General features: G+C 53.2%; 2 protein-coding genes across 7 annotated transcripts; one reads left to right on the forward strand and one right to left on the reverse strand.

Annotated features, from left to right (window-relative positions):
• Positions 1–322: 322 nt before the first annotated feature.
• Positions 323–24755, forward strand: LOC120542001 (F-box/WD repeat-containing protein 11). 3 transcript variants are annotated; one of them, XM_039774071.1, is made up of 14 exons: positions 323–452; positions 6259–6360; positions 8739–8801; positions 9923–10148; positions 14378–14564; positions 15036–15126; positions 18350–18487; positions 18571–18689; positions 21279–21528; positions 21742–21860; positions 22032–22142; positions 22230–22308; positions 23527–23720; positions 23845–24755. In XM_039774071.1, exons 1-13 carry the CDS (start codon positions 324–326, stop codon positions 23698–23700), a joined length of 1788 nt encoding a protein of 595 aa, XP_039630005.1. In that variant the 5' UTR covers position 323; the 3' UTR covers positions 23701–23720; positions 23845–24755. The 3 variants fall into 3 exon arrangements, with proteins under 3 accessions (XP_039630005.1, XP_039630006.1, XP_039630007.1); XM_039774072.1 differs by lacking the exon at positions 6259–6360 and having other exon boundaries at positions 328–452; XM_039774073.1 differs by lacking the exons at positions 323–452; positions 6259–6360 and adding an exon at positions 577–675.
• A 10908-nt stretch (positions 24756–35663) lies between these two features.
• fgf18a (fibroblast growth factor 18a) lies at positions 35664–39901 on the reverse strand. 4 transcript variants are annotated; one of them, XM_039775624.1, is made up of 5 exons: positions 39595–39901; positions 39097–39136; positions 37877–38054; positions 37414–37520; positions 35669–36365 (listed from the first exon to the last, which is right to left on the reverse strand). In XM_039775624.1, the coding sequence occupies exons 1-5, from the start codon at positions 39624–39626 to the stop codon at positions 36096–36098; spliced, it is 627 nt and encodes a 208-aa protein (XP_039631558.1). In that variant the 5' UTR covers positions 39627–39901; the 3' UTR covers positions 35669–36095. The 4 variants fall into 4 exon arrangements, with proteins under 4 accessions (XP_039631556.1, XP_039631555.1, XP_039631558.1 ...); XM_039775623.1 differs by having other exon boundaries at positions 37877–38057; XM_039775622.1 differs by lacking the exon at positions 39595–39901 and having other exon boundaries at positions 35664–36365; positions 39097–39526.
• Positions 39902–68821: the final 28920 nt, after the last annotated feature.

Raw genomic sequence — 68821 nt, forward strand, 5'->3', positions numbered from 1 at the left:
GTGTGTGTGCGCGCCCCCAGGCCCTCCACAGCTCTCACCTGCATTATGCTTCTAACGTCGCTGGGCCACCCCATAATTGGCACTAAGCAGTACACCGCCGATTGTAAAGTAACGTGGACTGAAGGCGCGACTTGCAGCTAAAGAAGAGGAATCAGCGCCACGTTCACGCGCGTGCGCCGCGGTCAGCCGGACAATCCAACGAGCTTCTTGGAGGCGGCCCTCCGCACTCTGACGTCACTGAGCAGCAGTCAAGCCGCATTTCGGCCCAGCCCGCCTTGAGCCGCTAGAGGGCTCTGTTCCGCTCCGCCGGACTCTGCTGTCCAATGGGCGCGCCAACCCCGCCCGCGCAGGACGTGCGCGTCATGACGCAGCGGGTTTCCATTTTCACTGCGAGTTTCGGGGGAAACAACAACATGGATCCTGACATCGAGGAGAAGAGCCTGGAGCTGATGGTGAGTGCCGTGGCGGCCGCCGTACCGACACCTGGCTCGCGCCTTTTTTTTTTCTTTCTTTTTCTTTTCCCGAGGAAGCAGCCCGGACGCGACAGAGGCAAACCGGGCGGCGTAAGGGGAATCTCCGGGCTTCACTTTGAACTTCGTGTCGGGCGGGGAAAGTGCGCAGCTCCGCCTGGTGAACGTCTCACGCAGCAGGGCTGCTGTTGTCGCCCGGCCGACGGTAGGCTTCTTCGGGCCTGCGGCCGCCTTTCGCCTTATGACCGGCACGCCGTAGTGGCTCTGCCGGTGAGCCGCTTAAAAGGTTCGCATCGGAAGAAAGCCAGTCTCTTGCTCTTCTGCCGATCCCCGCAGAGGTGGGGGGGCTGGCCTCGTCGAGCCTGTGGGCGGCTCGCCGGTGGCCCTTCTTGAGGAGCCGCGGGCCCAGCGAGGGGGCGCCGTGGTTGTTTGTCGTAGCCATGGTGTCACCTGCCGCGGCGCGGCCTGGTGGTGTTCCGGGGGACCGGTTGGGCGCTTGTAGCACCGCATTCTTCTCGGGTATAGTCTGATTTTTCGTGTGTCGAAGGCCGCGCTTCGATGTGTAGTTTTCGAGGCATCAGTAGTGCTTGGGTTAAACGCCGTTACGCACTGGGCCGCAGCGCCGCTCGTTGCAGTGAGGAGCCGATGGGGTATGCGGGGGGTGGGGTGGGTTGGGATTCACGGGCTCGCCCCGCCTCGGCGCCGGCCTTGAGGCTTCTGCCTTGACATGCAGCGGAGGCTGGAAGCCGCCCCGACGTTTAATCTGGGCAAGGTCACTGAAAGCCGCGCCGCCAGGAGCGTCGATGGAAGCGCCAGCCTGAGGACCCCTCCCGTCTCACCTCCCCGGTTTACTTGAGCGCGAGTGCGGCGGCTGGCGGAGAGTCTTTGGAGCTCCTCGAGGGTCGGAGTCGAGTGGTCACACATGGGGACAGCCGAGGACGGTGACATTCTCACACGCTAGTGGCAGCCGGTGCGGTGGGGGCGTTTTGAAGTCGAGGTTAGGCCGATGACATTCGGTCCCGTTTGTGGATCCGTAAGAGCAACGGCCATGGGGGTGGCGTTAGCGGCCTAAAAAGTCTCGCTGGGCAGCAGGTCACCGCCTCGCCGTTCAAGTGTCGCCACTGAGCCCCTTGCGACCTCCTCGGTCAGTGACGTGACCGGCAGACGAGGCGAGTTGGCGCTGAGATTCACACCGACGTCTCCCCAGAGCCCCTCCTGGGCGCTTCACTGGCGTAGCTGGGGGGTCTTTGGTCAGCTGAGTAAAGGAGGCGACACGGTGGTCGTGCCCATGAAGAATGTGCACAGAGCGGTGGTCCGTACAAGTGGCACTTCAGCTGCGGAGTGAGTGGGGTGGTGGTGGCACTGCTGCTGGTTGGTCCTGAAATGTCACTGTGGAGGGGACCAAGGCCTGACGGGTGAAGGTGTGCCAGGCACCCCTCCATTGGTTCATGTAGCAGCGCCAATGGGTGAGTTGTAAGTGGGAGCCAAAACGTGAAGCCCTGAAGACGGGGAATTGCTGAGGTTTGGGCAACCGTCTGTAAAGACCCCCCAGTCCCCAAATCTTGACGGGACTCGTTTCACCCCAGCGGCTCGGGTTACTTGGCATTGGCATAGAGCGCTGGCACTGAATAGACACCAGACACGGTGATCATTCAAGCAGTGAGGGTGGGTGGCACATCTGCCGACGGTGACTTCTGGGCTCTCTTATCTTGGAGTGTGCCCACCTGGCAGTAAGGAAGAGGTGCCACCTGCTGAGACAGCCTGCCTACTGTAAGTTACCTCAATTTTTATTGTTCGCGTGACTCAAAGGGTCCCCACGACCATCGAGCCCCTCGGCCACCCGTCCACATCTCTCGTTTCACTGAAGTCGGCCCTTTTGAACTTGTCACCGTTACGGCCACCGGGGAAGTCCCTCAAGTGACGCTCACCCAAAGCCGTGGCTCCTGACCCCACTCGCCTCTGGGCGAAGGGTCAAGAGAACAAGTGGCGGCCTTCCTGAAAAGCGGCACAGAGCTGCCTGCCCCGGACGGGCACCGGCCCTCTGTTCCAAGGCGACTTGCCCGTGAGCCCCCCCAGCCTTCACCTCTATGGGCTGCTTCAGTGGTCCGAGTTCCCGTGTGAAGGCAGCGGGTGGCACCGTGTCGGCCTGTAGTGACGTGACTCAGGTGCCAATCTCCCGAGTGATCCTGGCCGCTGTTGGGCTCCTCCTGGCATCCCACTGTTTCCCACTCTTTGTCCTTGCAGCCCTCGCTTGGGCACCAAGTCTGCCAGGCCGTCTCAGAGCCTCCTCAATTCTAAAGACGGCTCCCCTGGCACGCTGTGACATCGCCCGGACTGCCAGGCTGACGTCACTGGCTGGAATGCGCGACTTCAGAGGTTGGCAGTGTGGAGTGAAGGCCGACGGGTGGGCAGAGTAGCCCTTGTTTTGTCTTGGGTGTTTGGTGCCACTCGGTAAAGTGTGTGCTGGACCTTCTCGGTGCCAGCAGCAAGCTTCTTGGTCGCCTGTGCTGTTCGGTGCCAGTGTGCTTCATTCTGATGTCCTTTCGATCTGCCTTGGCACTCTTGGCACCTTGGGTTGGTCGGTCTTTTCCATGCAATAGCAAGGCTCCTCTTTCTACCACGGGGTCGTCATTCTTTGGGTGCCATCTTGGTACTTCGGTTTGAAGCTCCAGAACTGCCCTGCTAATGCTGAGTGTCCCCAGTTGGTGTCACCTGGGATTCTTGCTGGCTTGTAACTGCACGTCACTGCTGGGACGGCCCGTTGGTTTGCTTGGTCCAGTGGTGCCCATTGTCATCGCTGAAGCGGGAGCCCTCTGCCCAGTGAGAGACGAGGCCACCCTGGAGCCGGCCAGCTCTCTCAAGGCTGACTGGTGCAAAGACAAACAAGGAGGGTCCGGCCAAGGGAAGGGACCCCCGTGTGTCTACAGGTTTCTGTGCCCACCGCCTTCACAATCTGCTCGTTGCTGGGTACTTGTAAAATGCTCTCCATCTTGGCAGCGAGCCCCTCAGACTCGGGCACAAATCGTGACGGCCAAGTTGTGCGTCTTAATCCGTCGTCGTTTCTCTTGACTCCAAGGAGCAGGCTGGGCAGGCGTTCGGCTGAGACCACCGGTGCAGCCCACCGTGTCCTCGCCATAGTGGGCTTTCTGCGTGTCACAAATGCTTTACCAGCCGAGTCGTGCCATGACTAGTGTGGCACATTCACGGCTGCACTTTAGTGCTCAGTGGAGTGAGAAGAAAATGGCGGAGGAAGCGCACGCATCTCGTGCTTGGGTAAACCAGCGCTGTGGGCACCTGAGGGGCACCCCTTTGTGAGCTTGTTGGGCACCCAGTGTGCTGCCAGCCGGCCTTCCAGTTCATCCCAAAGGGGGCTCAGGTAGGGCTGAGGTTGGGGGGGCTCTGTCCAGACCTGGCATTGTGCGCGGGGGCTCCGTCATGCTGAGCCCAAATCCTGCCATTGCCCCCTCATCGGCTAAGCTTTATAGTTGGCACCGTGCAGTCTGGGAGGTGGCATTCTTCCGAACCCAGGTGTGCCCTTCGTTGTGTGAAGTTCATCCTTCCAGAAACGGCGAGTCACGTGTGTTATGCCACTCTGGCTGAAGCTTGGCATTGACATGGTGGTCTTAGGTGTGACCATGGAAACCCATTTTGTGATTGTCTGAAGTGCTCCGTGATTGGCTCCTCATCTTCATCGTCCTCATTTAGCGGGTACCGTCGTAGTTCAGAGTTCATAAAACTTAAGTGGGGGGGTCAACAGGAAGGTGGGCAAGAAGCTGATTGGTGCCGGTGGTCCCGTGACGTGTAGCGCCGCTTAGCTGGCACCCCCTACGGGCAGCGTGGACTCGATGCCTGACCCGCTGGCCTCTCTTCGGTCACTGAAGCCGTCCTTCGAACGGGGCCGTTGTGTTTCAGGGGTCCTTAACGACCGTAGCTCAAGGTAACCGCTGCCCGTCCTTTGCCCCTCGGTCTGCGCCGTCTGCCATTTTTGATTTGTGACGTGGGGTGGGTGTGTGTGTGTGTGTGTGTGCCGACAGTGGGCCGGGGGTCCGCAGGCTGTCATTTGGTTAGTACCCTCTCCGTGTGCCAGATGGGGGATGTTTTCTATACAGGTGATGGCACCCTTGCCAGTTGTGTATTCTGCAAACCGCTTGATCCAAAGTCCTGCTTGTGTTTCCTTGTGGCAGCTGGTGGTCTGCACCTGCACTCGTGGCGCTCTTTGTGCCCGTCACATTCCCATCATTACTGCTTGCTGGGATCGGTCCCTGCCACCCTGCCCTGGTTAAGAGCACTGATGGATGAATAAAGGCGGGCGTCTGTCAATTGTGACTCCTAAAGTGAAAACAGTGGAGAACGCAGGAGCGGGCAACAGTTGGCACATAAGAAATTGGGCACTCATGACTGCCACTCAAAGCATGGTAGGTTTATTATTGTTATAGTTTTTGGTCCCGAGGCCACTAAATGACCATTGGTGACATTAAAAAGCTCCGTAGAAGGACCTCAAAACCAGTGCCAGGACAATCGGGATGTTCCCTTAACAAGAAGCCCCCAGCGGGTGGGCATAGAGTGTGGCCTGAGACGGAGGGCCACCACGTCACCTGTCGTGTGTTGTGCTGTGAAGGTCCTTGTTGGAGCCCCTTGTGACGGTGGCATGGCGTCTTTGTGACGAGGAGCGTCGCCGTGTTGGTGCTGCCCGACTCCATTAGTGGCACGGACAGCCGAGCTCCATCTTGGTCTCTCGAACTGAAGGCCCGCAGTCTATGGTGGCAGCGGCCGCTTCTGCCGCCTTTCCATGTCTGTCTCTGTTCTTGGGTGGCGTTGTTTGACTTGCCAGCCAGCGGGCCTCTTTACAAGGTGGCGAGTGGGTTTTTATGCGGAGGGTGCAGGCCTGGGGCGGGTGCTGATCTAACCCCCGGTTTGGTTTGTTCTATTTGCACTAATGTGCCAGGCAATGAGGTGTCCTGGTGTGTGCCCTCGGTCTCTTGAGGTGCAGGCTGGCATAGATGATTAAAGGCTGCTGGGAAAGCTCACACCGCTAAGGGGCATGCGCAGTGTGCCCATACTGAACTGTGACAACAGCAGGGCATCGAATCGCAAAGCAAGCGAGGAGGAGACGCCAGCGGCGGTGTTGGCAGTGGGAGGAAGAGGAGATGCCGTGGGCTTATCTCGTATTCAGCTGGGCACCGCGTGGGCTCTTTTTAAAACGCGTTGTGTTGGTGAGGCTCAGAAAGTGGACCACCAGACAGAGGCAGTATGGGGGTCCCAGTGGGACGTTCGAGCTGCTGCTTTCATGGCCGTCGGCTTCCATGATGATGATGATGTGAGGAGCCTGCCGCTGCCACCTAGCAGGGTGGCACTGGGTCCTTGTGTGTTGCTGACGTGAGTGGAGGCGCAGTCTGCTGCTTGCGCATGTCACGGCAGGATGGCACCCGTCATGCTTGCATGTTCTCACCCAGCGAGTGTGCCAGCGCACGTCCTGCATGACCGCTTTCTGCGGGCACCTCGCTAAACTGCATGTGACCAGACACGTTTGGGTAGGCGTCCAGCTGAGCGTGGCGTGCGCAGGCCATCCGTGGGTAGGGAGAAGGTGGATGGGCCGGGCACGGGAATAGGAGCCCACGCCTGTGGCCCCTTCATCTGGAGGGCAGGGTGGGGTTCGGGGGCGGAGTGGTGGGCGCAGGAGGAGCACCTGGAAGGTGCCAGCCTGTGGACGCTCGGCCGCTTTTTGTGCCCGTCATTGCGTGGCTCTAACTGCCTCTTCTCTCCCTTCCTCTCTTTTGTCCTCCTGCAGTGTTCTGTGCCCAGGTCTTTGTGGCTAGGCTGCTCCAACCTGGCAGAGAGCATGTGCGCGCTGAGGTGCCTGCAGAGCATGCCCAGTGTCCGGTGTCTCCAGGTGCCTCTCTATTTTCCTTGTTGTGTTGTAACCTCAAGACTCTGCCAGTGCCTGCCTGCTTGCCCGCTTGCCCGTGTGAGTGAGATCGAGTGCATGTGAGTGACCTTGGCAGCTTTCTTGGCCTGGGCAGACGCTTTGGACTAACTTGCCTTGCATGCCTGTGCTTTTCTGCATGAGGGTGTTGATGCCCATGCCCGCTGTTTAGCTTTGGTCCCTGCACGTTCAGGGTGGCTCTCCTCTGGGTGTCCAGGAGGTACGAGGGAGGCGCTGGTGTTTTGGGCCTGTGCCAGCTACGGCGTTGCTCTTAGATGCCCTCCTCGGTGGTCCTAGAGGGCTGCAGTGCGGGGTCCTCCGGCTCCCTGTTTTTACTGCTGAAGGTACACTTGGCTACTAAGACTCGGTGACCCTGGCGGCACTCGTTGGCGGGCATCCCACGTCGCCCTCGGATGCCTGGATAGGAATCTCCGGAAATGACTGCCCAGACGTCTCGCTCGGCCCGGCGGATTGTCCGGGTTTACCCGGTGGGCGTTCATCCACCATCTTGTGTGGCACATTTGTGGCAAACACACCCACGAGTGGGCATTGGAGCCAAGCTGGGTGCATACGGGGATCTCGGATTGGTGAGCATTTCTCCAAAACTCCGGTGACCAAGCGTTGGGGTCGCCACAGGGCATGTCTGGGTACCTGGGTTGAAGAGTGGGCACTCGGCCCTCGCTGCCTTCACTCCTGCCCTGTGATCGCCGTGGCTTTTGTGATCACATGACAATTGGTACGCCAGCGTGAATGAGCGCCATCCCTTTGGGACATCCTGCCATTTGTGGCGTGACGGAATTTAAACGGAGCGCGATTGGTCATGCCATGTGATGTCCTTGGAGCAGCAGCTCGGGTGCCATGGTGCCCTAATGGCGGGTCCATCTCCACCCATTCGTGAGCATGTCGTTGGCGAGGGCTTAGCCAGCGGTACTGGGGTGGTAACGGCTCTGATGATGGTTACTGTGCCCCCTTTGCCACCCCTTCTGAGGTGTGCGCTTTGAGTCTGCCTGCATATGCGTGTGCTGGCACCGGGGGGGCCCACGCTGGTTTTCGTTGTCCTTCGAGGGTCTCCGCTCGTTTACTAAAACTCTGTACCAGTAATATGTGGGATCACCTGATTTACACACACATTGGTGGCAGTTGTGTCCCCGTGGCTTGTTAGAGCAGGGTGCCCACTTGGAGCTGTTTGGGTTTAGAGCCAATGGTGCCATCTGCTGTGACATTGACAAGTGGTGTGTGTGCCTGGCAGGTGATGGGGGGTAATGGGTGGCACCTTTTGTTGGGTGAATTTTGGTGTTGCGGACCCTGCAGACAGTGACAGCGGTTAATGGCTGATGAACGCCCCACGTGCCCCCCAGTGTCGTCCGTCCTTTGTCTTACGATATGATGGCGGTGCCTGCCTGCTGCCCGTTCTGTCCATTTGTCTCATTAACACCTTTGCTGTCCCCAACAGCTGGTCTGGGGGTCATCTCTGTAGACGTGGCATCAACTGCGGCCATGCCAGCCCCCTCAGGCCGGCCGGCCGGCCTCCCTGGGGAAGCCAGTGCAGCTGTTTGACACGACTGAGGTGGGAGTGGTGCCAGGTGGCTGGGTCATTCCCGGTGTCCTTTATCAATTGTCAAGTGGCGGGTTGCAGAAGACCTCGGTGGGGTGGCGGGCAGGCCGGCCAGCAGGCTTTTGTTTCCTAATATATGGGGGTGGGTGCCTGTCGTCACAGGCGTGAATTGTTGTGTGTGAGCGGTGACCCTGGGTAGTGCACATGTGCCCATCTTGGTGCCAGGCCTCCCACCTTCATCCCAGTTTGTGGCCCGAGACACTTGAGATGCTCGCCTGCATTCCTGCCGGCCATTAGGCCTTGGCACCCTATGCCCGTTTCAGCTGACGGGTAAGGACTGGGAGGTAGAACACATCGCCCACCAGTTACCCCTGCCTGCTTTCCAGCCATCGCTGTCCCGTAATCGCTAAGTGATTGCCAGCTGGGATTTGGATGCCCTTCCCGGGAAGTGGGTGGTCCTGCTGCTGGCGGAGCTTGGTGACCCCCTTGTATTAGGCACTGGAGAGCAGTGCTGGCCCCAGCTATCACCTCTGTGCCATCTTTAGGCTGCCAAGCTGCAGGTCAAGTGAGGGTCCTGCATGCCCACCGGTTCCCCTGCCCGCTCTTTGCCTCAGTGTTGCCCATTTCTGCTGCCCTGTCTGGCTGTGCCCGTCCCCATTTTTGTTTGTCATGTCTGTTTGCTTTGTCTTGCTCTGGCCCTCTGGTGTGCCATGCCTGTGTTGCCCCCTCCGGCCGTCTGCGTGCCACCGCTCGCTCTTGATGTCTCACTTTGCCTCTTTCTCTCTCGCAGAATACGTCAGTAATGGAAGCGCAGAATGAAGATGACTCTCCTAAGAAGACCACCGTGTTTCAGGTGGGTGCCCACGCCTTTCCATCCCCAGCAGAACGCGTGAGAGTGGTGGCTGTCATGTGACGTCTCGGAGGACGCCTGGCTGGATGGTGGGCGGGCGGGCACGTGTGCCCAGAGACTGCCCAGCTGTGTGTGCGTGTGTTTGTGTACGGGCGCGTGAGAGACGATCCTGAAGGTTTCGATGCGCCTTTGCTTTCGATATCCTGGGAAGTCTCGCTGGTGTTGCTGATGCCGACCTGCTGTTGTGATTTTCGTCAGCCTGGCATACCGACTGAGCCCCCCCTCGACAGCCCCGTTGCCGTGGGTCCGGAGGGTCCAAAGCGATGCGTCACATTTCAATAAAAACTCGACTTTCACTCGGGGAGAGCGGCGTGACACGGGCACTTCTATCTGCTGGCCATTGGCATCTCCTTTGAATTGTGCGTGTTGCTGGGCGCTGCTCTTGATCGTGTGTGTGACCCGCGGTGTCTCCATTGCATTGCTCAAGTTAAAGATGGCAGCCCCACCCACGTGCTGCTGACTGAATGGTTGCCCCTCTCTGAAGCTCAAAGTAAGTCGTGTCGTTCGGCCTCCTCGTGGTCACCGTGTCGCGGGCTGGGTGAACTGCCCACTTTCACTCCTGGCTTTCCTGGAATGCTGTTACCGGACGGCTCAGTCACCTTTGTGCGTAAGTGAAGGTGGGACGACATTTGGATTGAAGGCCTTGCCAGCTTGCCCTCTTTCGATGGGGTGGCGTCTTGTGACCGACTTTTGACAGAATTGTTTCCGAGTCGTGCCGTGCCATAGACACCACAGGCATCTTGGCAGACTGGTGTAATAAATACATTGAATTTGCCTAAAGGGCGGATGCCACCATACCTTTAATGCCACCCACGGGCCAGCGCTTATGGGTTACCTGGTGGGGTCTGCCCTCTAATATACCCTCGCTCTACTGAGGTGCCCTTTGGTGACTTTTGGGTTTTCTGGCACACTGCGTTTGATTCAACTTTGAAATGTTCACGTGGTGCCCCGATGCCAGCCTGCTGCGGTCGCATGGCTCGCCGCTCCAGAGGGAGGGTGACTCTAACTTGTCAGGCAGTTTAAATGTCACTTTTTAATGTTGTTGTTTGATTCTCTCGCCTTAGACCACCAATGGGCCTTCCTCAGTGATCGTGTCTCGAAAACGCCCCTCCGAAGGAAATTACGAGAAGGAGAAGGACGTGTGCATCAAGTTTTTTGACCAGTGGTCCGAATCCGACCAAGTGGAGTTTGTAGAGCACCTCATATCTCGCATGTGTCACTATCAGCATGGTCACATCAACTCGTACCTGAAGCCCATGTTGCAGAGGGACTTCATCACTGCCCTTCCAGGTAAGACCCTGTTGGCACACTTCATTAGCTCAGTCCCTGCTTGAGGTTCAAAGAAGCCAGTGGGCTCGGAGAAAGAAATGTGGCGCAGGATGGCAGTGCCACTTGGCTATCTAACCAGAAGAGGCGTGCAGTAGTCGCGTGCGTATGGCGAGCATCTGTCACGTGAGTCGTAAATCGGAACTGACGGCAGGATTCAAATGATGGCCACGCTGCAAGTGGGCCCACCACACGTGCCCGCAGCCAGACTGGCACCCACAGATGCCCTCCTCTCACCTTAGGGGATTATTCTTGAAAAGTGCAGACACTTGAATTTCGTTCACTTTTGGGCTGGCACTGTAATTAAAGCCGTCAGATCAAAGACAAATGTACCCCCGATTTGTTTAAAGATCAAAGTAACTTGGATGCCAACAGTCGGTTGTCTGTCTTTGTGGTGATTTCTTTGTCGTTGGGTTCCGTCTAGTCCTCGGTGAGGCTGCCCTATGAGTTCTGCCAGCTCTTTCAGACGGTCTGTAGGCCGTCTGGTGCGGTTGGCACTCGCAGATTGCTTTATACTTCACTAACTGCCCCGCGTGGCATCGTCCGCATGGTAGTGAAATGGGACAAACTTTAAAAAGACCAATAAACAAACGGGTATCACTAGCTAAGTGGAGGCAAGGTGCGCTCCAACACATGGCAACAGGTAGAGCGACTCGAACGGAGGTTGGCACGTGAGTGGGGAGAGCTGCCCGGCTCCGCACTCCTGACGTCACGCATGCCCCTCTCTCGGATTAGTGTGAATAAAGCGCTCCTGCAAGCGAACTCTGATTCTTAGTGCAATGAAGCAGAATGTTCAAGAATATTCTAGAAAAGTAACTCGATCTCAGTCTGTGAAAAGCAAGCAGACAGACGGACGGACGTTGGATTTTATAAATTTAGAGATGACGAGGTAAACTTGTGTGGTGGTTCTGCGTCTGTAAAGCATGACATGCTTCTGATGTGCCGTTTAGTACGTGCCAGTGAACACTGGCACTCTGAGGGTGGCATGGTCTGGAGTCTGTGCAGGCCCAAAGTGACTTGAAGCCCGTCCTGCTTTACAAACTGTACGTAAGCAGGATTCAGTTAGCGTTGGGAACCCTTGTACCAAATTTCTTGAAGATGGGCCCATAGGTAACAAAGACCGTAGAAAGTTCAATATGGCGGCCGACAGTGGCATGATACCACTGAAATAAGTACGTACATCGGATTTGGTTAGCGCAGGGAAGCCGCCTACCAAATTTCGTGAAGATGGGGCCATGAATAAGAAAGTTTAACATGCCGGACGTTGTCGATGATGATAACGTGTGACTGCTCGATAATTCAATGCATGAACAAGGACATGCGACTGGCAGCGAGTGCCCTCTGTTTAATGTTGGTGGTTCTGCACAGCTGGCGTCTCTTTTCTCTAATGCATTCCCAGTCACTTCCACTCACTCCTTCATGCTCTTCCCGTCTCCTGTATAAGGAGAACATTCCGGTCACGTACTGATTTACTTTCTCCGTTGTGTGCCCAGCCCCTCTTTTTCGACAGATGGGACTATCAGGGCACCCCTAATGAAGATGGACGGACAGCGTGCAGACCACGGTTGGGCGCGGCCCTTAGGATGCTGGCCGTGTTCTACTGATTTGATTTACTACACCTTCGGGACCATCCATATGGCAAAGGTGGTGACGGGTTGGCAGAGTGGGATGGCGGGTGTTACTCATGAAAATACAGCAAGGAAGGAGAGTCGGTGGATCGGTAGGCTGGCAGCACCTTAAGGGGCGTTAAGGTGGACGTTGAGAGGATCGGGGTGTGGGGTTGGCGTAGACCCCTCACCTGGTAGGTTGGGTGTCAAAAAATGAAGTTAATACAGAAGAGAAGAGACCCTCTTCACAGAGCCAGGTGGCCAGTCTGTCATGGCCGCCTCAGAATGCCAAATCCTCAACGTCCACATAGGAGCAGACAGATTTACCCAGAGTCCTGTTAACCTCGGCCAACATTCGCCTCCCGCTATTGGCCCTTCCATAGCTGAGTCCATGCTGGGCCAGCCAATCGGATGAAAGGACCCCTCTACCTGAGGATTCCAGTGCTGCTTGATCAGAGCTGACTTTTCCATAGGCAGCAGAGCGGAGGCACCGAGTGGCACCTGTGGGTACCGCGAACAGAAACAGAACAGGCAGGTGTTAATAACCGATGTCATTACTTCTACCAGGGGTGGCCAAGCTCTGACCCTGGGGAGCCACCAGACTAAGCAGTTGAGGGTTTAAAATCTTAACAAGCGAGACAACCAAAATGAAGAAGAGAAGTGCCACTTGAGCAGCGAGGGCTTCATCACGAAGCCTTTGGGTTGGAACCGAAACCTGAAGCCACTGCGGCCCTCCGGGACCAGCGTTGGTTTAAAGGGTCTGGGTCATTAATAGCAAATCAATGAAATGAGCTGATTGGTAGCAAAAACGAGTCGCTAATCACGGAAATGAGGGTTAGTAGCCAGTGTGGCCCTCTGGGGTGGCAGACTTGTACTTCAGTGCTGCTGACAAACACACACACACACAGCGCCAGTCCGTCAGCGGCTCTACTCGGGGTCCACTAAACTGAAGGCTTCAGCCTGACCTCTTAGAGGAGCGGCTGGACCCCCTGGAAGTAGTCCTTGGCGTCCTAAGTGCTTGTAGAGAAGGAGAAGTTCAGATAAGTAAGCCGGACCCTCGGCCATGTAAGGCTTTGTATGTTAAGATGGGGGGCAGCGCAGCGTGACGCTTTAAGAGCCGGCCTGGCGCCTTTACGTTGTCTCGTTCTTGTAGTAATTCCTGCAGCAGCATTTTGAATGAACTGAAAGCTACTAAAAATAAAGTCATCCTCTCGGCCCGTCAGATGCGTTGTGTTGGGCAGAGTCGGTCTTTGAAATGCCAGGCGTCTGGGAGACAAAGTAGTGAGGGTCAGATTCGGACATTTGGCGAGGCTGCTTGTCTGGAGAGGGACAGCGAGTGTTGGCATTTCGCTTTAAAAACTTGGCCCCCTTTGGCTCACAATGAACGTGACCAAATTGGCCTTTCTGGCACATGGCAGTCCAAGGGAAGGAGACCTACCAAGGCAGCAGTGCCCTTTAGCCCAGGTGAGAGGTTTGTCACTTGGAACCTCTTGGGGGGTGTCGGCCGATCACAGTTTAGGCTTTACTGTGTCAGTACTGGCCAGTCACGCTCCATTTGGCCAGAGGGTGTCTGTGTAAAATGACAAGTAAGTGGCATTTGACCACCTGATGCCACCTGCTCTCGCTCAGAGTTTGTCCAAATGTTGAAATGCATTATCAGGCGTAAGAAAACATGCAGTGAGTGAGCAGTGCCAGTCAATCGGTACAAGGATTTCATGACTCGGGTAGGGAAAGCGACTGTCATGTTGGGCGCATTTAACGTCAGCGTGCGTAACTCTGGCCTCGGTGTCCAGTAAGGCTCGTCACAATTCGTCATCACCGTGACGCTGGTCCGACGTAACAAAACCTTCTGCTTTCCTGCCAGTTGGAGTGACTTCAGTGAAGATGCTGCTTCCTGGATGAATGCGTAGGAATGTCATTGGATTGTTTTACTTCCCAGTGCTGGGGGGTTGATTTTGGACTTCTGACATAAAAGTCCGCAGTGGTCTCGAGCTCCATTACACACATGGCCTTGTGGTCTCGTAAAGCCTCCGTCGAGTGGCTGTTGTGCTGCTGTAAGGCGTTTAGGGAACAGTGGGCTGTGTGTGTGTGTGTGCGCCTATGGTGGCCACTAGGTGGCAGCTGAAACCTCATTAGTGAAAGGAGTGGAACTTCAACTCCTCCTTGAAATTGGGGTGGGGGGCTGAGTGTGTGAGAGAGAGAGAGAGAGTGAAAGTGAGTGTGTGTGTGTGACTGAGAGTGAGTGAGAGTGTGTGTGTGTGTGAGAGAGAGAGAGAGAGAGTGTGAAAGTGTGTGTGAGAGTGTGTGTGCGCGTGCGTGTGTTCATTCATTTGGGTCCCCAGCCCAGAGCCACTAAAGTTTAAGGCAGACACAGATTGTGGAGACCCAGCCGAGGTGGTGGTGGTGGTTGTTGTTGCTGCTGCCCCCCAGGTAAGTCCACCTGTAATTGTTAATCGGCTGATCATTCCTGGATTATTCCGTGTGATGAACAGACGGCTGTCGCAGACATTGCAGTAACTCGAGTCCTCCATGCCTTTGCCTTGCCAGCCTTTTTTATTTTCTGTTTTCTGTCTCCCCCCTCCACAGCCCAGGGCTTGGACCACATAGCTGAGAACATCCTCTCTTTCCTCGACGCGCGGTCTCTCTGTGCCGCCGAGCTGGTGTGTAAGGAGTGGCAGCGTGTCATCTCTGAAGGCATGCTGTGGAAGAAGCTGATCGAGCGGATGGTGCGCACAGACCCCCTTTGGAAGGGCCTTTCCGAGAGGCACCAGTGGTAAGCGTTTCAGGGCGGCGAAAACACTGCTGCTGTGACGTAGGCGATGAGAGTTGTGGGCCAGTGGGAACAGCGCACGTCGCACTGCAGGCTGGCATGAGCTGAGAAAACAGCAAATGGCCGAAGCAGCGAGCCGCTGCGCCTCGCGTCCTCGTCCTTGACCTGCCTGCCTAACCTGCGTGCCTGTTTGTGGCCAGTTTTTCCCTTTTCTGATGTTTAAACTAATGTTAATATGTAATGGCCCCTGTTTCACTGCATCAAAGTGGCTGCCAGTGTGTCGGCGCCAACAGCCGGAGCCCCGGTAAGCACTAAAGGACTGGCAGCGCCCAAGAGAAGGGCGTGGGCGGCCACATGTCCACCTGCTAGTGCGTGTGATGAAGAGCGGTCTGCCGTCGGTGAGGCGCCTCGCGCTGTCACGTACCAAGGATGATTCGAGTGTTCGTTTAAACTCTTAACATTTTCCTCTTGCAGGGAGAAGTATCTCTTCAAAAACAGAACGACGGAGATCCCACCCAACTCCTACTACAGATCCCTGTACCCTAAAATTATTCAGGACATTGAGGTATGCTTTTTATAGTCTTCGTCACAACAGCCGACCCTCCTCTTTCCAGGCTTAAACGGGTGTTTGTGCCCAGAAGTACAAATGGTAACTGGAAAGGGCAACAGGATTAGAGCCAACGTGGGGGTAACGTGGGTAAACAAACGCGAGACGAGTCAAAATTGAACTTCAGGGCCAAATGTTTGATGACCAAGGAAACTGCGAAGCCCACCCTAAGCACCCTGAGAATTCACAGCACGAGAGTAACCTGTGGGTCACCGAGTACAAGACTCGATGTGCCCGAATGAGGAAAGGCCTGCTGGCCTCCTAAGGTGATGATGCGGCAGACGTGTTGAAGTGTGGCGCTTTGCGGGGTCCACTGGGGGCTCGCAGGCTTTTTGTGTTGGTGCTGAAGTCACAGTTTGGCCCACTGATGTGACTTCTGGAAATTGAGAAGAGCTGCACTAGGAACCATTTAAGTTAAATAGGAGTGGGCGCAGAACTCGGAGTGAGGTGGGCTTTCAGTCGCTTTCCACACCCACCGGATTGTTCCTTTAGCTGTGAAGATTGTAAAGATTGAATTTTTAACACTTGGAAGCACTTTGGCTCCCTGTTATGTCTACGTAACACTTGAGACCTGTCACTTGAAACGAAGATTTAAAGATTAAAAGAATCCCAGTACACCCCAGAGCTCTCGGTTTGCACCACCACTGTAGCATGAGCCGTTTCAAACGAGATGCCCAACAAAGTGGCCCGAGGACGTAAGTGACCACCATCTGCAGCCATCGGTAATGTCACAATAAAGCCACCCTCAAGGCAGCAGGGACCTGCTTGTGTCACACGCTTAAAAACTAGAAAAGTGATGACAAGTTGGAGGCAACGTTGGCTCAAATGTCACTTTTCTTGTGCGTTCCACACCCCTGATGCCACGACTGTTTTTATTTGACAGGTCAGCCCCCCACAGCCCCCTGTTGCAGTGCTGTGAAGTCCAGAACTCGCTTCACGTTCAGTTCACAGATTGAAATGAGTAAAGTCGCGTTCACAGGTCATCACTTCATGTTCGCTTAAGGAGTCGGAGTAGATGAACTAGGAGTTTACGTTTTTCAAATTTTCATGTCTTATACGAGTAGGCTCTTGGCGTTCTTGAGTAAGTCCAATATTTATGATGACTTTTTATTTAAATACATTTTATGTTCTACCCAGCAACAAGCACATTATCACCATATGCGGTCAAAAAGGAAATGAAATAGACATCTAAATGACCGCTCTGTTTGCCGCTGTGTGACACAAATGGTGACACTGGAGCCAGCCTGTAGGCGAATGAACCTCAAAATTCACGTCACATATTGCGCGTCCGTCCGTCCATCCATCCATCCGTCCAGTATCCAACCAGCTATATCCTAACTACAGGGTCACGGGGGTCTGCTGGAGCCAATCCCAGCCAACACAGGGCGCAAGGCAGGAAACAAACCCTGGGCAGGGTGCCAGCCCACCACAGTATTGCGTGTCCAACGGAGAAAAAATGTCAAATGGCCTCGGAATTGCAACGTTTTCCTAAAAGCAGAAGCAGAGCTTCACCACGTGCTCATGTCAGCCTGGGTGACACAGACGGGGGCGATTAGAGTTGACGTTATTTTTTCCCAAATACAAATAAATGGCAAAACGTTCATACAAACTAAATCTTTGTAAAAATCCGCCATTTGTGCTTATCTGAATTTCGGATTCGGCTCCACTCCTACTTGACGTCTCAGTTGGACCTAAAGCAGACCCCGAATGTCGCCTACAAGTGAACTCGCTCACGTCCGAGGTCTTCACTTGCAAATACGTTAAGTTCAGCGTCCTTAGAAACTGAGCCCGTTCAGTGAGGGCGCTCTCTTGATCGGCTCTAGTTCATGCACAACACTGCTCTGTTGGGTCCTCAGAAACGTGCCAAGCCACAGTGTAGGGGCAGGGTGTGGGCTCCAGCGACCCCCAAGTACATTCGGAATATTATTTATTTATTGTATTTATTTGCTGAAAGCTTAACATTTGGTCATCGTGTATGAATGTCTGAACCGGAAATCGGATCCAAGTGCCCATTCGATGTACAGGCTGGCATACATAATGGGCATGGTGCAGTAGGGTAGCTGGAGTACTCTTGTCCTCCATGCACACTTGTTCTGTAGGCCTGGAGCAGGCAGTCGCTTTAAAAAGCGAGAAGATGAATTGACAAATGGCCACCGACAGTAAAGCATGAGGACTGCTGCACATTTAGTTTACGGCTTTTACACGATATGAGCCAGCATACCAGCAGCCGCCCGTAGGGAGTGCCCTACAAGAGCGATGAGCCTTTAAACGGGACTCGGGTGCCGCGATTGACAGGGCAGCCATTTTCATGCAGTGCCAGTCAATGTAAATGCGTCAAGGAGCCCCAGATCTCGGGAATAAGCTTTGGGGAACGTCAAGTGTCCATCCGTTGGGTGTGTTTGAGAAAGTAAATTTAGCGTGCCAGGGTAATTGGAGACGATGGGCATGTTCTCGTCAAAGCTGTCAAGATCGGCCACTGGAAAGAACTTTTCACTCTCGCACTGTGTGGCCAGAGTTATGCGGAACCCAAGTTAGGGTTCGGGTTTCTCATTATTAACAGGAACATAAAGTGAAGCGCATGGCCATTGAATGACCAGCATTGGCAGTAGGGTGGGCTGTACTGAAAGCCCAGTGCCTTTGTTATAGGATGCCAACTGTTCTTTATTGTTGGCACGTGAAGTTCCATTAAGTGGACTAATCTCCAGCTTTGAATGTCGGTTAAGTTGGGCCGTTGTCGTAGTTGAGACGTCGCCAGGTACAACTCTCGTGTATGTGTGGCACACACTTGCTTCGCTTCACGTTCTCGCCTCGGAGGTGTCAGTCCACCCGCCGACCTGACTGCTTTGGATCGTTTCCTCCGCACCCTTACGAACTGGCGTTTGGCACACGTTTTAAATCTCTGATGTAAGGGAGCTCTTAGGTGCCACTTTAAGGGTGAATGGCCTGACATTGTACAGTTTAGGTTGCGTCATTGTCACAAGGGCTATTCAGGAATGAAGGTGGCTTTCATTTCTTAGGCAGCTTATTTGTGTGCAACCCCAGAAGGGTTTTGAAAGCCACCCCTGGTGAAGATTCCTCATTGAACTTTGAGGCACACGTTTAAATGTGCCAAACCTAATCTCAAATCACAATGTCACCATTTTATATCTGAGAAGTGACCTGCTGACGTTTTGTGTTTCAGACAATTGAGGCAAACTGGCGCTGTGGGCGGCATAACTTGCAGCGTATTCAGTGCCGCTCCGAAAACAGCAAAGGCGTGTACTGTCTGCAGTACGATGACGACAAGATCATCAGTGGTCTGCGCGACAATTCTATTAAGGTGGGATAAGGGTGAGGGTGAGGGTTCGCGCTGCCCTCTGCTCTTTGGAGACGGTCTCCCTGATGTTGCGTTTGTCATTGTAGATTTGGGACAAGCAAACACTTGAATGTCTGAAGATACTCACCGGGCATACTGGCTCAGTACTTTGCCTACAGTATGACGAGAGGGTCATTGTGACGGGCTCTTCTGACTCCACTGTGCGGTAAGTTCCTTGAACCCGAGGCCACAAGGCGGACTCAATGAGCAGGCTCACTCTCGGGATTGTTCAGATGGTGGCTTTGGGTTTTGGCACCATTTGTGTCAGCAAGTGCAGTTTTTTTTTGATGAAGGTGATGCCTTTCTGGAAAAGTGTCGTCTGATCGCTCATTTATTATGATTGGCAGCATTTCGGTCTTCTGAAGGCCAAGTGAGGGGCACACGGACAAACGCAGGCGACCTGAAGTAGAGGTGGGCTTGGCATTGGGAGACAAACTGCCCTGTGGGAATGGGGTAAGGACCCCAGAGTACCCTGTCAATGTCCTTATTTAGGACCTACGCAAGGATACGGTGACAGCTAAGAGCCAATGGGTGTGGGCGCACACTGCTTTCCTGCATCATTACACCAGGTAGACCTGCTCCTGATGCCCGCCCAGTGCCAGTCCACAGCAGTCCAGAACAAGTTGCTGTCCATGTGTTCTCTCATATCTGGCTATAGGTGCATTGATCTGTGCCCGGCCGTCAGGTGTGATGGCGCCATTGTGTCTGAGAAGGGTCCTGGTGCAGCCTGCAATACGTATGGCATAAGTCAGGTAATGCCCACAATGTCCATCACAAAATGCCCTCCTCCAACCCTAATCTTTACCATAGTGTGACGGGTCCCTAACGTTAATCGTAGTCTAAGGAGTTATTCTGAACAGTCAGCATGGGTTCAGAAGAGGGAGGTCGTGTTTTACTAACATGTTGGAATTCTATGAGGAGGCAACAAAAGGATACGATCAAAGTGGAGCTTATGATATTATTTATCTGGACTTTCAGAAAGCATTTGATAAGGTGCCACATGAGAGGTTGGGCATCAAGTTAAAAGAAGTGGGAGTTCAGGGTGATGTTTTTAGATGGGTGCAGAATTGGCTCAGACACAGGAAGCAGAGGGTGATGGTTGAGGAACCTCATCAGAACTGGCCGATGTTAAGAGTGGTGACCAGCAGGGGGCAGTGCTAGGGCCGCTGCTATTTTTAATATATATAAATGATTTAGATAGGAATATAAGTAACAAGCTGGTTAAGTTTGCAGATGATACCAAGATAGGTGGATTAGCAGATAATTTGGAATCCGTTATATCATTACAGAAGGACTTGGATAGCATACAGGCTTGGGCAGATTTGTGGCAGATGAAATTTAATGTCAGTAAATGTAAAGTATTACACATAGGAAGTAAAAATATTAGGTTTGAATACACAATGGGCGGTCGGAAAATCGAGAGTACACCTTATGAGAAGGATTTAGGAGTCATAGTGGACTCTAAGCTATCAACTTCCAAACAGTGTTCAGAAGCCATTAAGAAGGCTAACAGAATGTTAGGTTATATAGCGCCTTGATCTGTGGAGTACAAGTCCAAGGAGGGTCTGCTCAACCTTTATAATGCACTGGTGAGGCCTCATCTTGAGTACTGTGTGCAGTTTTGGTCTCCAGGCTACAAAAAGGACATAGCAGCACTAGAAAAGGTCCAGAGAAGAGCGACTAGGCTGATTCCAGGTCTACAGGGGTTGAATTATGAGGAAAGATTAAAAGAGCTGAGCCTTTACAGTTTAAGCAAAAGAAGATTAAGAGGTGACATGATTGAAGTGTTTAAAATTATGAAGGGAATTAGTACAGTGGATCGAGACTTGTTATTTTAAAATGAGCTCATCAAGAACACGGGGACACAGTTGGAAACTTGTTAAGGGTAAATTTCGCACAAACATTAGGAAGTTTTTCTTTACACAAAGAACGATAGACACTTGGAATAAGCGACCAAGTAGTGTGGTAGACAGTAAGACGTTAGGGACTTTCAAAACTCGACTTGATGTTTTCTTGGAGGAAACAAGTGGATAGGACTGGCGAGCTGTGTTGGGCTGAATGGCCTGTTCTCGTCTAGATTGTTCTAATTCTAATGTGATGGGTGATACGTGACTGGCGGCGGTTGGGGATGTTGGTCCTTGCGAGTGACCTCGTAGGTACTGCGCTCTTCCCGTTTGCCTGAGTCGGTCCTGCATTACCTGTAACGCTCATATGGCCTTAGTGGTGACTTGACTTGACGTTCCTGTGTCCGCACTGGGCACTTCTTAAAAAGAGTCTGCAAGGGCCAGCAGATGACCTTCAGTGTTTGTTGTGCTAATACAGTCATGATGCCCGTGTCTGTGCCATCACAGAGTGACGCACGTCTCCACTAGAGATGTGACCGTGCCGTTTAAGGTGACAGGAAGGCACGCAGAGCGGGTCGTGGCGCGGCCCTCGGTTTATTCGCTCAGGAATGTGTAACACAAGTAATGACATTCCAGTTAAGCCAGCAGCTGTGATGAGATGACAAGAATTCAGAGGGTCACAGCACTTCATTACTGGGAAGCGTCCCTAGATGACAGGAGCATGTCACCCTCCTCCTCCTCCTCCTTTACACAGACTGGCGTGCTGTAGTTGTGCTTCTGGGCTTGGGCGTGTTAAGCAGCCGTGGCTGTCCCTAGCCTTGTTTTTAGGCACCTTGAACCTGTGCTTTTGGGCGCAACTCTTTGGTCACCGAGCATCTTGATGAATCGGTTGTTGTCTTTGTTCTCTGCAGCGTTTGGGATGTCAACACCGGCGAAGTTCTCAATACACTAATCCACCATAATGAAGCTGTTCTGCATCTACGCTTCTGTAACGGGCTGATGGTAACCTGCTCAAAAGATCGTTCAATCGCGGTTTGGGACATGGCCTCTCCTACTGATATCAGCTTGCGACGTGTCCTAGTAGGCCATCGTGCTGCCGTCAACGTGGTGGACTTTGACGACAAATACATTGTTTCTGCATCGGGGGACCGCACGATCAAGGTAACGTTTGAACGATCTTCTCTTGTCAAAGTGAGTGGACGATGCCAGGCCTCTGCTGGTGAGCCGCTTCACGTGGCCACTAGAAGCTTTGGCTTGAATCTGCTTGGCTCTCTCTAACCTTTCATTAGCCGTCCCTAATCGTTGGAATTTTGTCAACCTGACCATTTTGTGTGACCCCTCGTGTCTGATGCCCCTTCTGTTGTTCCTACGCAGGTGTGGAGCACAAGCACGTGTGAGTTTGTGCGCACGCTCAATGGCCACAAGCGGGGCATCGCCTGCCTGCAGTACAGAGACCGCCTAGTGGTCAGCGGCTCATCGGACAACACAATCAGGTCAGTGCGTCCCTTCTGCCAGATTTTAGCATTGATGCCATCTCGCGTTAAACCAAAGGGGAGAAGATGTTGTCGTGTCAGATTTGGGCAGACAGCGTGCCAGTGTTTTTTTTTTTTTTAAGTCTTTCGTCGACGAGAGGATAGAAAGGTGACTCCTGTGTCTGCTTTCAGGCTGTGGGACATCGAGTGTGGCGCCTGCCTGCGAGTCCTGGAGGGCCACGAGGAGCTAGTGAGGTGTATCCGCTTCGACAACAAGCGCATTGTCAGCGGGGCCTACGATGGGTAAGTCGGGACCCTCTGCCAGCCTGACGAGTCACAGGTGGTCTGTCGCACTTGGTCTGTAATAATTGTTTTTTGTTTCTCTCCCAGTAAAATTAAAGTTTGGGACTTGCAGGCGGCACTGGACCCGAGGGCACCGGCGAGCACACTGTGTCTGCGGACTCTGGTGGCAAGTATTGCATTTGTGACTGTGCCGTGTGTGTGTGTGGCCAGCAGAGGGGGCTGTCGCACTAAACATCCTCCTCAAAAGCGTGAAGTGCGCAGAGCAGCGGACTACGTCACTCGGCTGCCCCCCACGTCGTCATCAGCCTGCTAAAGTGGGCTTCTTCATGCATCCATGTGCTTTGGAATAAGGGGCGAGTTTAGGCTGCCATTGTGGCGTACGGTCCGTTACTTGATGTTTGTGTTTGCTCGGGTGAGGTGAGGTGAGGTTAGGTGATGAGGCCGCGTCCTAATAAAACGCGTGGCGGTACTCGGCGGCTCTCGCCCAGCACTAGCGGCCCCCTTCTTTTGTCACGCTGCCCAGGCGTTTAGCTTGCTTGTTTTCTTGAAGGTGACCAGATGGACTCTGCTTATTTTGAACATCTTCACCAAAGAAGTGAACTCGATTCAAGGACTCCGTGTGCCGCCCCCCTTGCCGTGCCTTGTGGCCCATCTGGCAGTTAGCTGTTTTGCAGATGGCTGCTGAAGCTCCCGAGTGCTGGCAGTTTGAAATCCTGAAGCAGTGAGGGCCCCGCCGCCGTTGGCGTGATGGACGGCGAGCCAGATGAGTCATGGCACCAGCGGACATTTTGTGTCCCTCCAGATGACCGAGTTAGGGTTCACACGCTGAACAGGTTGAATGTCCGACTCGGAGTTGGAAAGGCATTTCTTAGCTAGCGCTGGAGCCAGTTAAGTCATTGCTGCTGACAGGAACAGGCGCTCGTTTCTCGGTCACCGCGCTGGCCCACAGCTTTGACAGCTGAACGAGTGCCAGACCTTTAGTACAGAAGGGAAGGGAAGGGGGGGACGCTGCTCTAAGAAACGAGCCCCCTCTGGGATGTCTGTGTGCTGAGAGAGCTCCTGGATGTGAGGTGGCGTTGACCCTGCCCTGTGTGTGTGCCCGTGTGTGTGTGTGTGTGTGCGTGCGCGCGCCCGCGGTTTCCACATTCATTAATTTGACGGTGTTTGAAGTCTCCGCTGTGGTTTTCAGCCACTCCAAAGACATTACATGCCTGTTGTGGTATGTCTGTCAGCTGCCCCGGCATACCTGATTTATTCTCGCACGCTTCTGGTAAACTCGCTTTACGATCTCGGGGTCCTGCCCGGGTCACGCCGCACGTCGGGTCGCTCTTATCGATGTGGCGAAGGGCACCTTCTAACGTCTCCTCTTCTTCCCGATACGCAGGAGCACTCGGGCCGCGTCTTCAGGCTCCAGTTTGACGAGTTCCAGATCATCAGCAGCTCCCACGATGACACTATCCTGATCTGGGACTTCTTGAACGTCTCGCCCAATATCGCCTCCAACGGACAGAATGAAGGACGCTCGCCCTCCCGCACCTACACGTACATCTCTAGATAACAGACTGCAACCCCCGGCAGGTATGGACCCCCAGCCCCCCATCGGGGAGCGTGCGCTCTGCCTCGGCCGGCAGGCACGCCCGCTTTAAGGCCCACGTAAGACGGGGTCGCACGAGGTCTCTGACGCCCGCTTTTTGTCTTCCAGGGGGTCGGATCTCTGTGGACGACGACACTGAAGCTTGGTGTCCTCTCTGCCAATGGGAAGGTCGATCTCTTGGTTTACTGGGGGCGAGCGGAGATGCACATGCGGGACACGTTCTCCTTTTTCGGCCCCACCTTGTTTGTGTTGTTCTTCAAAGAGAATTGAGCTGCGGACGTTTCAATGTACTCTTCCTTTGCTGCCTCCAGACGACGATCCGAAGTGACTGGCATTTGACCCTTGACCCCGCCGCCATGCCTTTGCTTTGTGTGTTGTGCTACCTTGAGAGCCTCAACACAGGATGGGCAGTTGAATAGACAGAATGCCCTTGGCACCCACCCGGCCCGGAAGGACTGGCTCTGAGCCGTGCCGTGGGGGGGGGTTGCCCCCTTTGCCCCTTGTGGTGCTGTGCACTCCTCTTCAAGCTTTAGAATTCCTCGGGGCAGCAAGGTCTGAACATTTCGGTTTTGGGGGCCGCGCAGGCCTCAAGTGACATCTCCAGAGCTTTAAGTCCTCGAGACTCCTCAGATATGCAAGACCTTGCGGCTGTCGGGCCCGGAGGAGCCTCGCCAGTGGGCACCGCGTGCTGCTGCTGCTGCTGCAAGGCCCCGCCATCCCGGTCCCGGACGGAGACCTCCGCTCCTTGCACTTTTTTTTTTTTTTATATAAACGGTTTCTTCAGGAGTGCATGTCGGATCATCTGTGAAGAAAATTGGATTTGTCAAGGGGTCCTCTTTCTTTTTTTAATTTTGTTTTAAATGTACTAATGAGGGAGGCGGTGGTCTCGTCTCGTAGTTTTACATGAGCTGTAATGTCAGGCCCAGTTTAGCTGTAAACACGTCTTGTCAAAAAATGGTGTTGTATATGGAAATCTTTTTTAAATCTTATTATTTGAAAAGAATAAAAGTACTTGACTGTATTACAGGTGGGCTGTCAAAGCAGGTGGAGGTCCCGTGAGGAAGAGGAGGCGCTGTCACGCCAGGTACTGGGGGCTTAGGGCCGAGCGGGCGTCGCCCTTGACTTTGTGCCCGGCGAGCGAGCGGGTGGGTGGGGTTTTTGCGGCGCGGAGCCCCCGTCTTCTCACATCTTCTTCAGTTTCGCTCTCTCCCGGCGGCCAAAGGCGGCGCAGACGTCTGTTTTGTCTAACTTTGTGTCGGTGCAGCGCCCGATGTGAGCTACACCTCCATGATACCGGCCTAGAGGATGTGAATGTGAGGATCGCCGTTTCACATCGTGGCACACGCGCCGGAGGATTGCTGGAAAAATACACATTGCTTAATCCGAGCCCAAATTCCTGGCTTTGCTCGAGTCCAAGGGAAACTTTTTGCAGCAGCAGCTGTTTTGCACGGCTTGGACTCGACAGAGCAGCTGCTAGCGGGGATACCTGGTGCCCCGACGGCACATCTGTCGCGCCGTTGGCATAGGCTGGCGAGTGCCCGCCGGGCTGCACTTTGTGCTCGAGTTGACGTTTGGCTTTGGTGAAATCCTCCGTTGGAACTTTGGGGGGAATCAAAGTAAAACTATGTGGGTCACTGCGGTGCCACCCGTCTGGTGGCCTTTATTTTAGTTTTCTTTGTTGCAAACCTCCCTCTTTCTGCAGCCTGGCCCTGGCTGGCCTCATGCCCACTGCAGACCTTCAGCAAGTTGTGGAATTACATGGAGCTCTATCAACAAACCAGGCTTTCGTCTCGGCCCACTTGGGTACACTACGCTGCCCTTGAAATGAAAGCCTTTAGATCTCAGAAGCCACTACTGCGTTAGTGCCCGTCATGGTGTTGTCATCATCGCTCACTCTGGCAGCACCCTAACCCTAGCAGAATCAGTTAAGTGAGCCCGGCCTTACTGAATGAGAGCAGCAGGACGGGCCCGCCATTGCATGTGCCTGGACCACCCAGTTGACCAAGCAGTGCCAGGCATTCCAAAACAAACTGGCACTTAGCAGAGATTAGGTCAAGGACCCCCCTCGTGGCTGTATCAATGAGTGTGACCCTCGCTGGTCAGCAAGTTGGCATGATGGCTTCGCTGCAGTGACAAAGTGCCAGTGTTCATCTCTTCTTGCGTCCATGTTGCCCGCACAGCCACTGTTTGCCCGATGTCCTCTGTGGTGAGCACATTCCTTGTCTTCTGTCTCTCCCTCTCTCTGCTCAGTGCTGCTTGCCAGCCCCACAAGCCAAGCGGAATGCCATCTTGGTTGGGCAAACGTGGCGTGCAGCAACTGTAGAGGCAGGTGCCTTTCTTTTACAGGACTTGTTTTATCCACTTTTAGGGTACCTCTGCCACTCGGCTTGTTTAAATCGCGTGCCCTCGTCATTGTTGTCCTCCTCTTGGACAGGACACTGGAAACTTGACCCACGAGACCTCGCCATCCCCAAAAGGACGATGCCAGGGGTTTTCCGGTGGGCCACAATGAGTGGTAGAGATGGACATGGCGCTATATAAACGGGCGGGCGCCACCCTTGGCGGTCTCTTCCCCCCCCGGCACACGGCCCCGCGCCGGAGCAGGTGCCAGGCCCGCCATTCCTGCAGTCTTTCCTTGGGTGTGTGCGCTCGCCCAAATCACCCGCCCGCCTCCCTCCATCTGCACAAACACTGGGGCCTCCAGCCTCGCACCTCAGGAATTCCAGATAAAACGGCCTGTCATTTATTTTTCCACTCAAACGCCGAGAGGTGGGAGGGCGGCACAGGAGAGCGGGATTATTGACTTTCTTCCTGCAGTTTTGCTTCAGGAAATTTCATCATGTCTCCTGGGATGAAAAAACTTTTAATTAATGTCAGATTTGTGCCGTTTCGGTTAAGTTGTGGTGCGTGTTTTTGAGCGAGGAGCTCGGCTCGGCCAGGAAGGTCAGGCCAAGGCCAGCGTTGGCAGCCGAGGACCCCGGCGTGGGGAGTGAGCGGTACTGCCACCTGCCGGTCCGACGTGGGGGACGATACGGGGTGTGGCAGGTCAGGTCTGTGAGGGTGCCCCGTGGCACGGAGCGTTTCGCTGGCTGGTGGTCTTGTGGGCCGAGACCCTCCCTCCACCGTTTCCTCCGTTGGCCGTCTGAGGAGCAGGTGTGCCAGTCGCCGCCCCGCTGTGTCTTGCAGTCGCAGTAGAGGGCAGCAGCGTCGTAAAGAATCGTGCAGATGCCAGTCTGTGTTTGCCTTTTTAACAGCTGCCCGGTCTAGTATAGCGCCTTTCAGCCGGTGCCAATGGTGGGTGGATTCCCTGCTGTGTGTTGTCTAGTGTTGCCTCTCTCTGGCGCCCCCCGGTGGCTCCCTCCGACCTTTTTCTTCACGGCTCATTGCTATGACCGAGCCAGGCCTGGCACTTGTGTGAAGGCCTTCGCCTCGCATTTGACCCGGCACTTGTGTGAAGGCCTTCGCCTCGCATTTGACCCCGATGCCAGTCCAAGCCCAGTGCGCCTTGCAGCCGCTCTTCCCATTCTGCGGGGGCCGCCCGCGTCCGTCTTGTGGGGTTCGCCACACTCTATGGAACATTTCCTCCCAGACAAGACGGTTTACCAACAACCGCTAATTACTGCTTGTGATCGGCACGTTTGCCAAGCGCGGCGCACTCGCTGATGGCTGCTGCGCATCCTTGTGGCTGGGAGAAGCCCGCTAGCTTGACCGCACCTGCCCGGGGCACCCCCGGCCCACTGCATCATAAAGGCTGGTGCCCCCTCGGCACACGTGCTGCCGCAGGTGGCTCAATGTGATGGATTTCGGTGGCGGCCAGGCCCTGGCCCTCCACGGCTGACTGGCACAAATCAGTGTGTTTGCTTTGCCTCACAGCTGCCAGACTTGCATCCACGTGAAGCCCGGACGAGACCGCGCTGCGTGCCACGCTGCTGTCAGGAGCACTTAGCGAAAAACACGGCGATTCAGCGCATCTGAAGCGAATTAGCGCTGGAGGAGTGCCATGCGAGGAGCTGTTGACGGGCACAGACAAGTGCAGGGCGTGACACCGCCGTGTGCCCTGGGGCTTTGTGAGGACCCCTTTGGAGAGAAGGTAGGCCAAGTGCTGACCCTGGCACACATGCCAATGTAACTGGGCAACACTCGGCATGTGACGATCGGCCCCTAAGACTAGACAGGGCACTTGCTCTCCAAAGGGGGCATGCCACAATGCCACCCATTGTCTAAGAATGAGAAGCGAGTTGGTCTTGACTGCCGCGATGAGAGTGCCATGTGCCACTTGGCTTCCAAGGCCGGGCACCCCTGGGTTCACGGCCTTCTGACTGTGCCAACTGGGCTGACCCTCTGCAATCTTTCATCCAAGTCTTCTCGATTCCTGGTTGCCCATTTCAAGGGATGCTTGATGCCAGCTTGGCAGGTATCTGTCTTACTGTTTATTAGCCATGTCCACTTGTGCCTACCAGGCTATCGCCACGCTGTTACCCTTTCCTCCTCCTCCACTTGCTGCCCCTGGCACAGTTATGTCTCCTATTTTTGGTTCAGCACGTGCTGGTAGGTGGCTGCTCCTCTGGCAAGGGGCACAGGGTACCACTGTCAGAGCAGCGCAAGGTGGCCTGAGGGGTCTGAGTGCACTTGGTAAAGTGTTGGTGTATCCCTGGTGTTGCTCTTAGCTGCAGTGCCCACCGCTCTTGACAGAGTGGGTGTCGTGGCTTACTGTGTTGTCGGTGCCAGTGATGCCGATTTTCCATCAGATGGATGGCTTATGTGGTTGTGGCTGCCAGGCATTTGCTTGGTATGGGCACCCTTTTGGTGGTATCCCAGAAATACTCTGATGTTGGCACTGCTTGTGCTATTTGCGGTGCTGTGCCTGGGCTAGAGAGCCCTTTGCTTAAAGGGGGGCACCACAGAGGTCACCAGCCGCAGCTTCCTTCCCATGAGCCTCTGGGCACATTTATGATGGTGTGGATGTGTTTGACCCCCAGGATGGCATGAAGTCCATTTCAGTGGCTCGTATTTTGTGGCCTCAGTGCGTCAAGGCCAGTGTGTCCCTGACTTAGTTATGGTGGCAGGAGTGGGCATGGTGGTCAAATCTTCACTTGATGGTTGCTGCAGAAGGCGCTATATAGAGAGGAGGGGTGTGTGTGTGTGTTGGGTATGGTGGCCCCCAAAGTGCCCTGCGGCTTGCCATGCGTTAAATGATATAGCGCCTTACAGGTGCAGGGTCTCCTGTGCTGGAGGGGTGCCACAGCAGCGCCCGCTGACGTCAGGACCCCTTTATTGAGAACACTCCTAAGGCGCTCCTAAGTGTAACCAGATGAGACAAATTGGCGCTCACAGGACGTCCCGCGCGCCTCGCATGTTTTCCCAGCACTAAGTCGGGGTTTCTGTGCGACACGGCGGGCTCTTAGCTCGGATTACCTGCGCTGGACCCACATGCCGCTCTCGGCCAGACTGGCACTGCTTGTGGGGCGGTGCCCTCTGCCAATTTGGCTGCTCTACGGCCGTCCTTGGGCACATTGCTGGGCCTTTTGGATTCTCTGCCATGGTGACCTGGCCATCTAGCTTAGCAGACCCTCCTGCGTGTTAATGCCAGGCTGGGGCCTGTATGGGCCTCAACAAGGCAGTGGACGTTGATGGTGAGCTGAAGCCCGGTAGGCAGCGTCTTGCAAGGCCTTCAGGTGCCACTTGACCTGTGCCATGTGTGTTTGAAGAGGCCACGAGTGGCACCTTGCAGCCTTGGGCTACTAGTGGCAGTAAGTGAAGTACTGGGTGACCTTTTACCTGCCAGAAGGGGGGGCAGGACCTGGTGGCAGTGCCAGTCCAGCAGGCAGCAGAGCGTGAGAGGGACTGTGAAATAGTTGAGCGGGGTCGGTACTGCCCGTTGGCTGGGGTCTGTGAAAGGCGCTATACGCGGCGCTCAACGTGCTTTGAAAGTGGATCTCTGTGCCCGACTGCCCGCTCCAGTTGACATGTGCAGCGGTGCTCGTGGCCAGATGAGGTGACAAAACAAACTGCCAATCATCTGGAGAACAGCCTGGCAAAGGAATGCGCCTAAAAGGATCCAGCTGCTCGGGGGCCGCCTCTCGGAGGCCCGTTGCCATGCCAACCTTGCCACAAAACTACATTTTAATTACGCTATGTAACGGCGCTGTCTAATGCCACAGCCTTTTCAATTAATAACCAAGTGTTTGGTGGTGGGCAGCGTCCAGGGCACCTTCACCTTTGGGGGGTCCTCATCCGGGTGTACTGATGCCATGGTGATGCCCTTAACCACACTTGCCACTGCGGTCGTGTTGTATAGCGCCTTTCAGCATGAGCACTTGCCAGCCACTGCCACCTAAATGATGGAGGACTGCAGCCAGAGCTTGGGTGGCACCACATGGGGGCACTGTCCTAGGAGGGAGATGGCGGGGTGCTGTGCCAAGACTGTACACGGGTAAAAGGCTCTATATTGTCCAGGCGGCATTTGGTTTTTGAGCCCCTGCCACTCACTCCTTCCAATGCATCAGCAGTCGGTCAGGAGAGCACAGCTTGGCATCTGGGGCTAGAAAGTGGCACCACTGTAGCAGGGGCCATAGAATGACAGACTTGTCTCATTGGTGGTGCCCAGCAGTGCTCCAGAGTTACTGGGGGGTGATGGGCACACAAGTATGTGCCTTTGGACGTTTGGGAATAAAAGATTACAGGAGTGCCACCTGCCAGCAGTCACCACGAAGGAAAATGACTGGTGGGTGGGCGCCTCCACATGGCACTTGTGTGACGGTCTGTCCAGCTGTCCTTTTCTGACCCCAGCCCTGGTGCCCATTATGCATGTGCCTACCATGTCCCTGTGCCGTCTCGGTGAGGGCAGTAAGTGGGCATGTCATGGCCACCAGCTGCTCACAGTGACATGCCACTTGTGTGTGCCCTCTCAGCAAGACCCTCCCTGTTGTGCTCCGATGGTGCCACCCTGGTGGCACATGACTTGTGCCATCCTGGAGCTCAAGTGGGGGGTGGGCAGGTGCCATTGAGCATTCTTCACACTTGGCAAGGAGGCCCTGCGCCCCCCTGCTACATGTAACCAGACAGGGGCCGTGTGCCCTCCATGGTGTCATTTGTGAAAGGCGCGATAGAGGCTGACTGATGAAGGGTTGGCTCATCGCAGTGTCGTTTGACCGCTGATTTAGGTGCCACTCGCCAAGGCTTGAACCTGGGCGCGGGTCGTTTAGCTCTTCGCTCGTCCAGTTGCATTGTGAACGGCCCCGTGCCAAGCCCAGGTGCCCGCTGTATGTCGTCCCATCCATCCCAAGTTCAGACCACAGGTCTGCCCACCCCTCATTCTGCCACTTGCTCAGACCTGTCCAACACTTCGAACTCGCGGTGCCCCCGAAGCTCACGTGTGTGAAGGTCCCACGTCTTGTCAGCACTTGTTGCCGTGGGAACTCGGAACCCCCCTACCCCCACCTCCAGTTGCTCCGGACCGGACGCGGATAAGCGGGGGTCCCGCCGTCTTGGCCCGGCTCCCCCCTCCCCTCCCTAACCCTCCTGCCAAGCCGTCAGACGTGCTTTGAACTGAAGGCCTTTTTCCAGCCAATGGGCGCTCTTGGATTCGGAACGCCGCGCGCTTCTTTCCAAACTAATAAAAGGGGTCTTCGCCACAACAAAAGGCCAAGCTTGACTCTGAATAAACAAAGTCGACTTCTCCTCGCTGGCTCGCTGGCTCCGGCTGAGCCGAGTGCACTTGTTAGGCTTTTTCCATGGATTCAGCGGCGTCTGGATCGGATTAGCGGGCCCGCGCAGCGCGCCGCCGGCAGGACGGGACCCCGAGATGGGGGACGCGAGTGGCCCCGCGGAGGCGAGTCGTGGACGGGGACACCGGTGGGCTTGCCGCCCCCCACTCTGAACCTCCGCTGAGCCCGTCAGCGCCGCGTGCCAACAGCTGGCTTTTGCTCGGCAGATGTTGCCTAATTGGTTCTTCTTAACAAACAGCTGTCGGCAAACACGGAAAGCCTGGGAGCGCAGAGCTGTTCTGGCACGAGAAGCCGACGGCACCGAGACCCCCATTGCTGCCCCGCGGGGCAAAACTACCTCTGTCGGACTCGGCCGGCCGCCCACCCGGAGAGCACGCTGGGTCAGATGGAGGCCACCTGCCGCTCACTCGCCATCTTCTGTGTGAGGGTGCCCGCGGGCTGAATTTGGTCAGGTCCAGTGTAGGCATACGGGAGTGTCACCGGAGGGCCCACGCACCGTCCTCGTTGTGCCCACTCTCCTGTACACACACACACACGTACCCATCCTTCCTGCCCTCACCCCGGTACCCTCTTTGCTGACTCCCACGGCTTCTTCGCCCACTCGGGCTCAGCGCCTGCCACGGTACACAGTGTCACATGATCAGACAGGTCCAGATCACATTTGGGTCCCTTCCAGTGTCCCTCCGTGCCTGTGCCAGCCCTCTGTCGATGCATGGTCAGACACTCATGCAGTGGGCATGCCTCCGGCCACTCTTTTGGGTGCCATAGCCAGCGATGCCCCGGCACATCTGTCCTCTGTCACCCGGCCCTCGTCGGGCCCATCAGGGGTAGAAGATGAAACGTTTCAAGCCGTGGCGTTTTCATCTGCTGCCAGGAGTGGCGCGGCGCCAAGGCCGGGTTGACAGCCAGATGAATGGGACTCGGCGATCCCATGAAAACTCTCAGATATGTGAGCTGGCACGGACCCCACTCCTACGGGACCCCTCATGTGTTGGGCATATGGACCGCCACATGAAACGAGCCGCTGCCCGCGCGGGTGGGGGACGCAGGCCGGCACAAACACCCCGGACAGCCGTTTGCTTTTGAGCGAGCTGAGTGCTGCCAGTTAACTTCTGAGAAAAGACACGAGAAGAGCTAGCAGCGCTCGGCCGGTGAGGCTGAAAGGCGCTGGCCTGGATGTGGGCACCAGGTGGCGAAAACGAAGGAGCGATGGCATCAAGTTCAACTGCAGGCACACTTGCCAATGATTGGGTGGTCATTTGTGTTCACAGAGCTGATGCCCGCACCCCCATCAGTCTACCTGTGTGACAGGCATATAGCGCCTTCCCTGTCTGGGTAACCGTCTGGTCCATCATACGGTGCCCTTCACATCCGCCCATCCTGTCTAGCGCCTTTCACGTGCCCCTCTTGGCTGGACCCTTTTTATTGCCTCTTCCTGCAGTTTCTGCCCCCTGGTGTGCCAGTCAGTTGAGCCTTTTTATTGCTTTTGCCCCCTGGCACCATCTCCTAACTCTGTTAATTTACTTCATTAACAACACCCAGGTACGCAGTAAGGTGCCCTTCTGTCACACAGCTGATGTCCTTGTCCTCTGCATGCCACCCCCACTCTGCTGTAGACGATGGCCTCCATGGGACGCAGAGTGGGTGGTCAGTGAAGAGTCCAGCTGCCCCCCATGTCCCATGCTAGAGCCACCCTGATGGTCAAGTGGCAACCACCACAGACGCGGTCGTGCCAGGGTCAAGTGGGCACGATGACCACCCACTTAATGGATGATGAGATCCTTCCATTTTGAGAGACCATCATAAACGGCGGGTATTGCCTGGGACTCCCGCACTTGGCTGGTCAGTGTGAGTGCCCTGCAATGGACTGGCACCTGGTCGACTGGCCAGAAGGGGCACCAAACCGCTTCAACGGATGGGCAGCTGGAGTGGCAGACTGACTGGAGGGACCAGAAATACAAGAGGAGGCATATACGTCAGGAAGAAGACACCAGGGTGGACAGTTGGCGAGGTAAGGGCGGGCACTTTGGTGTCCACCGCTGGAGTGGGATGAAGTGGCAGCCTGGTGAATACTGTCAACCTCTGGGGTCGGGAGGTGGGCAGATGTCCATTAAGATCCTGGGTGCTGCCTTGAGTGGTGGATGGCCATCTGATTAGGGTGGCACATGTTAGGGTCTGCCCATGTCTCTTGTGTCCCCTCTCCCCCTCTGTCCTTCCTGGCATGACTAATGGATGCCAGACTACCACTGCTACTTGATATATCTGTTGCCCTACCAGTGTCCACACTCAGATGCCACAAACGAACCCTAACCCTCGGAGCTCCTGCTGTGTGGCGTGAAGTGTGCATCGTGCCAATTGCCTCTTGTGAAAAGAGCTAAAGTGGCAGTTCAGAGTGGCCCACCAGCCACATGGGGGGAGGGCCAATTTAGGACACGTGACCTGGAGCTGGAGATGACCCACCCCCCTCCACTGGTGACAGCTTTTCCGGGCCAAAGGCCAAGTTGGCATCGCCCAGTCTGGAGAACCAGCCCCCTCTGATTGACCGTGGGCTGAACCGGTGGAGCTGCCACCTTGAACTCTGGCTGCAGTGCCCATCCAACACCCTGGCGTGAGGGGCTTGTCTGCTCACAAGTGCAGTCAGATGGCTGATTTGGTGCCTAGCGGATGCCCAGTTTTTGCTCCCCTTTGGAGTCCTTCCTCGACTTTCTGCCACTTGGTGCCCACCGGGATGGGCTCAGCCTTTGGGTTTTGAGGCAGGAAAGGTGAAGAAAGGAGGTGGCTGATTGGTGACAAATCCCCGAAACTGGCACAGGTGCCCAAGCATTGTGGCCATTCTCCTCTCTAAACTAGGCTTGGGTCAGCAGGCACGTCTGCTGTGGACCTGGCAGTGCCCACCATGGCTTTTTCATATCCTGCCAGACTGTCCATCCACTGGACACGTCGGTGACATGTCTGCCACCCCTCCGGCCCCCAGCTCTCTGCCACCATCAGCGATGTCTTGTCAGGGTGCCTGGCACTCGTTACAGCAAAAGTCCCAAGCCGAGCTGATGGGGTCAGAGCTGTGGGCACCTCAGCGCGTTACACTTGTGGGGTTGCACCACCACTTCTGTGACTGGAGCGGGCACCTAAAGAGCACTCTCTGCCCATGCCCACCTGCCCTGTGTCACTTACGCACTTGCGTGCCTGGATTGAGTGTGTGTGTGTGTGCGTGCCCAGCGTGTGCCCGCCGTGCGAGGACGGCCTCTGCTTTTGATTTGGCGCTCGCCTCTGCTCTTCGTCTTCGTCATCTTCTTCTCTGCCTCCTGGTGTTAATTTCTCCGTGAGCGAGTGCCAGGCCGACTTAAAACAGCTGCGTTCTCAGAGAAGCTCCTAAGGAGTTTCAGATGTTCCCGATGTGCCCGCCTCATTACTGAGAGATGACAGCATGAATGCCGATGGCCCCCCCCAACGCGCCTGTCACATGCGTGGGGGGCCGAGTGGGATCTCGCCATCCGAGGTGGCACCACAAACGGGCGGCCCGTGTGGAGACCCCGACGGAGCTGCAGCGTGCAGGTGGTCTCGGCTCACAAGGCCACTGGCCGCGCCGCCCGCCAAGGCAGCTGCAACGCATGTGTCGTGTGACGGCCGGCGGTGGGCCTCGCGGGCAGATGCCGTTTTAGGGGCCTCGTCTTGTCTGTCAAATTCCCTTTGAAGACGTCCTGAAAGCCGAGGGCGCCGCGTTCCCGGAATGGCGTGCAGCTTGGCGAGACCCTGCGGTGTTCCTGTTATGCCGACCTCCTGTGCCCCCCTCCGCTTTCTCCCGGCGACTTCCCTCTCAGTCCCTCCGATGCCCGTCGGCTTCTCAAACTCCACGGCCGAGACCCTCCTTGCAAGGCCCATGGGTTTCTGTCACCGACCCACCCGCTCCTCGATCTCCAAGTGCCCCCATTCTTGGTGGTCGGACCCGCCGTTCTGGGTTTGTGGTCTCCACACACCTTCCCTGGCTGACTTGTTGGACCCCCAGGTCTGTCTGTTACACCAAGTCTCCCTGAGCCCTCCTGCCCGACTTCTCGGACCCCCTAGTCGACTCTTCTCACTGCCCCGTGACCCCGGGGTCCGCGCCCAGCCTCTAAAACGAGGCGCCGCAGGAAGTCTTGTGAAATCGGAGACGCCGTTCGCCTAGCAACCGTCGTCAAGCAAGCAGGCGGGCGGGTGGGCATTCGGCCCCGATTGCTTCAATGCGTTCCCAGCAGCCCCGTCAGGTTGGCGTTTTGGACTTTTTATTATTAATGAGGCAGTAATAAGTGAAGGGTCTGCAATACACAGAGAAGGAAGAAATAAATAGTCGCCTTGTGCGTGCCAAGGTGTCCGTCGCATCCCGGCCCTCCCGGGCCCGCTGGCATCTCGTGTAGCAGCTTTCCTGTCGGCTTGGCTCGGGGTCGCCCACCTCGGACCCCGTCTGTCGGGAACGAAGGAAAACAAAGAAACAAACCAACCCAAGTCTCGACTGTCCGTCCGACGTCGGTGGCGTCCTCCCGGGGGCGCCGTAGTCCAAATGTTCCGTCCTCGGTGCCCGGCCGCGCCCTGGGAGCCATCCGCCAGGGGCGCTGGCGTGCGTACCAGTACAGGTGTGACCACGGGGCGCGGCGCCCCCTACCTGGGGCTGGTGGGCCGAATGCGCTTAGTCCGCTTGTTGACGGTGGTGTAGCGGAAGGGTCTCTGGGGGTCGGGGGGCACGCCCTTGGGGTAGCGCTTCATGAAGTGCACGTCCTGCTGGTTCTCCTGCGTCCGTGGGCCTTTGCGCGGGCGCCCCTTCTTGGTGAAGCCCACGTACCAGCCCGAGTACTTGGCCGAGATGAGCGCCGTGTAGTTGTTCTCCAGGAGCTTCTCCACAAACACGCACTCCTTGCTTTTGTCATTGAGCTGCGGAGAGAAGACACAGCAGGTCAGCGTCCCCATCGCTGCCACCTAGCGGGCACTGCCCCCTCCCGGCTCAGCCAGCCACGTGACGGCGCTCGCTCTCGGTGTGACAGGTGCTATATCATCCCAAGACCACCCTCCCCTCTCTTGGCTTGTGTGTCCTGCCAATAACAGCTTGTCTGGATGCCAACGTCTAGGCCACACTCAGAGCTGGGTACACACTGTACAAGACAGGGCACGATGCCCGCGGCCGGGGGGTTGTTGTTGTTGTTTTTAAACTTACTGTAGATGCTCAGAATTCACACTTAGCCCGCTTGTCATTCGGGCGCACCGTTGGCACCTGAGCACCATCTGCTGACATTTAAGCAGTCGACGGGCCCCTGTGCCCACAGAATGGAGTTGCTCTGCTCACATTTAGGCGCCCGTCGGTCCCACAGAGTCACAACTGGGTAACCTGCTGCCCAGGCTTCTCACACTGCAGACCTGAAAGCACCTTGCCCAGGCACGGGCCCCACTGGTGCGTGGCATCAATTTTCACCTCGCTCATGCTTTGCATGACCAGTCACATGGTACCTGGTGGCACCCTGACGATGGCATGAAACACGATGCCGAGGTTTCTTCATTTGGCCCACGAACCCGATGGTTTTGCTCTTTTCTGCACACTGCGCCACTGGGCCAATGCAACAGTCGAGCCCACAAAGCAGCGCCCACCCTGACCTTTGCCCTGACCACACTTCAATTGATCCCTGACTGGCATATCGTCACTTCTCTGGCGCGAGCCCATCTAAGTCTCGCCATTCGGGATGTGGCTTATGTTGCCCATCGCCTGCCACCCAGGCCCTGCCTCCTATCACAAAGTCCAGGCTTTGCATTCATGCCTCCTGCTGCACAGTCTGCCCGTATCTGTTGGTCCCCCTCTGTGCCATGCTGCACGGTGCTTGACAGTGCCCGAGCTCTGCCTACTCTAACTGTGCCCACTTTTTAACCTTTGCTCACGTTCTGCCAGCCCTCTGTGGCCATGTGGCTCTGTCCCAGTGACTGGTGCCCTTACCTTGCCCACCAGCTTGCCCCTCCGGTTCATGCACAGGTAGTATTCGGTCTCCTTGCCCTTGATTCGCACTTGACTCCCAAAAGTGTCCGTTTCCACAACGAGCTGGGCTTGTGAAGAGAGAAGGGGGGGGGAGAGAGCAAGGTTAGGGGCACAAGATGGGCATGCTGTCCGCCGGGTCACCTGGCAGGTTTAGGAGGAACAGGGCATGAATAAAGCCACTCCCGTCCAGATGAGCACCCCCCTGCCACAGCAGGCGCCAGCAGTCGCACACGGCATCTGGGCACAGGCAGCGCGGGCCGAGTCACCAGAGGTCAAGCGTGATCAATAAGCTCAGCCGCGCTCGGCCACACCCTCCGCCCAGAGGCGAGCGCACAGAAATCAATGGCGCCCATCGATCGGTTCTCCAGCGCTGCCCGGAGGTGGGGGGCAGGGCGCCGCTCACCCCAGCCGCCAACTGACTTACCATATCTATCGCCGTCCTCGCCACGGGCGCTGATCCGCCTGCCCAGCACCTGCACGTGCTTCCCGCTGGTGCGGCTGTACAGCTGGTAAACGCGCAGCTGCTTCCTGCTCATGTCGTCCCGCGCCCGGGTCTGGTTCTCCACATGAATTCGGAAGTCCACACTCTCCTCTGCAAAGATCTGCTGCAACGAGAGAAGACGAGACGGATGGAGGGCGCGGTGGCAGAGCAGCGGGCAGCTGTGCCAGGTGACCCCCTACAATCCTGCGGCCCGTCTTTGGGAGGTGCCGTGTGGCAGTAGGACCCTGATCATTTTGTGCCAGGCCTAGCACAGGCTCCATGTCGTCCCGTTACCCAGCAATCTGGCAGTGCCAGGCGAGCTGCTATCAGTCAACCCTGATCACACACGGCCCACTTGAGACCCAGCAAGCCGTCCAAGATTTACGTGAAAGCTACACAAGTTATAGCGTAGGACCCCCCAGACAAATCGTATTTGGCACTTACGTAGAATACCTGGACTTCTAAAGGGCCCCATGTCTCTTATCAAGTCTGAATCCGGCCCTGCCAGGCATACCAAGGCATTGCTCCCAACTGTGATGGACCTCACAGAGCACTGACGTGTGCCATGCTACCCATGATGCCACCACACATACCCTACCTCTAACTCTTACCCTTCCTCCATCCACTCATTGTGCAGACTCGGGCCCTTGACTGCGCCCTACCAGTGCCCATGCCCGCTCCTGACCCAAAAATGCAGGTCAGTAGCCCACCAATACCATGCAGCCAGCGATGGCTCAGCCAGAACATGATGGCATGCTTTGCCAACCTGTGTGTAGTGTGCCCACAGCCACCATCAAACCTGAGAGTGGCAATGGAAGCCGGGGACAACGGGCCAGTCAGGGCAAAAATGGAGAGAAATGGACCCACAGCCGTGAAACTCCTCATCACCTTGGCCACGGGCACGTTAATACTGGCCTGCGTGCCAAGACGGCCCACCCAAAAGAGGCCCCGATGCGACCCAGCCACGCACAGCGCATCGGTGGGTTCAAGCAGAGATGTGCACGGTCCCAATTCCAGTCACCCAGCAGGTGGCAGCGCCACCTCACGGCCCAGACACCTGGCTGGGATGCTCAAGCTCTCCACGTGACTTGAGCCCTGGCATCCCACCCAGGGCCCTCCCTGCAGCCCTCGACCCCAGGCGGGCTAAGGATGCGGCTGCTTACCTGGAGTGGCGCAAACAGCATCAGCAGGGTCTGCACGCACCTGAGGGAAGGCAACAAAAGAGGGGAGTTACACGTGAGCCATGCCAGCGTGCCACAGGAGTGGGCATGTGTCAAGGGCGCGCGTCCCCCGTCCTCGTCCATTCAGTACACACACACACACACACAGCCGTTCTCCCTTGAAAGGTGTAAATCACTCGGCGGTGGGCTCGGCCAGCTCCTCCAGCCTATCGCATATTTTCCTTTGGCACCGGCCCTGGGATTTCTTAATCGGCACCGCTGGAGAGCTGAGGGGTGACGCGGGGCTCAAAAGCGCGGCGACTGCGCCATCTGTCAGCCGTGCGCGCGCACGCGCACGCGCCCTCCCTCGCGCACCCTCCAAGTGTCCGGCGGCCGAACCCCGACGCCGCAAGTGCCCCTCCGCCCCCCACCCCACCCCACCCCACCCCAGTTTGTCTTGGCGCACCGATTCGCGTCTTTAAAAGGAAGCCCAGTTCTTACAGCCAAGTCAGCGCAGCCAGGAATGACCGCATAGCTGCGCCGATCCGAAGCGCCTCGCGAGCGCAGGTCCGGTCCACTTCACTTCGCTGGAGTTGTGCTGCCGAGCCGACGCACTTTCACATAACTTTGAAGCACTTTGGTCCAGGGTGCAATGGCGAGCCTCCCGGCTAGTGTTCCCGTGTCCAGTGTCCAACGAGAGCTCATCGGCCCGGTCCAGTCCGGGCAGCGGCTGATGCCTGCCGGCTCTTTCACGCGCTGACCTCTTCCCCCGGAGCAGCCACTGGAGGAGGAGAAGGAGGAGCGGAGTTGGGGGTAGGGTGATGCTCGGGGGCTCTGCCGGCAGGAAAGGTCACTTGGAAAGGATTGCTCCCTAGGGTCGCTCAGTGCGCAGCTTCGGGGTCATTGCTGAGACGTCGTCTTTCATTTCTGTCCCGTGCACGCGACGGCGGTCATCTGTCCGACAAGGGCACAGGACATGAGTCTTCTTCCCACCAAGGGTGCGCCAGCAGCAGACGCCTTGGATGGCCCGATTCCGGCCAGCAGGTGCCACGAGAAATCCCAATCCCAAGTTTAGCCAGGAAGCGGGGGGGTGACAAAGAAAAGGAAAAAAAAAAAAAAGGCTGCTTGCGATCCGCCGTCACTCCGCTCGGCTGCGTGTGGAGCTCTCTAAGCAAACTGCCTTCTACGGGCGCTCCGGTCAGTCCGTCTCAGCAACAGGCACGGCGGAGGTGAAAAAACATGTGTGTGTTCAGCGCTCCCCCCCCCACCACCCTGCCGCAGCGTGCGTCAAGTGCGGGCTTCTGCAGGGCTCTCCGCAGGCAGGGTGCACGTGTCACCCCGGCCGGGGAAGGATCGGGCTGGGCAAGGACGCACGAAATTGTCCTTCTGCCCGATTCCGTCCAAGCTCTTCAGTTTTTGCCAAGGTGTTGTTAGCCCGTCGGTCCGGCGGCGTCTCTGGCACAAAGTGCCCGTCCGATCAGCAGGTGCCTTCTAAGTCTCGAGCGGCGCGGCTCTCATCCCCCAGACTGGGCGCGAGTTTCTCAGTCGCAAGGTGCTTGTCACCCTGCCAGCGGTGCTCGGCAAAGTGCAGTCGTCCAAGTTCGTCGGCGAGCCCGAGGGCGTGCAAGATGCCCCGGGGTGTTGCGCTCTTGCCCGCACGGTGCAGCTCTCCGTGCAGCACGTCAGCGGAGCTCCGCAGCACTGCGCCCTTACAGCGGCCAGCCCGACAGCCCCCTCCTCCGGCACAGGAAGCGCAAGCCGCAGCTCCCACTCCCTTCAAATTGTTCTCGGAGCATTCTTGGGTTGAGGGAAAAAAAAAAAAAAAAAGAAGAAAAAAAAAAAAAAAAAAAAAAGCCAGCGAGTGCAGAGACGGACGGGAGGGGAGGGAGGGAGGGAGGGGACAGGCGGACAGGCGGAGGGACAGGCGGGTCTACAGTCCAAAATCAACAGAGCACCGCGGCAGGCGGCCAGGCGGATGTGCACCGGCGTCTCCGAGCGGCCGTTAAAGTGGAGCCGTGAACGTGAACGCGTTCAGCAGAACGTCCACGTGAGATCGCGGGAGTCCGGCGTCCGAATCTGTCACTTACGGACGCTTGCGGCAGGGGCGCCCCCGTGCAGCTGCCTGCTGGTCCTTGTTGGTGCCCCGCGCGGCTCTAAACCGGGGGCTCTGTGGGCCCCGAGTGGGACTGGCACCCTGTCCAGGGTGGGTTCTTGCTGTGCCCTTCCTCACAGAGGTTATGTTGTAATTCTTGACATGATGTGCCAGTCTGGTGCCACGGTGTGACCTGCCAGGCGACCATCCAGTCTTGGAGGTTTGCCAGACGCCAGCAGGCTTTGTTGTTCAGGTTTGTGTTTTATTTGCTGAGGATGAGGAGGGCCTGGCGTGATGTCCCCACAGGAGAGTCAAGTGTTCGTCAGTCCCCGCAGTGTCCTTTTCTTATCGTGGTGCCCGTGGCCTTGAGCTTCATTACACAGCCAAACCGTTTTAGCCCCCTTTCTACAGTGGACTTTAAATGCCAAGGCTGCCAGTCCAGTCCTCGTCTGTACCTCACGGTGTACCTTTGTAACTGTGAAGAGGGAGGGTGCTCTATGAGACTGTGCCACTTCACATGGCATCTGCAGTTGAGAAGGAGGACACGATGGGCACCGGAGCCTTGGGTTCAACCCCAGGCGAGTCCTCATCACCTCAGCCGCCACCCAGCATTGGTATATGTGCCAATGTACGAGCGCTGTGACCCCGGCTGACCACACAGACTGTGGCACTGGTAATGAGAAGGCCATGAAAAATGGCCAAATCTGAGGGAGGAGAGGCAGGAAGGAGAAGAAGAAGACGAATGGAGGGAAACCTGCCCATTGCTGACCACACGGGGATGGCATCAGAGTGACTCCATTGGCACTCTCGCTGCCCATCCAGGCTCCGTTTCCACTGCGCTTGGTGAGGCTGAGGCTGAGGCTTTGGCATCTCACAGCTGCTGTGACAGAATTACACGAAGAGAGCTCTGGCTGCCACCTACTGGACACGACGTGCCACTGCGGTGCCCAGCTTCAGGCTCCAGTCAGAGCAGGCTGATGTGTGACATGGGTGACTCGAGGGCCACACCTCGCCGGGGGTCCCAGTCCTGGCCTTGTGTCCGTCCTCTTCTCGTCATTCCTGCCGTCACATTTTGGCACAAGTACATTCAGGCCTGGGTGACATTTGTGTCCTGCGGAAGCTGCATGGCCACACAGGGAGGACCGAAGGGCACGTGGCCACTGTGCCCCAGGATGCTGATAAAAATGACGGGCGACTCCTTTGGTGTATATAGCGCCTTGCAAGGAGACTAACAGAAGGTGGAAGGGGGTGGGCAGGGCGCCAGTAAGCTCAGAAAGGCAGTGAGTGTTCTGAATGGCTGGCATAAGGAAAGTGGCAACGGGACCCCACTTATGGGCCTGACCACCACAGCGGTGCTGTGGGCTGCGTTCTTTGAGAGGGCCGAGTGTCCGTTCTGGAGCTGCTGGCGTGTGGACCCAAGCCTGGCCAGTCCAAGAATTGCAAAGCTGGCCTTGTTGGTGTGTCCGGGTCCTTGAAGTGTTTCCCGAGTGGCCGTTGCTCGTGTCGTGCGTGGCATTGACGGAGCACATCGGTGGCAGGTGCTGTACGAGATACCAGCTCGCCCACAGGGACAGCAGCCTTCATTCTGGCCCAGCGCCCCTCACTGAGGTCGGGCTCACATTTACAAGGAGACGGCAGTGAACTGTGCCACACACACACACATACACACACACACATCTCCCTCGCCCAAGATGCCCATTTAATGCGCTCAACTGAGGGTCTGCAGGGTCACGGCTGAGCCGCCCCCCAATGCCAAAGCCAGGGTGACCTCTCCAGACCTGAGGCTCCAAACCTGTCACCACATTAGTGGCCGTGGTGCCAACTGTGCCACTGCTACACTGAACTCCCCGAACTGAGGCCGCACTGGTCACAATGAGCAGAGGTGGGTCAAGGGGTCTCCCCCTGTGTGCTGCTCACTCTTCATCCCATTTGTCACGTGTGGGCTTAACACAAACAGGGTTCAACGTTGGTGCCACCTACAGGGGGCATGTGAGACTTGTGCGGACCGATGACATCACAGGGAAGCTCGATGGCTCCCTCGTCCGTATCATAACGTCTCGGCCATGAAGTTGCACCTGACCTCGACGATGAAGTGGTTGTCACCGTGTCACCTTCAAAATCCCCCGCGGGTGCAGTTTTAGGGTCACAGAGTGGCACAGCAATATCAGGTTCTCAGGCCTGGAACAACCTCCGGACGGGACGCCCGTCACAGGGTGCGCTGAGGGGGTCCCACGTGCACATCTGCAGTCGGGCGGGTCAAGGCTGTTCTCTGGCAGCTAGTGACCCGCCTGACCAAATGGACGCCCCATCAGGCCCCGAGAGAACATCAAAGGTTCACGACTCACAACCGGCTTAGGGACTTCAAGGTCCTGTCTTAGGCCCACGGTGAGGAGTGGACGGGTCGGTCCGACTGGCTGTGGGGTGCCCGTGGGCCTTTGCATTCTTTGGACCCTACCAAAGCGAGGAACAATCAGGGTGGGGCCCACCAGTGACAGCCCAGCTCGAAAATCAAAAACCCCGCCATTCAGCGTCCCCGAGTTCTGTCTGCCATTCATGTGACGCACGGCCTGAGCTGGCATGATGGCTACTCCAAGGCCCAGAGTCACGTTCTCCTGACGTCCCAAGTGCGCGACTGGGTAATGTGACTGGTGAACTGACGTCCTGTCCTGGACTGGTCTGAAACCAGTGCCACTGGACTTGAGCTCGGTCTTTCTGTAGCCCCTGTGCTGGAACTGCTAAGGATGTCACGATCTGAGCAGACAAACTGAACGTCTGCCTGTGGTTTGTGAAGTGAGTGACAGAGCCGCTGGGATGCCAGTGGGCATGGTGACACATCACGTCCTGCGCTCTGGGCACTCTGGGCACAAAGGCTCCTTAAAAGCGGCTCTGTGGTGCACTTTACCTCTGTAGCTCCTCCCAGATCTCTCTCTTCTCAGGGTGCCAACGTCTCTGTGACAAAGGCGTCACATAAGGGGGGGGCCACGTCTTCCTCGTGTCTTCTCCTTTAAATCCTCCACTCCTCCTCTGGCTCCTTTTATATCAAAAAAAAAAAAGTGCCCCAGGTGTTGTGGGGGGTGCAGCAGTTGTTACAGCACCCCCTGGTGGGCAGCCTCAGACCCCAACAGGGCCGTTAGCAACTCCAACTCCCATGAAGCCCTGTGGGAGTCCGAGGGGCCACTGCAACCCAGGGGGGCCGCCATCCCGCAACCCAGGGGAGGTACTGTGCAGCCCACGTCTGTGCCCCTGCCCGCCTGCCCGCCACACTCTCGTATCAACAAAGACAGAATCAGCACACAGGACCGGGTGGCATAAAAAGTGGAAGTGAAATAAATGTGCTGAGAGAAGAGAGGGAGGGACAGACGAGAAGGAGAAGAGCCCACCAGTAGCTCTAGACTGGCACTGTGGGTAGGGGGGGGCATCGTCTGCAGCAGTAATTTGGATCAAACGCAATCGGTTAACTGTTGTTTGGGACTTGGGGGACAGAAGAGTGACAGAGTGGGACAGTTGGAGAGTTGTGCTCAGTAACCGTTGTGCCACGGCCTTCATGCCTTTACTTACCACAACATGAGGCGTCACCTGACGTCACAAGGCTGAGGGTACCGAGGGGTCGAGGAGGTGGCCTTGGAATACTTCATTGGGACAAAATGCAAATCGCGTCTAAAAATGTAGGTGACGTCACATCCTTTGAGGCCAGCCAGCCATCATCCAACCCGCTACTGTATCCTAACTACAGGGTCACGGGAGTGTGCTGGAGCCAATCCCAGCCAGCACAGGGCACAAGGCAGGAAACAAACCCCGGGCAGGGTGCCCTTTGAGGCGCTCGTTTGAAATATTGAGTCAGATTCCAAGACAATCGTAGTGCTGGCCTGCAGGCCACCGGGGCCAAATTCATCGTTCATGAGTGACTCCGGCAACCTGCTATGTGATTTGGTGCCAAATGACGATGACGAAGAGCTGATGGGGGCCCACGTTGATGTGGAAACGCTTCACTTATCTCTTAAATTCAGTAGGATTTGGTCAGAAGGCCAACTCGTAATCATAAGCACACATCGCTAATCGAATTCTAACTTGCACCATCGACATAGCCAAGACGACGTTATTTCCGATCACGACTTCGTTACGCTTGATTTTCTTCGTCCCGTCCCAACGCACTCACAGATTAAAACAAAGACAACTTCTAGACTGTAATTCTGCTTCCAAATGTCTCGACCCTCAGATCAGCTAAGATCACCCAGAGGTGGGTGGTAACGACTTACATTAACTTGAGTGACTTTTTAAAGAAATTGTCCTTCTGCGAGTAGCTTTACTGCGCCGTACTTTTTACTTTTACTTGACTACATTTGTGAAGAAGAAACGCTACTCTTACTCCGCTCCGTTGGGCGACGCCCGACTCGTTACTTTCATCCATTTACACATTTCACGCGCTATATTTTACTCGGAGAGAAGTCGCCAGTGGATCTACTGCTTGACCAATCGGACGTGGCCGTGCAGTCACATGACCAGAGACGTCTGCGGGGCTCCCGTTCACTGCAGGAACCTCGAGCGCCAACGCCATCGCCGGACCGAGTGAACCTCCGCACAGACGCAGACGGTGAAGGTAAAGCGAGACGTCGAGTTCATACGCGGTGTCGTACCGTCCGGAGATCTCGTCGCCCGCCGTAAGTCAGACGTCACCTGCTGCAGTCGTCGGCTTCTAAAGCTTTGTTGTGAGAAACTGAGATTTGGACCTTTGTGTCATTTGTGCATCTTTATTTTGTAAAGAGGGGATTGGCTCCAGCAGACCCCGTGACCCTGCAGTGAGGATGTAGCAGGTTAGATAAAGGATGTGATTTTTTATTGTGTTATCTGCACATTGTTTTATATTTTTCTCTGCCTTATTACAACATTTCTAAAAAAGAAATCATTTATTATGTTCCAACTGTTCCTCAGTGCTTTTTTACTCTTACTGGAGTCATTTTTTGGATGACTTCTACTTGGCTAATATTATTTTGACGTAACGCTACTCTTACTTGAGTACAATTTTTGGCCACTCTGGCGACGCCTTGAGTGACGCTCTGGACGCAGTGGCCCCCCTTAAAGCTAAAGTGATGAAAGCACAAAGAAAGTCTCCCTGGTTTAATGGGAAGAGTCGACAACTGGAGCGCACACCGCTTGGACGGGGAGAGTTAAAAACAGAGAAAAGCTCTCTTTAAAGCTCGCTCCAACTACTATCCTAAAACCATAGATAACAATACCATAATACTAATAATAATAATAATAATACTGCGGTGGGTTGGCACCCTGCCCAGGATTGGTTCCTGCCTTGTGCCCTGTGTTGGCTGGGATTGGCTCCAGCAGACCCCCGTGACCCTGTATTCGGATTCAGCGGGTTAGAAAATGGATGGATGGATGGATGGATAATAATAATAATCCTGGGGTGCCCTGTAGAACACTGGCTAGTTTACAGTGCACAATGCCAACAGACAACGGTACTCCAGTGTGCCACTTGGTGCCACTGCCCTGCTGCCTACTTGTTTGCCTGCGTCAGGTAAAGGCGTCTGTGATGGAGGATCACAGGAGTCGTGGAGTCGAAGTGCTGGCCCAGCGCTGACTCAGCTGTGGATTGGCCAACGGGGAGGCTGCTTGATGGTTGAGGTCTCCAGGACTCTGAACAAATCCTATTATGGGATGTCTTCTCCTGTTGAATTCTGCTCTATTGTATTGTGTTGAGGATGACTTGTCTTCTGTTCTGTCTATCGTGTTGACCCCGTGCTCTTTGACACGCGTCTCTCTCTGAATTGAGTCATTTAGATAGATAGATAGATAGAGTGAAAGGCACTATATAATAGATAGATAGATAGAGTGAAAGGCACTATATAATAGATAGATAGATAGATAGATGGAGTGAAAGGCGCTATATAATAGATAGATAGAGATGTGTAAGGCACTATATAATAGATAGATAGATAGATATAGTGAAAGGCACTATATAATAGATAGATAGATAGATGGAGTGAAAGGCGCTATATAATAGATAGATAGATAGATACTTTATTAATCCCAAGGGGAAATTCACATAATCCAGCAGCAGTATACTGATACAAAGAAACAATATTAAATTAAATAGTAATAAAAATAAAAAAAATTAAAATATTAATGTTAGCATTTACTCCCCCGGGTGGAATTGAAGAGTCGCATAGTGTGGGGTCTCCTCAGTCTGTCACTGAAGCTGCTCCTCTGCCTGGAGATGATCCTGTTCAGTGGATGCAGTGGACTCTTCATGATTGACAGGAGTTTGCTTAATGCCCGTCGCTCTGCCACGGATGTTAAACTGTCCAACTTTACTCCTACAGTAGAGCCTGCCTTCTTAACAAGTTTGTCCAGGCGTGAGGCGTCTTTCTTCTTTATGCTGCCAGCACACCACCGCGTAGAAGAGGGCACTCACCACAACCGTCTGGTAGAACATCTGCAGCATCTTACTGCAGATATTGAAGGATGCCAACCTTCTCAGAAAGTATAGTCGACTCTGTCCTTTCTTACACAGACCATCAGTATTGGCAGTCCAGTCCAGTTTGTCATCCAGCTGCACTCCCAGGTATTTCTAGGTCTGCACCCTCTGCACAGTCACCTCTGATGATCACAGGGTCCATGAGGGGCCTGGGCCTCCTAAAGTCCACCACCAGCTCCTTGGTCTTGCTGGTGTTCAGGTGTAAGTGGTTTGAGTCGCACCATTTAACAAAGTCTTTGATTAACTTTCTGTACTCCTCCTCCTGCCCACTCCTGATGCAGCCCACCATAGCAGTGTCGTCAGTGAACTTTTGCACGTGGCAGGACTCTGAGTCGTATTGGAAGTCTGATGTCTATAGATTGAACAGGGGTTGGGTGGCATTGTCAAAAGGCAGGGCCTGGTAAAACCCGTTGCAGCCCCCTACCCGCACGTGATTTTTGGTATCGTATGAAGCAGAGCAGCCACCCCACCCGCACGCTGTACGTCCCCAAAGGCGCAGTGCTTTGTGTTAGTGCACTGACACCTCACCAGCTCCACAGCCCGGGTGAGGGTGGCATGAGTGAGCTCTTTAAACGACTGGCACCCTATGATGACCCTGGTCTGGAACAAGCGGGTAACAAAATGGCTGCTTAGATGGGTATGTGATAATGGTGCTGTTGTGGCCACGGACAAGCGGGTGGTGAGGCCTCTTCTGCTTCATTTCTGATTACTTTGTCACTCTGGGGTCCGAGACTTGCACAGAAACACAGGAGGGTGAGGAGACATGAACGTTATTCAAACACTGCAGACAAACATTTGTCTCTTTTCTCCACGACACGATAGAGACGACAGACGGACAGAGAGAGAGAGAAACAACTCCAAAGCGGACGTTTAAGGGAGCCGAGTATTCATCACGCGTTATAATAGCGCAAGTGGGAAGGCTAAGGAGCCACGTGAAGGCAGACTGCCTTTCAGGGGTCTTCCCAGGGGCGTCCGAGGGTGCGATCAGCCCTCCAGCTTACAGCTTGGTAGGCAAAGCCGGGGATCTCAATCCCACTTCATGTCCCTGAGCAAACTGCACCTTTGCCCCCCTCCAATGACGCAGCGGGGGGGCTCGTGTGTCTCTGAGACCCAAACGGCTGTGCCGGTGAGCGTGAAATCTTGAACGTTCGCTCGTCCGTGCTTAAGGGGTCAGAGCACTGGGGTCAGAAAAAGGAACTAATGGCCAGATTGGGGGCAGCGGAAGAGCACTAAAATGGTGGACTGACGCCCTTTAAGGGAACGAGTGGCACGAGCTGTCTGGGCAAGGATGGACTTGTTGGCAACACGAGGGCCCAGTGAGCCTTTGGCACATAGCAGAGAAATGGAGGTATGAAAGCAAGGTCGCGGTAGTCTGGGCCGCTGGGAGATCGCGGGGCATCAGACGGACATACGGACTCATCCTGTTCCTGCTCCAAAAGGGGAATACAAATTGGAGACAGGAGGAGAGAAAAACGGGCAAACCTACGCAGATGGGTGGCAGTGTAGTCATTTAGTAGAACTCCACATTACTGGCCATGCCAGCTCACATCGGCGCCATGGTCAGCTGTCCAAGACCACTTGGCCATATGGTGTGGCACAACAGAAGGAGAACATGAGAGCGGGGACAGGAGAAACACGTCGGAAAGAGGAGGGAGAATCCCTAACATCGATTCCAAGATAGGACTGTAAATGTAAGGTGACCCATTCTAGAGGACAGGCAAGTAGGAAGTGCAACTGCTCAGAAAGAACAGCAGTCGCCCACCCAGTTCAAGAGAAATGAAGGAAGAGGACGAGGAGGAAGAGTCAGAGAAAAGGAAGCTTATGGATGAGCTGACAATTAGGAGACCCTTTGGATTTGGCCATAGAAAGTGCCAGTCACAAATGATCAGCGCCAGCAGAAAGAAAGAGAGGAGAAAACGTGCGTGGCTATCAAAAGGTACGAGGACCAACGAGAAGGCAGACTGGTTCCAGATTTGAGACGGGTCAGACCTCGGCAGGACGTCCCTCAGGGTGACCATTAGGAAGGGGGAGCCCAAGCTCAGTTTCACAACAGCTCTTCATCTTCATCTTCATCTTCATTCACTTCACTCCTGAATTTGTCCTTCCCTTCACTTATGTTGCATTCAGAGTTGCATCCTGGGATATTTCCATGGAAACAAAATAAAAATTTCTGAAAGTGTTAACGTTCTGTTACCGTATTGTATGAATTCGCCTTTTCGTGTGCAGTTTATTCCACCCCTGACAATTTAGGGAAGAGCAGTGCAGACAAAGGGTACCCACCCTTTATGGAGTCCCTGGAGGGGGTGCTAGAGGGCACACCTTCTGGGGACTCCCTCGTTCTGCTGGGAGACTTCAATGCCCATGTGGGTGATGACAATGGGACCTGGGAGGGCGTGATTGGGAGGAACGGCCCCCCCGATCTGAACCCGAGTGGTGTTTTCTTATTGGACTTCTCTGCTCATCACGGATTGTCCATAACGAACACCATGTTCAAGCATAGGGGTCTTCATCTGTGCACTTGGCACCAGGACACCCTAGGCCTCAGGTCGATGATCGACTTTGAGGTCGTGTCGTCGGACCACTCGGGTGAAGAGAGGGGCGGAGCTGGTGGTGAGTTGGCTTCGATGGTGGGGGAGGATGCCGGTCAGACCTGGTAGACCCAAACGTGTTGTGAGGGTCTGCTGGGAACGGCTGGCAGAGTCCCCTGTCAGAAGTAGCTTCAACTCCCACCTCTGGCAGAACTTCAACCACGTCCCGAGGGAGGTGGGGGACATTGAGTCCGAATGGGCCATGTTCCGTGCCTCTATTGTTGAGGCGGCTGACCGGAGCTGTGGCCGCAAGGTGGTCGGTGCCTGTCGTGGCGGTAATCCCCGAACCCGTTGGTGGACACCGGCGGTGAGGGATGCCGTCAAGCTGAAGAAGGAGTCCTATAGGACTTTTTTGTCCTGTGGGTCTCTGGAGGCAGCTGATAGGTACCGCAGGCCAAGCGAGCAGCTTCGGTTGTTGCTGAGGCAAAACTCGGGCATGGGAGGAGTTTGAGAGGCCATGGAGAACGACTTTCGGACGGCTTCGAGGAGATTCTGGTCCACCGTCCGGCGTCTCAGGAGGGGGAAGCAGTGCAGTGTCAACACCGTATATGGTGGGGATGGTGCGCTGCTGACCTCGACTTCGACGCTAGGGTCGGTGGGAGGAGTACTTCAAGACCTCCTCAATCCCACTAACATGCCTTCCACGAGGAAGCAGAGCCTGGGGACTCTGAGGTGGGCTCTCCCATCTCTGGGACTGAAGTCACCGAGGTGGTCAAAAAACTCCTTGGTGGCAGGGCCCCGGGTGGATGAGATACGCCCGGAGTTCCTTAAGGCTCTGGATGTTGTAGGACTGTCTTGGTTGACACGCCTCTGCAACATCGCATGGACATCGGGACAGTGCCTCTGGATTGGCAGACCGGGTGGTGGTCCCCTCTTTAAAAGGGGACCGGAGGGTGTGTTCCAACTATAGAGGGATCACACTCCTCAGCCTCCCTGGAAAAGTCTATTCGGGGTTCTGGAGAGGAGGGTCCGTCGGATAGTCGAACCTCGGATTCAGGAGGAACAGTGTGGTTTTCGTCCTGGTCGCGGAACAGTGGACCAGCTCTTCACCCTTAGCAGAGTCCTGGAGGGTGCATGGGAGTTTGCCCGACCGGTCTACATGTGTTTTGTGGACTTGGAAAAGGCATTGACCGTGTCCCTCGGGAATCCTGTGGGGGTGCTCGGGAGTATGGGGTACCGGACCCCTGATAAGAGCTGTTCGGTCTCTGTACAACCGTGTCAGAGCTTGGTCCGCATTGCCGCAGTAAGTCGAGCCCGCTTCCAGTGAGAGTTGGACTCCGCCAGGGCTGCCCTTTGTCACCGATTCTGTTCATAACTTTTATGGACAGAATTTCTAAGCGCAACCAGGGTGTTGAAGGGGTCGGTTTGGTGGACTCAGGATTGGGTCACTGCTTTTGCAGATGATGTTGTCCTGTTTGCTTCATCAGGCCGTGATCTTCAGCTCTCTGGATCGGTTCGCAGCTGAGTGTGAAGCGGCTGGGATGAGAATCAGCACCTCCAAATCCGAGAGCATGGTCCTCAGCCGGAAAAGGGTGGAGTGCAGCTCAGGGTTGGGAGCGAGATCCTGCCCCAAGTGGAGGAGTTCAAGTATCTCGGGGTCTTGTTCACGAGTGAGGGAAGAATGGAGCGTGAGATCGACAGGCGGATCGGTGCGGCATCCGCAGTGATGGGCTCTGCATCGGTCTGTCGTGGTGAAAAAGGAGCTGAGCCGTAAGGCAAAGCTCTCAATTTACCAGTCGATCTACGCTCCTACCCTCACCTATGGTCATGAGCTATGGGTAGTGACCGAAAGAACGAGATCGCGAATACAAGCGGCTGAAATGAGTTTCCTCCGCAGGGTGTCTGGGCTTTCCCTTAAAGATCGGGTGAGAAGCTCAGTCATCCGGGAGGGACTCAGAGTAGAGAGGAGTCAGAGGAGGTGGCTCGGGCATCTGATCAGGATGCCTCCTGGACGCCTCCCTGGTCAGGTGTTCTGGGCATGTCCAACCGGGAGGAGGCCCCGGAGAAGACCCAGGACACGCTGGAGGGACGATGTCTCCCGGCTGACCTGGGAACGCCTTGGGATTCTCCCGGAAGAGCTGGAAGAAGTGGCCGGGAGAGGAAGTCTGGGCCTCTCTGCTTAAGCTGCTGCCCCTGCGACCCGACCTCAGATAAGCGGAAGAGGATGGATGGATGGATGGCAGTGCAGACACGGGTGTAAATGACAGCAAATACTACTTCGGCATAAAATGAACTTGTGGGCAAAGTAATAAGAAAATGAGCAGAACAAGAAAAAGCGAAAAATCTTAACGTCCATGAAAAGCTCGATGACTGATGTCACACACACACACACACACACACACACACACACACATTCCTCTAAAAATTTAGCAAACCCGTTTTTTAATTTCTGAATTAATATAAAAAATGCAGAAGCTTGGAAACAAGAGTTTGTGTAATAAAGGCAGGAGGTGTTTGGGATGAATACCTGCAGTTAAGGTGGTCCGCCTTTTATTAGCACATTGACTCCGTGGCACGTTCAGCGTCATTTGCACCCATGTCTGCAGTGCTCATCCCTTATTGTCAGAATAAAGAAGAAGAAAAGATGAATTAAAAAGAACCTGCAAAAACCAGTTAAGACCTAAAGACATGGCATGAATTCTGTTCAGATTGTAAATCTCCTTCTGAATGCAAACAGTAAAGAACAGAACAGAAAGACTAATTCAACTGTTAGATCGTTCAGAAGTAGGAATGAAGACGTAAAGGGACAGCCAGAAGACACATGGAAGGGATTTGTACTGGAAAGTGAAGGAGTGACGAGGGAAATGGAGGACAGGAGAAATGTGCAAAAAGATGAAGGAATGGAAGGAGAAGAGAAACAAAAGTATAAAGAGTGGAGTGAGAAATACTGAGAAAGACAAGAGGACTTGTGACGAAGGAAAAGTGATGAGCACCAAGAACACGACAGGAATATATAGAAAACGGAAGGAGATGAGATGAAGAAAGCAAAGAGAAGGATGGCACGTGTTTGAGGAAGAAGTGGGAAGAATATATTGGCAGGGAGTTGTGTAAGGAAAAAAGAGAAGAGCTGCCCCACATTACAGTGGAGCAAAAGATGGAGACAACGGATGAGGGGAAGTAGAGAAAGAAACAGAAGAGTGTGGAAGAAGAAAGCTGCAGAAGATGATGGGATCCCAGCAGCCACTACAAGTGGTAGGAAATGAAAGAGCGAGAAGTGGGATGAGATTGGCAAATCAAATACGCGACAAAGGGACATCCCGGAAGACTTCCTAAAGAGATCCTTAAGAAAGGAAAGGCGACGACGAGATTCCAGACTTTCAGTGAAGGTGCCGCTCTAAATCGTGAAAGCCAAAATAACACCAAAAATAGAGAAATTGTTGGAACAAAGTCAAGTGGGCTTTGGAAAAGAGAAAAGAACACCGGATGGGATAGAAATGGTGAGGATGAGAAAATGTATACACGGGTCTCATTAGCTTCTTAAAGCTTTTGATGGAGTGAAACATAAAAGAGCATTAGAAAAGGTTGGCAAAAGAAGGAATTCTGAGGTATGAGAAAAGAATTCTTTGTACCGGAAACAAAAAGGACAAAGTCAGCAGAAACAGAAGAAGGGAATATTAAGAGAGCACTTTGACAAGGATGCCAGGATCAGCCAGAATACTTCATGACAAACGGAGCAAATCCCGACACCTCCCTTCTCAACGGCCGACGTGAATGTTCGTCAGCACCAGGAACCGCGGGATATCGCGATATTGAGCAGAACACACGCACACCATTGGCTTGCGATTCCCAACCCGCAGAAAACTGAATGCTGTGAATCAAATATCCTGTACGTTCTGTACATTTACTACACGCTGTGCACGTCAAGAACGAAAGAAAGGATTCAAACAAACATCCCGGTTATATTTGCAAATAAAGTGCAGAGTCAAAGCAGAAGTCACTTGGAGTGTTTCATTTCTCTGTCCTCCGTGTTGAGATTATTATTATTAAACATCCACTTACAGTGGCAGCGACCAAAGAGCTCTTCTGAAATCACTTCTTCAACTCGTTTCTTCATCTCAGCTCGCCAAAAACAAACAAACAAACAAACAAGCCTTCCCCGCCAACGTAACTCCACTACTAAACGATGAACAAGTCTTCCATTTCTGTACTTTCTTAATCCCTCCGTCTGTCTCTTTGGTTTTCTATTTCACTCCATCACATGCATCCCTTCCTCACTTGTTTACTCGACGCAGTCTGGCAGCATTTGTTTGTTCAACCGCCTGCTTTACTTCCAAGTGTTTCAGATACAAACAAATAAATAAACAAATAAATAAACAAATAGATAAATAGAAAGCAACGCGACACTCACCGGCTGCTCGTTTCTCTTCTTCTGTTTGCTTGGCGCGCTGCTCGTCAGTTCACTTGGTGCCGCCCCTTCGCTCTCCCGCTCGATTTCTTTTTGCAATGAGCGCAGTTTCTCTCTCTCTCTCTCGCTCGCTCGCTCGCTCCATGTGCGTGTGTTTGCGCCTGCGCAGGGCCCCTCGCGTCTCCCGGTCTTCTCCAAAGAAAGACGCGTTGGTTTCTTCAATCTGTGTGTGCAAATACACAGACCGACTTCTGCTGGTTGATTTCATTTAGTTGGAGGAATGGCAGCTTCAGAACTGGACTGACGCACAGTTAGAAAATGCAGTTTAATGAAGAAGGGGGCAAGTTAAAGAGAAAGAAGCCTGTTTAGTGTGGATAAGAGGAGACCGTGTGGGGACCTGATCCGGGTGTTCCAAATCCTCAAAGGCCCGAGCAGATCAAACAGATCCAGCAGAATTCTTTCACCAGTGCATTTAGGACTGAAGCCAGGAGGTGCTTCTTCTTTACACAAGGAGTCGTGGGAAAATAATAAGAAGAAGAAGAACAATACTACTAATAATAACAATAATAATAAGAAGAACAATACTACTAATAATAACAATAATAATAAGAAGAAGAAGAACAATACTACTACTAATAATAATAATACTAAGAAGAAGAACAATACTACTACTAATAACAATAATAATAATAAGAAGAACAATACTACTAATAATAACAATAATAATAATAAGAAGAAAAAGAACAATACTACTAATAATACTAGAAGAAGAAGAAGAAGAACAATACTACTAATAATAACAATAATAATAATAAGAACAAGAACAATACTACTACTACTAATAATAATAATACTAAGAAGAAGAACAATACTACTAATAACAATAATAATAAGAAGAAGAACAATACTACTAATAATAACAATAATAATAATAATACTAAGAAGAAGAACAATACTACTAATAACAATAATAATAATAAGAAGAAGAACAATACTACTAATAATAACAATAATAATAATAAGAAGACTAAGAACAATACTACTAATAATAACAATAATAATAAGAAGAAGAACAAGAACAATACTACTAATAATAACAATAATAATAATACTAATAAGAAGAACAATACTACTTATAATAACAATAAAAATAATAATAAGAAGAAGAACAATACTACTAATAATAACAATAATAATAATAAGAAGAAGAAGAAGAAGAAGAAGAAGAAGAACAATACTAATAATAACAATAATAATAATAATACTAATAAGAAGAACAATACTAATAATAACAATAATAATACTAATACTAATAAGAAGAACAATACTACTACTAATAATAATACTACTAATAAGTTATGTTCATGCACTCGAGGACTCTTTACAATTCAATACACACCGTAACGAGACAGTAGAAGTCACATACACGATAAAGAAGAAGACTCATTGAAGAGATGCGTTTGTAACAGAAGTTTGAAATGAATAATCGCGTTTTCCTCATGAAGGCTGAGAGGGAGAGAATCCCACATTTTAGGGGCCATGGCACTGAAGGCTGTGCCCCCCGTAGTTACTAACCTGTGTTTGAGTATTGAGCGTCCGATGATCGTGATCCACGCGCAGGAGTGTAAGGATAACGAGGGGCTAAACCATGAAGGGCTGTAAAAGTGAGAAGAAGAATTTGATCTTTGATTCTTGAAGAACTGCAGTGGGTTGGCACCCTGCCCAGGATTGGTTTCCGGCGTTGTGCCCTGTGTTGGCTGGGATTGGCATCAGCAGACCCCCGTGACCCTGTGTTCAGATTCAGCGGCTTGGAAAATGGATGAATGGATGGGTGGATTCTTGAGGAGACCCGTAAGCAAAGCAAATCATGGAGGACAGGAGCGACTGAGCAGACTCTGAGTGTGCGAGTAGACGAGCAGCAGGACTCTGAACATCCTGTCATCTATTGGCATATTTAATCGGGAGGCCATAAAACAAAGCATCGCAAACGTCCGGCCGGGGAGTGGAGATGAACGCATGAATGAGGTGTCCTTCACACTGAGGAGGGAATGAAGATGAAGAAGAGCTCTCTGCACGACTGAGCTAATGTGTGTCTGGATGACAGAGAAAGGGAAAGAAAGAAGACCACGTAAAGCAAAGGAGAACATCGGGAAAGCGTTAGGTTTAGGGTGGCAGCACACGGACGCCTGAGAAAGCGACAAAGAGCAGGAAGGAAGGAAGAGCAGACGGAAAGGCTCTGTGATGAATGAAAGCAAGGTGGACAAGCAAGGTGACAAATGAAGACGTGAAGATGGAGAGGATGGTGAGAACAGCACATGTTGTCGGGGTCAGATGGCGCGACTAGTCATAGAAGGAAGAAGAGACAAAGGAGGACAAAGAAGAACGTGGGGTGATGACATCAAAGGATGGGGGCAGAAGATAAGGACCAGTGGGATGCCGTGGCCCGTAAGGAGAAGCTGTGGCTGTGCTGCTCAATGAAGAAGCCGTTGCATCTCCTGTTCTGACTTACGGTAAAAGGCTCCAGTCGTCCCATTAGCCTCATCAGCCCCTCTTTGTCAGAATAATCCCCTTTAATGACATGGGACCCTCCTGGAGTTTAGGGGGCTTTGAATGATTCACAGAAGACTTGGCGCCATCACCACATGCACCTTCACGTCACCTTCTGCCCTTCCTTCCCTAAACGTGCAGACGCTGGCCCTTTGAATGGCCTCTGAGTCATGGAGGGTCGTTTCTGACGTCACAAATGCTACCTCCTCCTTGTGACAACATGTCAGAAGTTCGCCACACCTTTGAATTACTTTCACTGTTCGATTAAAGGACTGCGCTGAAAATATTCCATCCTGGAAGAAGGAGAGGGAGCGGGTGCTGATGCCCGATTGAGGAGACTGGCGAGAACACCACCTACCGGAAAGAGCCAAAGCAGGCCGGCCCTCCACCTCAGACATCAGGTTAGCAGAAGCGGCAGACGCTCCCTTCTTCCTCCACCACTTGTGGCGCCATTGAGGTCTCGTGGACTCTTCTCGTTGGCACCCTGGAATGCAGGACTCACCCTGAGCCAGGGACCTGATGCCACACAAGACTCTGAGAATCAGGCGAGAAAGTCACAGTGCGCATTGTGTGCCAAGGTGTGTATACACCGCGCCACAGCATGGCATTTTCTAAGCCCACTTGGTCCTGAAGCCTATCCCAGCGAGCTCAGGGCACAGGGTACAAGGCACAGACCATCCCCTGGAGAGGGTCCTTTCTGCTCCCCTTTTACTTCAGGTTGCCTAGCACCAAATGGAAGGACTTGGCTCTACACAGCTGACCCTCGCAGTGTGGCGTGGACTCATGCCAGGCAGGGCTGCATTAAACCTCACCCTTAAACCTTGGCAGGCACAGGCGCTGCTTACGGGCAGTGCCATCTAAATTACCCACCAGAGCACTTGGCATCGCCATTACATGAATGTGAAACTCAGTCGAGGCGCTACAAAGCTGGCATTTAATTGTAATCCTGTCAGGAAGTCATTTTGAGTGGCAGTGGGTATCCAAGCATTAAACAGGGGGCACTCTGCTCCTGCCCTTGTCACCGCTGGACTTCATCTTGCTGATTGTGTCACCATATCAAGAACAGTCTTCTGCTGGTCTCTCGATGAGCACATCACTTGCAGGGTCCCCCTCCAGACCCTCACATCTCTAAGATGGGTCTGCCCGAAGACCACCATCCGGAACTTGGGCATCACCCACCTGGGTCGATGGTCGTGGAGGCAGTCGGTCCTTGGATTTCCCTGCCGCTCTCGTGATGAAGTTTGGCACCAGTTGGCTCTGGCGTGTCTGCAAGTGAGCTGGCACCAGCCAACCACTACATGCAGAATATTAAGCTGCGTGCCACTGGCACTTCTGTACAATCAGAAAGTGGACGAGACCTCAGGTGCCCCTTTCACGCACGCCGCCAGTGAGGGCTCAGGGTATGAAGTCATTTGATTTTATCACCAGCATCGATGTTTACCCAGCGTGTTGTCTCGTTGGTTTCCCAGATGATGCCCCAGCTATGGCATGACACCTGGTATTAACTGGCACTGCTCAAGACGCCACCCACCTGGTGGCATCAAGTTGTCTCAGACTGTGATCTGAATCTTCACATATCACCCACGACGAGACACACTGGCAGAGGGCATCTGAATGAACTACACTCCGATGGTGATGGGTGCCCCCTCTGCACAGACCCTCGGGATCCGACTGCGACTGAACGCAGGTGGAGTGGCACATGTGCTCCAGGAATTTGGAAGATCTGCTTTCGATTGGAGGGACTGGGCAGCTGGGCACTGGGCAAGCTGGCATTCATTGTCCCCATGGCACACTGCGGAGGACAGCGGGAGAGGAGACTAGCACTTCATTGGGCGGGTTTAGACCCTCATCACAAATGTGCCCCCTTGATTTCAATGAACTAGGCTTGTAACGTTGGCATTGCGTTTACCATTCTGTGATGTCACAACCCTAAACACCTTTGTGGTGCCATCGTGTTCCCCTTCCATTTAAACCTTTTAGCATGGCATGTACTGGCAGGGGCACCCGGTGGGATAAAGTAAAGATGCAGACCCTAATAATAATTCAGAACGAATCTGTGCAAAGTCAGTGGGGTCTCGACAAACTTATGAGTGGCACAGCAAAATGCCCGACGGACTCCGTGGCACAATGGAGAGTCCGCCAGACGTTAATGAACCTCTCTTCACGGGGTTACACCTAACACCCCTCTCTCTGGGTCATCGGACATTCCGGCCCTGCTGTGGACGGTGGCCAACGTGATGCCAGGTTTACCACATTACAGCAGGCCACTGGCTGTAATCGGCTGATGTTGCTGGCCTCTTGGGGATGCCAGGCGGATGGCCGCTTTACTGCTTTCTGAACAAAGAGATTACGGGCACATCGTTGAAGGCTTTCTTAAACTCATTTCAACTCTGCCTTCTAGTGTACCAATCGTTCAGTTATCGACTGGCACTGCAGGGCAGCAGCCAACTTCAAAGAGCAGATAACAGGCACAAAAGTGGCAAGTACTTTACTCTTACCCTGCGCCAAGCTTTCTGTTTCTATGAAACGCCCCCCGACCATCTTCACATTACCACGTCAGTGTTTTAGATTCGGGTGAAGTAGGCACTCTGGAGGCCTGCCACATCTGGTGCCAACTTGCTCATTCTCAATCCCGTCAGCTCTTGTTCTGCATTTTCAGCTTGTGCCCCTTCCCCAGGTAGCTGGCATGAAGCTCGTCTCCTTGGCTTCGGCCGCTGACACTCCTTGTCTGTGGGGGTCTTCTTCAGGTTTTGATTCCCTCTGGTCGCACTAAAGTGGTGCGGTGTGTCCTGTGACTGACTGACTGGTACCTGCCAAGATGGCATCAAGCTCACCTTAAAGGTCTAATTAATGGCGGGTCCAGAAATGGACCGATGTGATGTGCTCTGCTTAACCCGCTAGATTTCAGGCTGTGAGCATCACATTTGCACCTTTATTCCTAAACAGGCACCAGGCGACATCAGCATGGGGTACCCGGCAGTACGGCACCCAAGCTGGCAGCGTTTGCTTACACCTTACGTTACTCACGACATGGCATAGCGTGATATCCCAACTGTAGGGTCACAAAGAGCTCGAGTCCACCCCAGCAGCATTCGTCACAAAGGAAACAAGAAAGCGTCGAGGACCGGGGGTTGAAATGCCCGCTGGTTCGCGTAACCCTTGAAAAAGAGGTGACCCAGCAACCTAATAAACCGCACGCTCAATCGGATCAAGCCTGGCCAGAAGTGTGTCCCCAAGCCCTCCGCTCAGTGTCATCAAGACACCTTCATCACCGATAATATGATGCCACCTCAGCATAACTCACATCATCATCATCATCATCATCACCATCCACAGCCATCCATGCAGCCCTCAATACACGCCGTCCTATAACTCCAGTTGCTGGGAGACACAGAATCAGCCGAATGGCCGTGCCAACTGAGTGTAACGCTGTGGGCACACTGGTGGCACCTGCTGCCCTAGCTCCCTTGACTTGTAGTGAGCCCGCTGGGACGGGACGTTTACTTTGGGCCGAGTTCAGAAATAATAAGGCAGCAAATCACAAGCAGCCGCTTTAACAGCCAGCACTGCCCGATCGATCGAGGAACTGAATTTATTAATTGACTCAAATGTACCGGCGTCATGAAATAGAAGTACAGGAGTGGCAAAACATGCTTCGTTTTACTCCGATTTTCATTTGAATTATGAGCAATAATGCAACGCGGGACAGTAATGACAGGACAACAAATAAATGCTACAATTCCATATATCTTTATTTATTTGAAAATCACACAACAACGGAGTTACACTTTAAAGGGAAACATCTGAAAATTAAACCAAATGTCTGCGGATCATTTTTACTGAATTACTGACATTCAAATGCCAGCGCAAATTACACCAAAAGTATCTCAATCAAGTGATGTGCCGGGAATGCAGGAATGAGAGGAAAACGGGAAGGAAACGCCGAGAGTGAAAGAGTGAAGTCCTGCGGCAGATGGCGCTCTTCACACGCCCGTTAAATCTCCACCGCTTGATGTTCAGTGTGCGACAGCGACGGCGACAATCCTGCAATCAAAGAGGAAATCACGATCAACAATAACATCGCTAAACAATAGAAATACATGAGGCCCCAGGACAAATAATATTGTGACGTGTCTTGCCATTGCATGGGCTTTAGGGAAGGGAAGCAGTGTTGGGGTGGAGTCACGGGGGAACCCTGTTTGTAAGGGCTTGGGGCGCCTCCCTAGAGAGATGAGTGACAGGGATGAAAGGGGCGTGGTAAAAAGGGGCGGGGTGGCCGGAAGTGGGAGTTGGAGAAGCTGAGAAAGTGAGGAGAGCAGCATCAGGTGGAAAGAAGGGACGTAACTGTTTTTAAGAGAGGTAGACAGGACGAAGGTGATTAGTCTTTGTTATTTTGGAGGCGGCCCGGCTGTAGGGCTCCGTTTATATCGCGGCATATTGAATAAAAAGCCAGCCGGCATTTGAAAGACTTCCCCGGACAAGCAAGCGGCTCCTGAGTGTGTTTGTTCGACGGGGCGTCACATCGATCGTCGACCCTCAAACTTGCCTCAAAGTGTCATCTTCTTGTTCCGTGTAAAATAGCAGTTTTAAATGAGAAGACCAAATCCACGAGCTTTCGTAACCATCCGAGAGATGTGCTTGCTGTGTAAAGCAAAGCAACAAACCAACGAGGGAGTCTGTTGACAAGACGCTCGCCATGCTTCGTGAAAACAACAACTGCTCACGTGTGTAACTAAAGAAATGACATCCCAGTTATTATTCATTACGGAATTCAAATGGCGAAGACTCCCACATTCGGAGTAAAACAGCTTTATTACGGAGAAGCGTGTAAAGACGAAGAGATCGACGTGAGACGAAGTGCGGCGTCATTACGTTAAACTTAACGCGTTCAGGTCACAGTGCAGCTTATTTACTTAGAATAAGTTAAACAAACGATTTACTGAATTAGAATTAAATCACCAATCAAAGGGTAAACCCCATCTTATCAATGACCGTAAAGTAATGCTGATTTTGCGAACAGTTAGTTCTTTTTTGTTATTATTTTTCACAACTGTAAGATGTATTACTTACACTGACAGTCTTAATGGTGGACGGCCGGTGTCTTTATTGTGACTTCCACTTCCGCCCTCCGGGGCACAACGGCATCGGTCTGATGCCCAGGTAGAGTTTGGGGTGCCAGGCTCCGGAGGTCCGCGTGTCCCGATCGAGCGCATTTGTCAAATTATCTTCTCCAGTCTGCGTGTTATCTTGGACAAAATGTGGCTGACTTACCGGTAACACCCCTGAGACCCCCGCTTCTGTGTCGTTTGTCCTGCGGGGTCGAGCGACTCCATCCATTGTTAACTGTCATTATTAGAACACAATTAACGGGGCAAAGGAATGAAATGACAACAACAAGAGAGATAGAGGGGCACACCTGAGAAGATGATCCATTTGTCATGAACTGTCACACTAACGCGAGGCGCTGCATGCTGGGGGCGTTTGCTGCTTTCTGTGGGGTGACAGTGACGTCATTGGTATCTGAACTGGCATCGAGGGGGCATCAGGAGGAACTGAAATCGGCGTCTGTACGTTAATAACCGCGGCGATCGTCGTAAGGGCGACTCCTCAGTTTAAAAGACAAGACAAGAAAAGACCGCGGCTGACTTCAGAGCAGTAAAGGGGGCAGGTCAGCGTTAAGACCCCCGGTGGCAGATCAGCTAGTAAAGTTTCGTTTCTTTGTGTATTTCAGATTAAAGAGTCCTTAGCGGTCCAGAGGTAAAGCAGCTAAGGGGCCATTAATCCAAAGAGTGCGAGTGGAGGAAGTTAGGAGAAGAGACAGAAAAGTGAAGTTCACCTCACAGAAGGACAAACAGCAGGCAGCCGAGAGGGACACCAGTGCAGGACATTAAGGGGACAGAAGGTGTCAGAGAGCGGAGCAGATCTTCGTGTCACCACTGAAGTGAAATCATTTCACTTTACTAACCCTGACTCCGATTTGAATAACGAGGCCAGTGCAGTGCCAGTCCTGTTGGACGTTGGACTTTACAGATGACGGTTTGGAGGAGCCTGCAGTCGTCTATGAGGGTCACATCTGCAGGAGATGCCAGCTGATCCAGCACCTCGAGCTCAGGGTCGCTGAACTGGCCTGCATTGTAATAGAGAATTGGCGGACTTGGCCCAGGTGTCCTTTAGAGAGATAGTGGGCACCCCCAAAGTGGCGCGGGTAGAGATAGGTGGGTCACGGTCACAAGGCATAAGGTAAAGGGTGCACACTGTCCGGGGACATCAACCCCAGAATTAGAAGACTCAAACCGTTATCATGTCCTTGCAAAGCTGGACGGTGTCTCTGATAATTCTGAGGTGACAGGCAGGGTTGGAGATCCCTAATGGGTCACCTCAAAACCAGTTCCCAGAAAGAGAGAGGTAGTGACAGTTGGGGACTCAATCATTAGGGGGATTGAAGCGCAGGTGAGCTCCAGAGAGAGAGAGTCTTGCCCGGTGTGTTGTCATCTGGGGGCACAGGTGGGGACCTCCCTGGAAGGGTGGCTAGGCTCTTGGACAGAGTGAGGGTGGATCCAGTTGTCATTGTCCACGTTGGAACAAATGACATACATAAGGGTGATCTGTCAGTTCTGTGATCCAAATTCAAAGAGGTAGGTGCCAAGCTCAGGAGCAGAACTGTCAGGGTGGTCTTCTCTGAAGTTCTGCCTGTGCCACGCACATGTCCCAGTAGGACTGAGGAGATTAGAAGGTGTAATGTGTGGCTCAGATCTTGGTGCACAGGGTTATGGGGCATTGGGACTCCTTTTGGGACAGATGGGACCTGCTTTGCTGTGACTGGTGACATCTGAACTGGAGGGGCACCAATGTATTTGGGGGGGGGTGTATGTGTAGGCTAGTCGAGGATTGGGGTGCAGGGAGTTTAGGACAGGCCAGGATTAGATCTGAACATGGAGGAACAAACAATGTAAATTCTAAACAAACATTTAAATGTACAGTAGAAGGAGTAACACATTAAAAATAGCTTTAAGTATCAAAAATAAGGGAAGTGAGTCGGAGTCGTGTGTGGCCGAGCAGAATTCTGATGTTATAGCAATAATGGAAACCTGGCTAAGTAACAAAGATGGGGACGAGTGTAACGTAGAGGGGTAGACATTCATAGGAAGGACAGACAGGACCGTAAAGGAGGTGGGGTGCTTTTTATGCCAAACAGAATTTAAATGTCAGTCCTCTTCAGTTGGTCTTAGTGAGGACGTCGGGCTTCACCTGGAGAATATTAGGGAAAGACGTCTTATTGTAGGAGACGAATCCCAGAAAGAAGTGCACAGGAAATAACCGCATGTGGAAGAATATTCATACGGCGGCAACACATAACTATTATGAACCTCAAATATACTCCACCCATACTGCTAGACATTTTTATTATAATAAAGCAATGACTGGTTGGCTCCTCCGTTCTTCGTTTTCATTTAGGACTGGCACCTCCAACCACCAACTCCATGTGCTGTGTGAGAACACAGATGTTCAAATCCCTGCTTGTCTTTCTGATTGGTCGGAAACTCCATCTCGCTTATTCAAAAAGAAAATGTCGACTTGCTCGAACATTTAAAGAAAACTCTTAACTGTGTGGCCCGTTTACTGGACTTTGACTTACTTGCCGTAATCAAAACTACAAAACCTTACACTGTAAAAAGCAATTCAAGGGACCGCCAGCCATCGCTTAATCAAATGCATGCTATTAGGTTAAAAACTCAAGTTCGATGATTTGATTAAATATTTTAATTTGAAAACATCAGTTAATGTGATGACGTGAAGGAATTCTATTAGTACATCCTGTAGCTTAGACTTGCCACTAAGCTACACTCCAATTCCTTTTTTTCATTTCTTGAAAAGCTCAATTGAAGTTTGTCTAACGTAATCCACGGCTACTTCATGAGTGTGAAACTCCTCCCACTTAACGTGCTGTGACAAGATCAGCACGCCACGCTGCAAGTGACGAAAACGACTACGGCGAGTGACAGGACGCATGTGTTAGTGACAGAGGAGCGATGTCAAGCTAATAATCCACTCTTTCAACTGCTCTAATCTAGTAAATATCATCGACTTATTTGGCTGAACAGCTCAAGTGAACGTCGGTGCCGTCCATCTTACCCGATTTTCTCAACATGACTTTTTTGTTCGAGCCGCTAATGATTTCTCACGTGCGTTTGTATGTCGGTTAAGGATTTTAGACGTAATACGGTGCAGATACAAAGACTAAAATTGTGAAGTTGAACTTTGGTGGGCTAATTTTGAGCAGATGTGACAAAGTCTAAGGAGGACAGACTGGAATAAGACAGTCGAGGAGCAGTGGAGCAGGTTTAAAAACGTAATGCTGGACAGACACAGACCTAAATTATGGAATTAATAGGGAACTAAAAAAACTTCACGGTGGATTAATAAAGAGTTAAAAAAGAAGTTGCAAAGGAAAAAACAGACGAATAAGGCATATAAGACTAATGAGTGCAAAGTGAATCGTAGAGTGTAGGAGAACATGGGGACCACCATCAAGAAGGACATCAGGGGGGCTAAATGACAGCTGGAGAGGAACAACAGAGAAGGTGAGAGACGACCACAAGAGACTCTTTAAATAGGAAGAGGACAGTCAAGGAGGAGGTGAAGAGCATCAGGACGAGTAAAGGGGGACTGAAAGATACAGAGAGTGAGATAGCGGACCCTTAAAGTCACATTTTAAGGAGGTCTTCACAAGTGATAACCTCAGAGCAGTAACAGGGACTACTAAGGAGGTGCTGAGGGATTAGAAATAAAAGAGAGAGAAGAGCTGTGAAGATTAAAGAGGCTGAAATCACACAAATCACCAGCAGCAGATCATACGGACCCTCAGGGGTCTTAAGGAGGCCAGCGAGTGCAGATAGAAACCCTGGACACGTATTTATAGGACGTCACTGAGCACTGAGGAGACTCTGAAGGACTGGAAAATGACAAATATCATCACGTTATATAGAAAGGGTGAGCGGGCAGATCAGAGCAACTACCGGCCAGTAAGCTTAATGGGCATCACAGGACAATTAATGGAAGGAATTATTAAGGACCAGTAATGGCGCACTGCTATAACGATAACATGCAGTGAAAGCACTTGACTTGAGCGTTCCCGGTATTCATTTTCTTTCTCTGTACGTTTACAATTCGTTGGCTCACAGGTTGATGTGCCTGCTGTTTCCTGAGCAGCTCTTCTTTTCTCCACCTGCTTCTTCTCTTCTTTCGTTGGCATCTTTTGCAGTTAAAACTGATTAAGTGTGTGTTTGTACTTAGTGCGTTTTCCTTAACTTTTCACTTAAAAAGCTGGCACTTCAATCTGCCTCAGGAATGATTTAAGATATGAAGAGGTAGGGGAAGTGACGGCGAAACGTGGTAGGGAATGAGAACAGCGCCCATATGAATGCGCCACACAGATGTACTGCTGGGTGCTGCCAAGAGTTGATTCTACAATAAAATAAAAAGAGGAATAACCTTGGAGGTCAATCATCACCCCGAAAGCGGCCAGTAGACGTCACATAGTGTACTGTATGTGTACCACAGGTCAGGTCCGTAGGTCCAACGGTTTGTGATTTAAAATCCTGGACAGACAAACAAGCAGACAGCCACGCTAGCGTATTATTATATAAAAATAAGACCGAGCAGCACATGGAAAGAACAGGAGTTTTACTGAACAGTCAGTGTGGGGTCAGAAGAGGGAGGTCGTGTTTTACTAACAGGCTGGAATTCTGTGAGGAGGCAACGAAAGGATACGACCAGCGTGGAGAAGATGAGATTAGTGATTATCTGGACTTCCAGAAAGCATTTGATAAGGTGCCACAAGAGAGGGTGGGCATCAAACTAAAAGAAGTGGTGGTTCAGGGTGATGTTTTAGATGGGTGCAGAATTGCTCAGACACAGGAAGGGTGATGGTGTGAGGAACCTCATCAGAACTGGCTGATGTTCAGAGTGGTGACCAGCTGCTATTTTTAACATCTAGAAATGATTTAGATAGGAATATAAGGAACAAGCTGGTGAAGACTGCAGATGATACCAAGATAGGAGGATTAGCAGATAATTTGGAATCTGTTATATCATCACAGAGGGACTTGGACAGATTTGTGGCAGATGAAATTTAATATCAGTAAATGTAAAGAAAGAATTACATACAGGAAGTAAAAATGTGGTTTGAATACACAATGGAGGCCTGAAAATCGAGAGTCCACCTTATGAGAAGGATTTAGGAGTCACAGTGGACTCTAAGCTATTGACTTCCAGACAGTGTTCAGAAGCCATTAAGAAGGCTAACAGACTGTCAGGTTATATAGCGCCTTGATGTGTGGAGTACAAGTCACAGGAGGGTCTGCTCAGCTTTATAACACACTGGTGAGGCCTCATGTGGAGTCCTGGGTGCAGTTTGGGTCTCCAGGCTACAAAAAGGACATAGTAGCACAAGAAAAGGTCCACAGAAGAGCGACTAGACTGATTATAGGGGGTTACAGGGGATGAGTTATGAGGAAAGATTCAAAGAGCTGAGCCTTTACAGGAGATGAAGAGGAGACCTGACTGAAGTGTTTAAAACGATGAAGGGAATGAGTCCAGGGGATCAAGACTGTGATTTTAAAATGAACTCATCAAGAACACGGGGACACAACTGAAAACTTGTTAAGGGGAAACTTCACACAAACATTAGGAAGAACGATAGACACTTGGAATAACGAGAGACCAAGTAGTGTGGTGGACGGGAGGTCTTTAGGGACTTTCAAAACTCAACTTTATGTTTTTTGGAAGAAATAAGTAGACAGGACTGGCGAGCTTTGTTGGGCTGAATGGCCTGTTCTCGTCTAGAGTGTTCTAATGTTTTAACTAATGTGCTTTTTAAATGCTGAAGGAGAAAGGGAAAAAAATCAAAGGCTAGCTTATTAACCAAGGATTAATTCAAGGTAAAAAGGTGAAAGGGGCTGTGAAAGAAGCCTGCGGCCCTCCAGGCCTGAACTACATCTCAGCATCGGCACATTTGCGCTGCAAATCAACCTAACCTGCACCGGCTCTGGCACTCACTTTATCGGTGCTCTCGAAGAACACAACGCCGAGTTCTGCTGGTCCAACCCCAAGAAGAGGGCACCGCTCCGTCACCGGACCCGCTCTCGTGAACACACACGTTATTGAGGGGTCAGAGTAGAAGGTCCGTAAACAAAAGTCCAAACCTACGACTCTACTTGTAGATGTTCTTAGTCGCATGGCGACACTTTATTGACTGGCGAAGTCTGCTACGGTCTTGAAAATAAAGCTGACGGTGAATTTAACGTTAAACAAGGGCCAGACGATCTCACACCACCCTCCTCAGAAGCTGCAAACATTTCGGGTGCCGAGAGCCGATTGACTTGTAAGCGCCGCCAAAGTGTACATCGAAGCTCACGAGGCCCCTTCCGGGCTGCCTTTGTGACGCCTGTTAGTAGTCCCTTTTTATGACAGAGGATTGAACCATTTAAATATAGAGAATCTCTTTAGATGAGCATCACAAAATACCATTTAGAAACGGCTCTTCGCAATTAATTGTTTATCAAGGGAATCGTCTTGGGGCGATGCTGTAGCGCATGCGTGATGTCGCCAGGGCCTTTGCGTTTGGACGGATGTTTAACACGCATGTGCAAGTGCTGCCTGTCCGACCC

The sequence above is a fragment of the Polypterus senegalus genome, chromosome 13 (genome assembly GCF_016835505.1).
Source record: "Polypterus senegalus isolate Bchr_013 chromosome 13, ASM1683550v1, whole genome shotgun sequence".
In the NCBI taxonomy this organism is placed as follows: Eukaryota; Metazoa; Chordata; class Cladistia; order Polypteriformes; family Polypteridae; genus Polypterus; species Polypterus senegalus.

Bases quoted from the DNA above. Each gene is read 5' to 3' on its own strand.
- LOC120542001 (XM_039774071.1), top strand. From the start codon at position 324: ATGGGCGCGCCAACCCCGCCCGCGCAGGACGTGCGCGTCATGACGCAG. The intron at 15,127-18,349 runs GTATGCTTTTTA...TTTGTGTTTCAG, and splicing joins AAATTATTCAGGACATTGAG to ACAATTGAGGCAAACTGGCG. The intron at 21,529-21,741 runs GTAACGTTTGAA...GTTCCTACGCAG, and splicing joins CGGGGGACCGCACGATCAAG to GTGTGGAGCACAAGCACGTG.
- fgf18a (XM_039775621.1), bottom strand. From the start codon at position 39,237: ATGGACGAGGACGGGGGACGCGCGCCCTTGACACATGCCCACTCCTGT. The intron at 38,058-39,096 runs GTAAGCAGCCGC...CTCTCGTTGCAG, and splicing joins TGCTGTTTGCGCCACTCCAG to CAGATCTTTGCAGAGGAGAG. The intron at 36,366-37,413 runs GTAAGGGCACCA...TTCTCTCCGCAG, and splicing joins GGGGCAAGCTGGTGGGCAAG to CTCAATGACAAAAGCAAGGA.